The following is a 70,937-nucleotide window of genomic DNA, read 5'->3' as shown; positions in this document are numbered from 1 at the left end:
ATGTTAGAGGTCGATCGAGTTGTTCTATCTGTTGGAAATCATATTTTACATATCACATATTTTAGTTTATTGTTTTAGTCATAAAAACATAAGGATCTTATGCTTGCAAACTTAATAAAAGGAGACGAGGAAAAACAGTTTCTCACCATCTAATTTTCGGCCATTTTGGGCACAAGTGAAGTCTCATACCTCACTTGTTCTTGAGCTATCCATATGTTAGGATGATCCTCCAAAGACTTCAAGTATAGAAGTCACTCCTCTTGATTGCACCCAAGATTATCCCTTATCTCTACTAAATAATATGTGCTAGATATTTGTTTAGTAGTTTACCTTAAAATTGATCACTAATACTCATATATTACATTAATAATATTAGTAATGTGATTGAACAAATTTAATCATCATTTCTCTAGTTTTAGAGAAAGATGAACAAGAATAAGAGAGAGGAAAGGTTTTTGCATCTAATGAATGGAATATTGAGAAGAGTAAAAATAAGAACAAAAGCTTGTAAGTGAGTGTGTATTGTCACCGGTTTTTGGAGGGGTGGAGGACCAATATTTGGTCCTTCACTTTTTCTTTTGTTCTTATCAAAACCTTAGGCATGTAAGGCTAGGTGTAGATTAGGCATTATTAGCTTATTTTATCCCATAAAATAATTCACCCACTAACACCCATCACTCTCATTATTTCGGTCCATGTACCATAAAATGGACTACCATTTTATTTTGTCAATTTGTCATTTGTCACACAATATGTCACATGTAGTATGTTACATGTTATTAATTAATTTAATGCATATTTATCACATAAATATCATTTTATAAATTAATTAAATTACATACAATAAATTGACTAGTGATACTTGATCACATAAATAAAATGGGTCATTTAATTATAATTCACAACATCTTGTAATTATAATTAACCATTCATTCTTATCTCTATTATTTCTCAAACAATAAGTAATTTTAGTAATAAAGTATTTCAATTACTAAAATAAATCTTATTTAATCCCATTACAATAAGATATCAATATTCTCTCTCACAAATTGAATTGTTCAATTTTAAGGAATTGATTAACTTGTATCGTCATACAATTAATCAACTTTACAGATTAGGGCATCATCCTTTAGGTGTGACCTTAAGGGATCAATTGACCACCACCGTCCCACGATAGTAACGTCAAACTCTAGCAAGCCAATCGTTACCGATTAATGTTGATCAGTTGACTATAAAATGAATCATCCCTTACGTATTCTTAAAATTAGATTTAAACATGTGATCATCATGATCGACAATTGTGATCGCATTATTGTCGGGGACACTCCAACAATCTTCCACTTGTCCTCGACAAGTGTGCGTCACCAATTCTCTTGTCCTATTACTATCTCCCACTCAATGCAAGGTGTCTTTCAGGTCGTACTTGCAAGTGATCATATCGAGAGTGGTTTCCTCGATCTGGAGAATAACTGATTTGACCGGAATTATCTACCATAGATACCTTCCGAGCATGGCCACGCATTTCCAATTCATTACTCCTCGAGTGGCCCTGATGAGGACGGAAATTAAGTTAGTGAAATTCTAGGGTGGATAGCGGACCGGAAGGTCCTTTCCCTTGCCCTTCTCACAGTAGATTGTCTAGGCTATTTGCATTGAGTCGATAAACTGCCATGGTGAACCGAAATCCTGACATACTCTCTTTTATCTGATCACTTTTATCTCATTTTCTCACTTTATTGCTCTTGCTTTATTTCTCCTGCCCTTAATCTTTAGTAGTTTTAGAAACCAAATACAAAACCCCCCATTTGTGACCTAGATAGACGGACTTTCAGATAGATATCTCGCCTCCCCGTGGAGATCGACCTTACTTATCACTAGCTTCTATTAGTATATTTAGGTATTTATTTTTGGTACATAACGACCGTATCAACAAATCAATGGAATAATGAAATCAAAAGCTTACCGACACCACGATGCAATGAAAGATGAAGAAGACTCGCTAACGATCCACGCACTTGAGAGAGATTTGGAGAGGATTAGAGTTACGTTGTATTATTTAGGTTTTGTAAAAGTGATTAGATATTGTTAAACGCGTCTTAAACAACTCTAATCCTTTCTAAATCAAACCGCTGAATTAATAATCGTCAGAACGGATACTCGGTCGAGTATAGAGTATACTCAGCCGAGTATCCTCTACTCGGTCGAGTATTCCCATACTCGGCCGAGTATTCCTGGGCAGTAAACTGTCCAAAAACACACGACACACTTACTCGGCCGATTAAGCCATATTCGGCCGAGTAACCAACTTAGAAAAACGTAGTATTACAACCTCGAGATGTGGCACCAACGGAGAATACTGGTGCGCCTCAAATTGGGTTCAACGGAAGGAAGCCACAAGCTAGTTCGATTTCGTTTGGGAACAGTCGGTTTCGCTCACAGGGGAGCCAAGCTCAAGCGGCGAGCAGTTTGAACTCGCCCACAAGCTCATCTTCAAAGGTGGGAAACTCAATTGCGTCTACAACAAAGAAACCGTTCACGTGCTTTGTGTGCAAGGGTTCTCACAGGATGGTTGAATGCCCCAACAAGGCCGAGTTCAACGCGATGATTCAGAAGATGCCAAAGGAGGACTCAAGAGCATCTTGACGTGGCGATGGGCTACTATCACCAAGAATATGACGAAGACTCGGGTGATGAGGAAGACCAGCCGCGTATGAGCTCACTACAGAGGATAAGTGCGATGGGGAAGTTGGACGAAACCCTCGCCATGAAATCCACCGGGCTCATGTACGTGGACTTGATGGTGAATGGGAGGAAAGCACGAGCCATAATCGACTCGGGTACATCCCACAACTTCGTGACTAAAGAGGAAGCTGATCGATTGGAACTAGTTCTGAGCGACACGAACAACTGCCTCAAGCCAGTTAATGGGAAGATGAGACGTGTCCAAGGAGTGACTAAGAAGGTCGCGGTTCAGGTGGGTGAATGGGCAGGGGAGCTCGACTTCACCACCGTTCCGTTAGACGACTTCAAGTTAGTACTCGGGATGCAGTTCTTTAAGAGAGCATTAGCAGTGATAAAGCCAAGTGACGGTTCGATGCTGCTGATGGGGTCTTTTGTAGCGAACACCGTGGATGGGGACGAAGATAATGGGAACCCTCAGATATCGGCAATGAGGGTGATACCGATGACGAGACGAGGGACGTAATCTTGGAGAGTACCCAATGGTTCAGCGGAACCGAAGGTGAACAAGACTCGGGCTAACTATGCTTCTAAGTGGCCCGAGAGACAAAATGAGAGTCTACCACTTCTAAGGGGAGTAGACAATGAGGGTCGTGAGACCCAAAGAAGAAGGCCTCGTGATATTAGGGGGCCGTGTCGATGTGCTGAATCGACATCCTAGTTTGAGGGTCAGTCGACCCAAACAAGAAGGCCTCGTACCATCAGGGGGCTACGCCGAAGTGCTGATTCGGCGTCCTGGAGGACTAACTTACCCTTGAATGCAGGTACAAAAGTGGTGATGGACAAGGTGAAAGTGTGCTGGAGCCAGCACCTAGAACGATCTCGTGAAGCTTCCGCTCGAGCAACGAGGCTATGGACTTTCCACAATGACCACATGCGAGTGATAAGCTTGGAGGACATGATGTTCGGTAGTCTAACCGTCAAGGAAATGCACTCTATTCTTGAAGGGATGATGAATCCGATCATGGTGTGGACCGAGAAGTATCTACGAGCCGGAGCAAAGAAAAAGTCAAACCTCAATGCAACATGGACGGCCACAGCTCACCGAGGATGTCTCACTGAAGCGCCATTCGAGATTTTTATGTTGCCGAGGGCGGCAACAGATTAGGTGGGGGGAGAATGTAAGGAGCCGCACTTTAGCCGCATAATCCCTGAAAATTGCGCGCGCGGTCCTTTCACTTCGAGCCCTTAGATTTTATATTTCCGCTTATGTATTTTCATTTCTGTTTTTAGTTTCATTTAGTACTCCAAGACTACTTCTTGTGTGTCGAATCTTGGAGTCTCGTTTTTAGTTTATGATATGTTTTTAGGCGTTTAGAAAATATTTCGCGATTCTACACATTCAATGTATCCTGCTACCAGGATAAAACTATCAAATTTGCCTCTATGAGAGGTGCTAGTCTATATAAACCGCTTCTCATCTTTAAGCTTGATATTGCTTGTCTCTTGCTTTTAATAATCCTATTGCTTACTTTTATTGCTTTCGTGTGCCGGACTTTGATAATCGTGACTAAGATTCCCGACACACTCCCCGAGTCCCGAGAAACGTGCTAGTGGGCGATCCCTCACTAGTATGAGACCCTTGTTGCTTGCATTATTGCCCTAGAGTTGGGCAAGGGTGCACACCACGATCCGGCAAAAGTACCGGACCGTGACACTGGGCCACAACCAAATAGAGGAGAGAGAGTCCGATTCATAAGATCAAGGAGTTTCCACTCTAAAATCAATTGACAATACAGAGAGTAGCCCTTTAACTTATAAATGGGAAACTTTATCGTTTTATCACTGTGGGACACTCACATATGAGACTTATTGAGTTTCTTCACACTCCCTCTTATACGCGAGGCCCATTTTAAATCGGCCTGGGGACATTAGGTCTCATTTATAACGGTTGTGAATAAGGACCCAGTTTATTTCATCATTTGTCCCGACCTTTTTACATAATTTAATATGGTATTAGTAATCAATGTCAATAAATAAAGGTTTAGATATATCCGTCTTAACAAATCTACCGTCTTAAATGAGAATTTGTGCAAAAGTAAAATTGAATTTGGTATAAAGAATATTTTCAATAGACAAAGAGAATCAAATCTATACTATTTAGAATAGAATGAAAAACTTAAGCATTACGTTATCCTGACTCAGTTCACAACCTTAGGCTCTGATTTTATGCTGTCGTCGTCAATATAATTAACTATCGTCTGATTACTCTCATGTTACGCTAAAATTAACATTTTGAAGGCTGCTACCATGCCCGGTTCTTCAATCAAATACACCCTCGGCGTTAATAATATGAATTGTAATAGAGAAAATATACGCATTTAATTTGTGGCTTGTATTTTGTTAACGATAAACTTAAAATCATTAAGATACACGTTGGAATGTTGGATAAACCTTGAACAAGTGTAATAACTTGTATGTAAATCACGTACATTAAGTTAGCCACCTATACAATTACAAAGTATAATCTCTTTGTGGCAAATACTCTGTAGCTCACATTATTTCTATATATCAATAAAAATCAAGCTTAATACTGATATAGATTTTGTACCAGATTTGTAAACATCGACGACGTTTTCATTCCAAAAGACGATTTTGCTCCCCACATCTCACTAACTTTACTCTTTTCTCTCTAACTCAAAATTCCCCAAAATAAACCCAACTTCAAACACCATCACCACCACCTATCCGACTACCACCACGCAACCACCACTGCCATGCCGCCACCACCGCTGCCATGCCACCACTGCCGCCAACCGCCACTACCGCTAATCATCAACTTCAAGGTTAGTCACGTTTTTAATTAGCTTTGTAATTGAAGTTAAACTTTAAATTAAATAATTTATTGTTGTTGTTAATCGATTATATGAATTTATTTGTGAGTTTTAATTGATTATATGCTTCAATTTGGCTATTTAATTGAATTTGTTTTGACTAGTTTAGGTTTTATTAAACTTAATTGAATTAGTTTTGAAATAGGTTAGTTTTTCTCGTGAATTTCTTGTTAATTAGTTAGTATGATGTTAATTTCATTATTGTTTGCAATTAGGTGGTTGTTTGCCAAATAAGTTAGAATTTCAAATGAACTTAAAATATATTACACAAGCGAACTTAATAATTTTTTTTTGAATTTCAAACGGTTACATTTTTGAATCTTTAGCTGATAAACTATCAAGTGTGATAACTATCGCATTATCATCATTTCGCCTTCTACGACGTCTTCTCGGTGTCGAACCCATGAATGTTTGCCAGTTCTCAATGTTCTGTTGCTATAACGTAGCAAGGTGAGCAACACTAGCATCTCGGTAGGTCAACCAAGCGGGGTGAAGTGGTGGCATAGGTAGACTCTCAGGGGGCCCTTTAGAATGCAACAGTATCCAATGGTTATGGTGTAGGACAATCCACATAATACAGAACGGTTCTCTGTCTTCAATGGCATGATAGTGGTGCAATATCCGTCCCAAACTTTCTTTCCATCTTTCCCTCGTATATGACTAATAATGCATATGGTCCAGTTGAAAAGCATTGTAAACACAAGCAAATGGTCACCACACATCCAGTAGTCCGGCCCACAACTAATTGGAGGAAAGAACTCAGCTCGTATAAGAGCCAACTCAAACCCTTTAAGACCGATGGTCAATGATGGGTAAACTCCGAACAACTGTCTGTATATATCGTCGCTCTTCATCTCCCTGGCACATAATTCCCGGATAATTATATAATTTGCCTCTTGGCCCCGTTGGGCGTGAGATATAACCCGAAATCCACAATGCCCGTCATCTCCAACATCCACCCAACTGTCGAAGTGGCCCCAAAGCACCTCAGGAACACCGTACCGTTTGGCCCATGATGATATAAGGCCAATGGTGAAGTTCCTTTCCAACGGAGCACCGGGAGCTCTTGATTCGAAATCACCATGTCTTTGTTGTGATGGTGGTGCATTTGTTGAACCGTCAATACTTGGTGTCCCCAACTTCCTTTGTACATGCTCGAAACCCGACTTGTTTCTAATTGTAGAACCTCTCGGACGACTTTTTGGATGCTCATTTATTGGGGGTGGCAAAATGTCTTGGTCCTCCGGGTAGGAGAAGTCACGCAACAAGTATATGACTGCCTTTCGGTAAACCGAGTCACTGTTTCTCACACCTTCAGCTAATTTCTCAAACAAATCACCATCATTTTTCGGCATTTGTTGAAGACTATCATACACCAATGTCTTCAAAAAGACATGAACATCCTCAAGATGGACCCTCCTACCTCTGTTATTCAAAGAAACCAACTTGCATGCACAAGGTAATCCATGAGTTGTTCGTAGCACGTGTCCACATTGATCCTCAACCCCGATACCCAAACCAAGGCCTCTCAAAAGTTCTTTCTCCATTATCTCTATGGCCATAGTAGACACGTTCCCATGCAACAAGGAGAAAGTATGGGATGTTATCCTTGGTCTACTCATTGAATCTTCGAGCTCTTTTCTAATCTTGGAGTGTTCACCTTCTAGCATGCCGTGGATACGGGATTACATGGTGTCAAGTATGAGATGACTGCTTTTAAACCAAGCCTTCAATAGAGAATGGGCTGACTCAACACGGGAAGTTGCCGTATTACCAAGATGGAAGCACTCGTTTGTATAACATAATACAAACTTCGCCGCGTGCTCACCCCAAGTGCTCTCGATATAAGTGGCCAAAACAACCCACTTGATACATAAAATCCTCCACCAACGCTGAAACTCTTGCTCGATAGGTGCATCGATCACATTAATCCAACCCGATTCTGGCTTTGACACAACAAATGATAAACCCCGGGATATACTGCATTAAGAGTGTTGATCAAACCCAATTCCCAGTCGGTGACAAAAAAAGAAGGGGACGCTCGCGTGGAATCTAAAATGTCACTTATTCAACAACCACTTGTAACACTCCTCAGACTCGGTAGGAAGCATCGAACATGCAATTAAGAACGACGAACCGGTGGGTGTGACACCAACCATCTCAATAATTGGATTCTTGTATATGTTGGTATTATGCATCGAATCCATGTTTACCACGTAAGGATAACCCCGGAACAACATCACGGAATCAGGATGTGCCGTGAAAACATGTGTGATCTCTTTTGTCTCGGAATAACTCTCATGCCAATGCACGTATTTCGCTTCTACCGCTAGAGCCAACATATGTTGAGCGGTGTTTCTTTCACCCCTTACTTCTTGCCTAATTTTCCTTGTCTCGTTATATATCTGGGTGCTTGACGGTTGAGGTTTTTCGGGGGTTTTCAAATGAAGACCATTTTTAATATCCCTCGGTAGAACCTCGGCCATAGTTTGTTGCCTAACATATGCCTTTTCTTCCGCATCCAATCCCGCGAAATGCCGATCCCCTTCCTTATAAACTGCTACGTGTTGGTTGTGTAGTCCGCCACCCTCGGAGGTTATAATGTTCCAAACTATCGTCACTTGATCATTTTTAACCATGTAATTTTGCACAGCACGAATACGGAACATGCATGAACACTTCTGCGACCTCCTTGGCTTTTCTGGATCATCCGTTGGCGGGGGTAGCCCATGTCTTTTACATCGAAAATAACTTGCCAAAAACCCGTTTTCTTTTCTGTTTTTTTGCTCAGTTATTTGCTTTAACCAAAGCAAACCCATTCTCGAACGCAACACTATTAGCCCAATTGAAAGCATCATCACGAGTTTTGAAATCTAAAGTCGTCATGAACAATGGGTTGTAATCAATTGTCTCGCCAAAGCTCTCCCACGAAACCTATTTCTACCAATTCGGACGACAATAAAAACGAAGCATAACCTAAATAAATTACGTTAAACGAAAGCAAAACAAGATAAAACGAGTTTATTGTCAGACCACGGACTGAAAGTTGACACTTAACAGTTAATCCACGGCTAAACCACGAGAATCAACAATCGACCGTGGCCAAAAATTGAGACTCAACGTTCAACCATGGCCAGACGTTGAGGCTGGCCAAACGTTGAGCCTCAACGTTCAACCATGGCCAAACTTTGGGAATCAACGTGACACCATGGTCAAACGTTGGATCTCAACGTTTGGTCCATGGCTGCACGTTAGATCTCAACGTTTGGCCCATGGTTGAACCTTTGGTTGCACAAATTTCAGATTTACGCAAAAAACCCGCAATGTTTACTTCTACTAAGTCAATACGTGACGTAAATCAACTAAAGAATAGATTTAAAGATTCGCAAAAAAATGAAAATTAACTAAATAATGAAGCGATTAAGTTGTTTACGTACCGGTGATTCGAGTTCCGTCATGTTAATGAATCTTGTTAATTGTTGTTGTTGTTGTTTTTTTTATTTTAGTTTAGTTGATTTTTACTAGAATTGGAGAGAAATTTTTTTAGAAAGAGAAATGAATGTAAATGTGCAAAGGACATTATCGTCTTTTGAAATAAAAACGTCGTCGATAGTTACTGAAACGTTGTCAATGAAAATCAGCCCTCATTTTGTACTGTGTATCTCTTCCTTTTTTTAGAGACTTGTCAATTTGCAGGTACTGTACCTTAAGAAAAAAGTTTGTCAAATAATGTCACCAAACTTTTAAATGGTGTAGTGTTCTTAATTTGCTAAGCCAGCTATTCTTTTAGGACAGGTGAAATACAAGCTAGTCTTAATTCACTGAAAATGACCCCAACATTAATTATTTGCTACACAAATTACCTATTTTCTAGGACATTCCTTATATTTGTCTGTCTATTAATACTCATCCTATTCATCAATTTCTTTACATTTTTTTTTTCTGATTTGGTCCACAGATTCGTTACATTTTTATTAGAGATATTAGATAAAGGAAAATGAGATGGCGACATCGGGTGGTACTCAAATTGAGTGACATCCGGGGTATTATTGTAAATTTCTTAGCCATTTTGATTTCCCTTCACCAAAATTCAAATTTCAAACTAATAAGTGTCAAACGGTAATTTAGAAATTTAACAATAATGATAATAAGAAACTAAAAAAAAAAAAAACTTTGAAAGATTCTGTGTGATTTTCGTTCAACAATTTTGGTACATTACTCATCTTTTGCGTAGTTTTTGACCAAGAGCCAATTATTTATGTATTAGTAAGCACTAAGCCGCACATATACCTTGGTACCATGGCATTTGAGACTTATGAATTGTAGAGGTTCAAGTTTTCACAACACATTTTGTGAATTTTGGTTGGAGTCTTACATGAATCCAAACTCAACAAATTCAATGAAAAAAATTATATTTCATCTTTCATTCATACAGCTAAACATATATACCTCAATAACTATGAATACTGGAGCGTATTTGGAGAAAATTTTCGTAGGGTAATTGTCGTTTGACAATTGAATTCTCTCTTTTATTTTTTGTTAAATTGATGAAAGTATGAATGTATGATTTGATGAAGATAAATACGTATTTGTTATGATATGTATTGCATAATATCAGATATAGTTTAATTTTTAATTAGTATTTTTATATTTTATGTTATTAATATAATAGGTTATGAATTACGGTTTTATCCATATGATATTGGCGCAAAATTGAAAACTATTTTTTAATTTTTAACTTTTTTCCCATTTTTTATTAGGGTGTTACCGAGCACGAGCTCGGTAACACCCGATGTCGCCCTAGCACTTCCCTTAGATAAAATAAGATATATTAATATATTATTATGTGAAATGATAATATTATCAACTTCTTTACATTTTTCTTTTTCTTTTTATTAGAGATATTAGATAGAATAAGATATAGGAATATATTATCATGTGAAATGATAATATTATGGGTAATATTATCTTTTCACATAATAATATATTCGAGTTAAAAGCTTTCACTGCACTGTAAACGTTTTTTATTTCTGTTTTCGCCATTGTAAAATTATTTTTTCTATAACTGTCATTGTAAAAGTAGATTAATATGTTTATTACCCTTTTTTAACTTGTTTTACTTGCTATAACATGTTACCATTACATTTTTTTTCTCCAATAGTTTTTTTTTCCCGAGCTTAGGGATTCGTTTATAGTCGACCGAATATCAAACCGAAATATTTTATTTTTTTCCTTGAATGTTCTAGATCTTGTCATTTGACTACTCAAACGTCGAAAAATTTAAAGATTTAGAACTCTTTTTTTTTTACGAAAATTTTCATAGCATAAAGTTTTTAGCAAAACAATCCCTGCGTAGCATACATATTTTTTTACGAAAATCTTCAACATCACTTGACCAACACATGAATTGAAACACCACGTGAATTTAAAATTTTATGGAAATTCCATATTCTCACGTTCAACCAAATAATCCCCTTTTTTTTATCACTAGTAAAAAAGAAATATTTTGTATAAAAATTTAGTCTACAAATTATTTAATTACGTTTTTATAATCATTGAGAAAGAACACAAGTTGTAAATGAGAAAAAGCAAAATTTTGATGATTAAATTTTTTTGAGAAAAATGCAAACTGTTCAGAAAAATTGACTTTTAGGTAAACCTTTATATTATAAAGATTTTTTTCAAACAAATTGAAACCTTTCATTTTCATGACGTTTGGAAAATTGAATGACATGACACAGAAGATTTGCAGAAATAAAAAAGACAACAATATGGTTTTATTTCCCTAAAAAAAACAATATGGTTTTATTTTGGTATATTAAACGAATTCTTAGTTATCTTATAAAAAGTTCTTGAAAAATACAATTGAATTTATTGAGGAAAAATTGAAGTAATAGTAACCTGCTACAACAAGTAAAGCAAGTCACAAATTGACAATAAATATATTATTTCAATCTTGTTACAATGGCGAAAACAGAAATAAACAACTTTGACAATGGCAATGAAAGCATTTAACTCTAATATATTCCTATATCTTATTCTATCTAATATCTCTAATAACAATCTTGTTAATTCAACGTTTTTTCCCTTTTAAGTTTTAACCCAATTAACTCGAAAACTAATAATAATAATAATAATAATAATAATAATAATAATAATAATAATAATAATAATAATAATAATAATAATAATAAGTCCCTGTTCTTTCTGGCTTTTTAGAGCTGAACTGATATGAGCTGAACTGAATGGAGCTGAACTGAACTGAACTAAACTGAACTTAATGGAGCTGAGCTGAGAACTAAATTAAATAGAACTGGACTGAACTAAGCTGAACCAAGCTCATTTGAGCATAATAATAATAATAATAATAATAATAATAATAATAATAATAATAATAATAATAATAATTAATAATTATAATATATATATAATAATAATAATAATAATAATATTAATATTAATATAAATAACTATAATAATAATAAAAGTAATAATAATAACAACAATAGTAATAGTAGTAGTAATAGTAATAACTATTATTATTATTATTATTATCATAAAAAAAGCATTACTAATAATAATATTAATACTAATAATTATACTAATTTGAGGGATTAGCTAGTCACCACGAACCTCGAATCACCATAAGTCTTAATTAGTTGTAGCCGTGTAGCTATGGAGCTCCAATTTGCTAGATTGTTGTTCAAAGCCCATCCTGTATAAGTATCATCCTAATTTGAGTGATTAGGTAGACACTACGAACCATATTAACCTTAATTTAATTAATTAAATAAATAAAGCTCAAGTGCTCAACAAACCTTAATTTCTTCTTTAACAAATCTATAAAATTTGATTGATTAATTAAAAACCAACACAAGTAAATTATTATATTAATCGGTAAATTATAATCCATCTTTTACGTCATTTGAGTAATTAGATTAAGTTTTAGGAAAAAATGTTGATTTAAGAGTTCATTTAGTCCAGTTTTACGTGAAAAAGGTACTAAATGGAAAGTTTATGAAAAAGTGCATGCGAAAGAATAAAAATTGTATCTGAAAAAGCAATTACTTATTAAGAATAATAAAATTTATAATATTAACAAAAACAATATTATTAATAATATTAATCTTAAAATAGTACAATTAATAGTAGTAACAATGTTATTAATAATATTATTTTTAATTAATATTAATATTCGTATTAATAATAATGTAATAGTAGTATTTAAATTAATATTAATATTATTAATTTTAATAATCATAATATTCATTATAATAACAAAAATGTTGATGATTAGGAGTATCAATTAATAATAATAATAATAATAATAATAATAATAATAATAATAATAATAATTGTTATTATTATTATACATAATTATTATTATTATAAATAATAATTAAGTTTAAGATGAGTAGACCTGAAATGGGCCGAATTTAGTGGAGATGAACTGAACTAAATGAAGTTGAGCTGAACTGAACTGAACTGACTTGAATGGAGTTGAGCTGAACTGAACTGAACTAAACTGAATTGAGCTGAATTGAACTGAACTGAACTGAATAGAGTTGAGCCGGACTGAAATGAGCTAAAAATAAGCCAGAAAGAACAGAGCCTTAAGTCTTCCTCAAGAGTCAAGACACGTCATTTTCGTCTAAAACATTAAGACAGAGTTTTAAGACCATTTTACAGTAAAACGTGACCACTTTTGAAAAAAAAGGCACCGTAAGTTCTGAACACTAGCCGGACCATTATAGTCACATTTGTCCATAAAATAATGTTACAACTCCGTCTTATTATTTCAGACGAAAATGAGTCGTCTGAAACAAGAATGTGCGCAAAAAAATAAAATTAAAGATTGGACGCAACTACGCAAGTTGGAAGCATATATAAAGCTTAGATATGTCATCTTTCTGGTGTTTTATGGTCTATATTTTCCTATGTAAAGAAGCTAATTATACAAAGCCTATCTATGTACCAACTTTTTAAGCTTCATTTTCCACAACAATTTCATTTCATTAATACATAAACCATAAATAAATCAAGTTATTAAATATACTTGTACGTGCACACCCTTGCTTTTATCAGTATTTTTTTTTGGAGTCATACATACACTCTCGATCATACTTTGTGTAATTCACACAAAATTATGAGAACCAGACGAGGGAAACCTTCTCAGGTACACTTTACTACTCCACTTTTAATTTATGGATCCTCTCGGGTTACTCAAGAGTCGGGAGGGTTTACTCCGTCTTGTGTTTAAAATAAGTGTTGGATCGGGTTAATATTGTTGTTGTTGTTTATGGTCGTGTCTAACTAACGAAGTTGTGTATTGGTTCAGCATGGCTTTTGGCCCTCCTTAATCATGAAGAAATGGCTTAACATTAAGCCAAAGGAGCATGAGTTTAGTCAAGATGATTTCGATACTGAAACCGAGAGTGAAGATGATGGTATGTGCTAGTTTTAATTTTATTCATGTTGTTTACACATGACTCATAATTAAAATTGTGTCGAGAATTGCATGGACCAACTGTTAATATATACAAACTTGTAATTATTTATAACTCTCAATCTACTTAAATTGACACTTTTTTTTCCTGAATATTGTCCAGCATTTTCTTGCAAGGATTTCAAATTGAACAGAGTACAGGAGCATTCTTGTATCAACAGCCATGACAATGAAGCAGATTGCACAAATGAAATTTCAGGCAATAATTGGTCCATTTTTCTCTCTCTTTGTTTCATGGAAAATCAATAAATTTTCTTTCATTTCGAGATTAATACGTTTTGTAAGAACATTTTTTTATTATTCGATTTTATCCAGATAAACCTTCAAGAGGTCACAAGTTGAGGCACAGAAGAGGGATTTCTGAAACTATAAGGGCTCAGTACATAAACACCAAGGAAGTGAGGTCAGCTCGTAAGTTTGCCATCTATTTTTTCGTTCTTTACAAATTGTTATACAAGACGATCTATTTACTTTTATTTTCATTTTATAATGTTAGCGATTGTATTTACTTTTATTTTCATTTTATTTTGACAACCTAATATTATTTAAATAGCTTTGTTATTATGATATGTGTCGTGTTTGATTTTTCTTCTTTTGGGGCCATCCTGTCAAAGGACGGTCCTATACAAGAATTGTGGTTATGTCACGTTTTTGTGGCATCTTATTAATGATATACCCGATGTTGGCGGCTTTAAACTCAGATTGACAATAGCGTCTTGGAATGTGGCTGGTAGACATCCAAGTCAAGATCTTGAGATTGAAGATTGGCTTTGCATTAATGATAATCCAGCTGATATGTACGTTATTGGGTGAGTACTTTCTCGTCTTCCACATATCTTAGTTAGTAAAACTCGATTACAAGTATCTAACACGGGTTCATGCTAAGCCCATTGTCTAAAATATGTACTCCCTCTGTCCCGGTCATTTGTTGTCCTTTTTCATTTTTGGGTGTCTCAGTCATTTGTTGTCCTTTCTATTTTAAGAATGAATTTGATGAGTAATTTGATCATTCTTATTCAATTTGTTCCACTTGTCATTTAGTTATTGGTCATCTACTCTTTCCTTGGTCTTTGTGCCAAAACCAAAGGACAACAATTGACCGGGACGGAGGGAGTAACACATAAAAATTGAAAATTGAAACTCGCGTAGTTATATGAATAACTAGAGGTGTATCTGTTGCGGTAATTAATACTTGACCTGTTTTAAGCGTGATTTTGTGATGATCAATTCTAATTCCACCACAACCCTTTGGAATCTCATACCCACCTTCCCACTCAGGTTTCTAACTCCATTCCCCTCCATACAATTTTAGAGTGAACCAAACAATAACTAATAAGTATGGGGTTCTAAATCCATCCCCTCATGGTATCTCATTCTATTTCAATCCATTCCGGCCTTTTGAACCAAACGGCCCTTTACTATGAGTTATCCATATAGAGCCTCATTAAAAATAAAGTAGATGAAAAAGATGGGGATAGGCATATTTAGCTAGGCATGAAGCATGTTGGATGAAAAGGGGCATGTTCTCTGACTCAGAAAAAGGCAGGATAAAGTCAGAAATCTACCCAATTTGAAGCTGTTTGTGGTTTTTCTGATATTATATCTCGTGCTGTAGGACTTAAAAGCTGTTATTTTGATGATTATTATTACGAACTTAAAAGCTCTTAGTTCTCTACCAGCAAAAACAGAAAATTAAATTATTGACAGAAACAGTTAACTACTGATGCAAGTGGAAATTGGTGTTTCAGAAATTGTTTAATTCATACCCCGCAATTTGCTGGAGGCCTTGAGGCACTTCGGTAATGTTGCTGTCGGCCTGGAAAAGTTCGGGTTAAAATGGTATTTTGTACCCCGGCTCAATGCTGATTTTCACTTTATTTTGACTTGGATTTTGCATACCAGTTTCCAGGAAGTGGTTCCTCTGAATGCTGGAAATGTACTAGGAGCAGAAGATAACAGGCCTATTCCAATATGGGAAGCATTAATCCGAAAAACCCTCAATAAAACTTGTCAACCCGAACCCATTTCTGAAAGTTATAGCGCCCCGCCTTCTCCAATTGCCAGGACAGCATCTACTCTTGAGGAGTCCATATCGAAGAAACTAAACAGTGATTCAATCTGGAAGAAACAAGAGCTAAAAGGAGTATATAGTGAAGAAAAGAAGTCTCTGATTAAAGGAATATACGGAATTGACAGTGACAGAAGGATTGAATGGCCTGGCCTCTCTCCCACTTTGGTTTCAAGTGTTGCGAATGGAGGACTAAAAGGGTTTCGCCATAGTGTTGCGAATTTTAGTGTCTTTCAGGAACAACAGCCTGAGGATTCACCTGATTCTGCCTCGGAAGCTTCTGAAGATAACTTCTCGTTTGATGATTTATTTTTTGATTTACCAGAGGACTCGACTGTTGGCTCCGATGCCAAAGGTTTAAACTCGGGACGAAGGTATGTAAAGATTGTGAGCAAACAGATGGTTGGGATATACATATCGGTTTGGGTTCGTAGTACGTTGAGGAGGCATATCAGTAATTTGAAGGTTTCTCCTGTTGGAGTAGGGCTAATGGGTTACATGGGAAACAAGGTGATGAAATCTGAATCTTACTTCTATGAATATTATTTTTATTTTGATATGGGTTGGATCGAGTCATTTTTGCCACGTCTACTTGGATACTAATATATACATGTGTGCATCAACAGGGATCAATATCAGTTAGCATGTCGTTTTGTCAGTCACGACTGTGCTTTGTTTGCTCCCATCTTGCATCCGGTCATAAAGACGGAGACCAAAACAGACGCAATGCTGACGTTTATGAAATTATTAGACGTACTCGTTTTTCATCTCTGGTTGACAATAACCATCCAAACACAATTCCTTCTCATGAGTAAGCATTTTTCTGGCATGCTGCTGTACTTGCTGTTTTTTTGATAGAAATTGATTTTTTTCTTTTCTTTTTTCCTAAGAGCAGCCAAATATTCTGGTTCGGAGATTTGAATTACCGTCTTAACATGGAGGATTCCGAGATAAGAAAGCTCGTTGCTCATAAGCAGTGGAATGAACTTATCAACCATGATCAGGTGAGCGCGAAAGCATGTGTCAAGAATTGAATGGATTGACTGTTACTACTTCACAGCATAGCATTCACATTTTTCGAATGTTTATGAACATTGTTACAGCTTAGCGAAGAGCTTCGTACTGGACATGTATTTGGTGGATGGAGGGAAGGAGCAATAAACTTCCCCCCTACTTACAAGTATGAAATTAACAAAGACAGATACGTAGGTGAAAACCCAACAGAAGGCGAGAAGAGGAGATCACCGGCATGGTAACTACACTTACTAGATAGCTTCAAAACCTCCGTTTGGACGACTGTGAATGTTTGTTACTCGTATATGCTTATGCAATGTGTTTTTGGTACAGGTGTGATAGAATACTTTGGTCAGGGATAGGCATAAAACAACACTTTTACAAAAGAGCCGAGATGAAGCTATCAGATCATCGTCCTGTTAGTTCCTCGTTCTCCATCGAAGTTGAAGTTCTAGATGCTCGAAAGCTGAAGAGAACTCTGCATTATAATAGAGCAGCCATACATCCAGAGGCGTTTCCTGACGAAACCCAGGAATTATAGTTTAGTTAGCAGACACGGGTATATAAACAGTAAAACAGACCTCGTTTAAGTAACTAAAATACACGGAATGCTGTCCGATTACAGTTTTTGGTTCTTTTACATGATGAAAACTGAACAGGCTAATCATGTAGTGTTGTGTCAATGTAAGCTGAAAGCATATCTGCGAATTTCGTACATCTGCATCAGGCTTCATTGCTGGTGAAGTGAATTGTTATAACTTATAACAGAAGCAAGAAAGAACAAATAAAGAACAATAAAAGACAAACGCACAGATTTACGTGGTTCACTAACGGTGTGTTAGTGACGTCCACAGGGCGGAAGGGATAGAGTTTTATTGATATGCGAGGAGTTTTCAGATTACACATTCAGACGGTATGATAAACATGACGACTAGGTAGAGGCTTAGAGAGTTTATGACCGAATACAGAATGAACTAATAAAGGCCCAAGACAGACCTAGCCCAACAACAGATACGGATAGTCGTTCGAAGCGGCAACTAACAAAATCATGGCACAAACCCAACATGAATCATATTTCAATTGCTAATGACATTCAGGGATCATCAACTCATTATGTGAATCCGTCACCATTCTTGGACATATAATTTCACCTTAATCTCCATCCTGGTCATCATTTGTTTGTAGTCCTACAACTTCTTTGGTGAAACCATTGTGTTTGTATGAGACAGGAGGGTTTGATGATCGAGGCTTCTCTTGATCGGAAAAACCACCATGTTATCGTTAACAAAATTATAACGAACCACAGCATTCCCGCCCTTGATATCACGGTAGAACCACAGTTGCCCTCCAAATAATTTAACCGGAGAATAAAGCATATTTACACATGGATCGAAGACTTCATCAAAGCGACTATAAAGAGTACTCACATTGATATGGGATAACTCAGTCCACTCACCAGATTTTACGTCTGTCAATTTCCAGAGCCTCCATATACATCCTCTTTCTGAGGCTATAAAGCCTAGACTTGTTCCCATACTTACGAACGCAAAAGCTGAATTTTTAACTACGTCCTCTAGCTGAGAAAACTGATAAATAGTTTCCGTATCAAGTTTCCGTATCAAGATCCAAGGCAAATCCATAGCGTCTACAGGTAGTATGGTAATAGTAAGTACACCAATACATAAATCCTCCATAAGATTGTGGACTATATGACATTGCCTCCCTCATTTCACTGTTGACGGGTATATCTTTATCATCGATAAATCTCCAAGCTTTATCAACGCCTATAATGACGACTAGAATCAACTCCTAAACCGGTGGTACATTCAGAAGTTGAGGGTAAATTCTGTAGGGGAGGCAGACTGATGTTTTCTTTAGTCATAGGATTTGCCACGTGAAGTAGGAGTTTTTCTGTACTTGACGTATTCAAAAGCAAGACTAACCCATTAAAACAGGACACTACTGCAAAATGTGACGGAATTTGGATTTTTGTAGCGTCATTCAGTGTAGTCGTGTCAGCCTCGATATGAATAATCAGATCATTATGATTATTATCTGGACAAATTTCCTCTTGAATGAGGTAACCGGGAGTAGATGTTTGACAATTCGCTCTAACGAAATCAGGATCGCTAACTATGTCGTACCACTGCTTGCAGACGTACCTCATAGCGTGAAAAAGGGATTTAGCAGGAACAAAAATTAGGATGTTATATATTACCTCTCTTGGAAAATATAGTGTGTTCCGACAACGTTTGGAGGACGTTGGATGACAACGGTCACGAGAAAGCTTTTCAACTGGTTCTGCCGTTGTCATCCTCGAATCCGGACATTCTTTCGAGGAAATTGGAAAAAAATGATCACGAGGAAGCTTTTCAACTGCGTTATGCATTGTCATCGTCGTATCTTGACGTAGTTTGAAGCGAGTTGGGTAACGATGAGGTAGTCTTTCAACTGCGTCTGCCGTCGTTGTCGTCTTCTTCTTTGATGACATTCTCGGTGTATTCAATCTTCTGCCCTATTCGGTTTCTTGTGGCTGTTTTTGAGTTTTTCAACAACTCTTTTCTACAGCCGCCGTATAAAAATATGTTTTAGGTTAAATTAACAAATACCCCTTTATATATACCACTTTTCTGAAAGAGTAAATTATCAATTACACCCCCAATTTAATTCACTTTTTTTTTTTTTTTGGTGAAATGTGAATTCTCATTAATTAAAATATAGTACACATACAAAGCCTTTCCATACATTATATCACCAACACAACTTTCTAAATCAAACAAGAGCTAGTCTATCAATCCAAGAACTATTAAGTCTAGTGCTCCCTTTTGCTTGCATGAATCGTCCCTTCAAAGTACTCTTAATCCATCTCAGAACTGCATTAGGATGCTGCACAAGTCCCTCATGTCTTGTTTGTATTTACTTCGCCAAATCAGAAATCGTCAGTAGCCACGATCGCCATTATGACTTTCTTCCTCAAGAGATCTGCATCTCCAAGAAATAATCCAAGTACCGAAATCCCATCCGTCAATGTCTAACCATTGATTCAAAATCCCAAACATCTCTCGTCAGAACCACAGTCAAAGAACAAATGTGAATGGGTTTCTTGAGCACTGCCACACAGGTCACACAAATCAGAGTTAACAACACCATATCCGAGTAAACGATCCTTTGTCATGAGCCTGTGCAGCACATATAACCAACAGATGAAACTAACTTTAGGCAAGCACAGCCTGTTCCATACCAGAGGCACCCAGTAATCACATGCTCCCGATCGACCACATGTAAACGAAAGATGAGTGGAATAAGCGGCATTCATCCAACCATTGAGACTAAAACCGAACACAAAAGCTCCCTTACTTTGCAAATCGGCGCCAGTCCAAATGAATTAACAGAGGGGTGATAAGACCACCATTCAAATGTTTCATATAAATGTGGTGAACCCACTTCACCCATAGACTATCCTTCTTTTGGGCAATCCACCAAGAATATTTGCCAATCACATCAATATTCCATAACTAACATTGTAAAATGCCCAAACCACCTCTATCTTTAGGTAGACATCAAGCATCCCATGCCACAGCAGAAACTTTGTGGTAATCATCTGTGCCAGACCACAAATAATTCCTACATACAGCATTCACTCTACTGATAACTCCCATGGGCAAAAAGAAAATTCTTGCCCAGTAACTATGCAACTGGGAAAGCACAGTTCTCACCAAGACTAACCTCCCAGCATAACTTAACTTCTTGGCTCCCCAACTCCTAATCCTAGCTACTATCCTATCCGCTAGGATATTACATTCAGCATTGGATAACTTCTTATACGAGATGGATATCCCAAGGTACTTGAAAGGGAAATGACCCACCTAAACCCAGATAACTGTAAAATAGCTTCCGCTTCCAAAGGAGACACACCATTCATGTAGATTTCTGATTTCTCATTATTCATTGTTAACCCTAAAGCTTCTGAAAAAGTAATGAAAGCTCTCATAAGCACTTTGACAGAACTTTTATCCCCCTTACAGAAGAGCAACAAGTCATCAGCAAAAGCTAAATGGCATAGGCCCATAGCTCTGCACAATGGATAGAACTTGAAATCAGACCTCTTTGTGATCACATTAATAATTCTGGTGAGGTACTCTAAGCATAAGGTGAACAATAAAGGCGACATTGGATCACCTTGCCTAAGTCCCCTCCTTCCCTTAAAATAACCAAACGAAGGTCCCTATTTATACTAATCACACGAAGGAATTAGGGTTTCGGTAAAACTTTGGAAGTAAATCTCGAAAAGATCTTAAAATACGCAGAAAAGATCTGGGGAAGAGGCGCAGCAACCACTGCGTCTCTTGGAAGAAAGATTTTCCGCGTTTCTATTATGGAATTGCGATTGATCTTAATTTCCTTATTTTTTATAATATAATTCCGGAAAATACTTTACCAAAAGATTAAAAGATTGAAAATATGGAATAGAAATATCCGGAACATTCCAGAATATTCTGACTAGGCATTTTAAACGGTTCTTAGAAAATGAAGACGGTTTTTGACCCGGACTCCAAATATACTCTAATTACTGTCAAAACGAACGTAACGGCGCGTAGATGACGACCAAGGAGTAGACACAAGTATTTGAGCTATCACTTGACGATAAACTTACGAACTGTCATAAATCATTCCGCGTACCAAACATGCGGCCCAATCATCACCGGGTGGTTTGCGGGAGGTGCGGAAATGAGGTATCTACAATAGGACAAAGACTAAGAAGCGGCAGCAGCTTTCGTGACCTGCATTCAACACAGGTGCGACCGAAGCGCAACCAAGGCTCGACCGAAGCGCGACTGAAGCGCGACCTACACTTGACTGTTTCGTTTCTTTACTTCAGTCGGTTTGTTCCGATTATTACTTTTATTATTTAACACTTTATTTCCTAATCTAGTTTTAGACCTTATTACTATATAACTTGTTATTAGAGCTTTAGAAGATTTTTACACAATTTTGAGAGACAAAAAACCCTATTATTGTTATTGGCAGACGATGTGTAACTAATCTTTATTCTTGGATTCAAGCAATTGAAGCACTCTTAAACCGATTGTGAGTTTGAATGTTTTAGTTTATCTTCTTGATTATTGTGAATTGCTTAGTTATTAATTATATGAATGTTGATTGATTATTGCTAGGTGTACAACTAGTGATTGATTTCTTCATTCTATTGTTAGTATTGTTAATTGAATAGGATTTATTGATTAACTCTACGCTAGTAACAACTAGGAATTAATAATGAACGGGATATGTTGGTATTAGTTTTTAGAAGCGATTCACATAAATATCTAAAGTGCAACTCGATTGTATGCATTATTTATTCTCTATCGAGTTCTCTATTTTATATTGCTGTTGTTGAATTAAATCTTGGACTGGATTATTAAGGTTGTTTAACAGTTAGGGTTTATTAAGAACGGGATTCGTTTTAATTAACTATTCGTAAGGAGAATTGGAATTTGTCATTCACGATAGAGTAATCAAGATTAGTAATTGAAACCGTCTTACAGTGATCAATTGTTATTAAGTGTGGATATATGCTTGGCTCTAAGACCCTTTTAAATCATTTGATACACCGAAAGTCATTAGGTTTATTACTCAATTTACGTTAGCTATTAATCTTAGTTCATTAGAAAATCAACTCAAATCTCCCCCTTTTGTGTTACGAGACAGAGGCGGATCTTCATTGATCTGCGCAGGGGCCAGGCCCCCCCTCACTTTTGGGCCAAATACACTATGCAATCAACTTGGCCCCTGACGGACTTAAATGTAAACCTTATGCTACAAGCCTACAACTTATAGAAGCCCACATTATTGTAAGGAGAAGTCCAATTGTGCAAGTCTTAGTAATTTCATTTGCTGATATTGTTGGCCCACTTTATCATTTAGTTGGAAATTTTTTTGCTAAGTAGTTAACAGTTTTAATATGATAAAAAAATTGTTTGAGACAGACATTTTTTGTTTGAAATAAGACGAATATAGATAGGACCATTTTACGATAAAGATGTAAATATTTTGTGTTAAAATGCTATCATCAATTGTATGTTAAAAAGCGACAATTTTATTTAAATATTTTTTGATAAAATGTTTTCGTCAATTGTATGTTAAAAAACGACAACTTTATCTAGGAGTAACAATTTATTACTTCGTATTAAATAGTCATACTACTAAAAATTGCTGACATTTTCTCGTCTTATGTTGAGACCGTCTTGAGGGAGACCTACTCTCTTAATGTACATACGGTTCTTAATTAAATAACTAAACTGATCTAAACATATTTCTAATTTCTCAGATTTGTCTTTTAAATATAAATTCAAAGTTTAAATTTAAAGAGAGTATTTTTTTGTCAATTACATTTAAGTGACATTGAAAATATAGATACTATCTCAAAAAACAAAGAAAAAACACCATATAAAATACGAGAATTCACTATGAGTTTGTATTCTCTATACTACTAATATATGTTTAATTATTATTCAAGTTAGTCGCTTCAATCTAGCTCGGCCCCCCTAAGAAAAATTTTCAAGATCCGCCAATGGTTACGACGATCTTTAATTACATTAAAGGTCGACTTTTCCTACATTATAATTTGCATAAATTGTTAATCCGATTCCCTTGAGTTCGACCATTATTTCCGCTTTACTACTGTTTAGTATTTGGATTTAAGTGATATAAATTGTTAATTTGAGGTATACGACTTCAGCCTGTCAGTTATGGGTACTTTTAAGTGATAAGAGTTACACAAAATAAAAACGCATGGAATCAAATTGAGCAACCTTAAAAAAAATGTATGTAATTCAACTAAATTTTTCTAACAAAAAAGTATAATTTCCATGGAGCGCTTTTAGTATAGAGTAATTCGAACTTATATTACTCCTATTATGTTCCATATTACATGAATGATGTGAATAGTTAAGAATCCTTCAAATCATCACTTGTGGGAGGTTTTTTCACAAAACAGAGCAAGAATCCTTCCAATAATCATCTTGCTTGTAGACTTGTAGTTACCAAAAAAGTAGTAGGTGGGTATCTCTAAAGAGGGTAATGAAAGTAAAGTATTGATTTCTTTATTCTTATCTTAATAAATAAATTTAAAACGAGCCTTTGTATCGTTTAAATTTGTTGTTTTCAATCATTTATTTTTGTACTTAAACCATATTATTCATACAACTTTAATTTTCTTGAATTTAACCCCTTTTGGATCGATGGCAGACGTAAGTATAAAGACAATATATGATTATGTAGGGTGGTTATTTGCGATAACAAATTAATAACAATGCTAGTTATTGCCTTGATTTGTACTCAACTCTTTGTTTGTTTTGTTAATACTTTATCGATCCTGTATTGGTTTTGAAATTCGAGTTTTCAAAATGTTGACGTACTTTGTTGTATTTCCGGTGGTAAACTACGCTATAGGAAAAGGACTACGCAGGCATGGAAAACGCTAGAGAGCAAAGTGGACAGGAAGCTCCAATTTACTCGGATTCTTACCTTTTGCCGATACTTGAAGAGTTGCATAAGGTTAAACCATATAATGGTTATCCCGCGGCTTGGTTGTTGGAACTTGCTGAGGAGATTATTAAACGTGCTGTTGAGTTTATGGATTCAAGTACCTAAGAGGGGGAGGGGGTGAATTAGGTACTCTTTTTTTAAAAATTTTAACTTCAACTTTATTGGATTAAAGTAAGTTAAGTGAACAAAAGAGATTAGAGGATACTTTGAATAATATAGAAGGATTGAACAAGTATCACGATGAATGTTTGCTGAAGTATGAAAGCAACAATCGTTACCGTATCTATTTGTCTCGGTTTGTGGAATATGACTGCAGACCAAATGCGACAAAGATGATGAATCTGTATTCTAAGTTTAAGCGAAACAAAACAAACAAACAAAGTAAAAAGCAGCGGAAATAAAATAAGCACTTGAACACGAGATTTTTGAATTGGTTCGGCAAGAAACTCAAGTGCCTACGTCCAATCTACCTTTTTATTACTTTCCTTTAGTGATCTACTCCGAAAACTAAAAGACCCTTGTAATAAAAGACGCCAACCTACTCCGGTTGCAAAGCTAGTACAAGAACTACTCCGTTCTATGACAAGCTAACTCGCAATCTACTCCGATTGCCAAGAGTTAAAGGACTACTCCGTCCTAGAACTCAACAACTCACAACCTACTCCGGTTGTCAAGAGTTAAAGACTACTCCGTCCTAAACTCTACTAACACACTTAGAATGTTATAGGATCAAGTCTCCACTAACACATTCTTAACAAAGAATAGAGGTGGACAACTTTTACAAGATCAACAATTCTTAAGCAAGAGAGTTTAGTATAGAAAAGCAACAAAGTGGCCACGACTGTAACAACTTGAAGACACTTGAAGACTTTTAAACGATTTTGCAAAGACACGGTTTTAAACTCTTAAAACAATTTGCAAAGTTGGAAAAATTAAATCAGAAAAGTCTTGGGAATTTATGGAGAGGATGCACGGTTTATATAGAGGAGGTGAGTGAAGGGATTGCTAGGGTTTTGAAGGGTCAAAGACCTCACATGTGAAGGGCAATAGCAACCACCTAAAAACTTGCACCAAAAAGGAGTCTTTTGCAAAGGTAAGAATAGAGAAAGAAGGTTTGAAAGACAACCTTAAATGCTCATGCAATTTCGAAAAACAAAGGATGTGAGATAAGTCACATGATGACAAGTTAACACCAATATGGCAAAAAGCACTTTTTGTTTTCTTAAAAACCAAAGGATTGAATTTGCATAAAGAGGAAACATTTTGAATAATTCAAACCACTCTTTATTGGATACTACCTCCTTAATAAAATCAGATTTTTATCTTTGAAAATAAGAGTCACGTGAAAGCATTTGAAGGATAAAAAGGAAGCTTCAAGTTTTTACGAGTTGTGACAACAATCCACTCAAATTTATTTTACTTGTTAAAGCAACGATCATCGGACTGTTTTCTATTACTCTACTATACTTAACTTTCTTGCTTGTACATTAGATGACACACGACTAATTACAATGGGATAATAAACAACTTCAACACTTCTTAATCCAAGCTTGATTACATCATTAATCCTGAAAAGGTAAACTAAGATAACACAAATCAAATGGGCATGTTATCATCAACATAAGGAACCCAACAAATTCCCCCTTTGATGATGACAAGCCCCAAACGAATGTATAAGCAATGTAAACACCTTGATTCAAGATTTTTAACTAGCAAGATCAAATGATAGAGAAGGGACAATATTTCCTTACCAAGGGCAAAAGCTAGAATCCAACTATCAAGACAATTTTACATTGCCCCAAACAAGAATCAAGCTAAGAAGGTTAGACAAGCCATTAGTTTAATCAATAAGCAGAGAGATTTAAAGCATGAGTTTACCTTTTCCCCCTCTTGACATCATCAAAAGGATAGGGATGTCACAAGCATTAGAGTGCAGATATTTCATAAGAAAACACAAAAAGACACATGGAAGTGTGACAAGGTAACAAGGTCAACATAAACAAGGATTAAGCATAAGCTAACCAAAGTTCAACATAGCTAAACAAAGTTTAAAGTACACCACCAAATGTTCAAAATAACGAGCAAAGAAAATAAGTCTTAGAGGGCACAACCAAGGTGGAACAAAATAAGGGGGTACGGGTAAGGGTAAATAGGCCGAGAGGAGATGGAAAGGCTAAGGAGAGGAGGCTTGTTCACCATCCGAGCCACTACCCAACGGATCATCATCCACATTAGCATCTTCACCAACCTCTTTTGTTGACACAAGGGTGGAAATAATATCCACCTCACCACGGATGAGGTCCAAAGTAGAAGCAAGGGTCGAGATTGCCAAGTCTTTTTGACGAGCATCTTCCCTAATCCACGCACCCAACTCAGCCACGGCATTGAGTATATCCCGCATACTACCCGTATTCCCTTGACTAGATGACCCAACTTCCGGGTCCTTCTTAATTTTCACAGAAATTAACTCATCATTCTCAACCTTGATAAGCATCTTCCCCATTTGCCCATCACTCATAACATCACACATATCCAACGAACCCAAGCTAGTATTCACTAAAACCCCGTGTGCCTTGAGCACAACCGATAACCACATTCCATAGGGTAAATGAATCAAGCTAGAAGAAGGTCGACGAAGCTTGGTCGAGATAAGATGAAAACGTTTAAACATTAGCCCAACTAGGTTCACCTTCTTATGGGTAGCAATGTGATAGATTAAATATTGTAAGGCAATGGTGAGTTTTCCTCTATCACCCGAAGGATAAATTGACCTACAAAGCATATTGAAAATAATTCGAAGAGGAGGTGGGATTTGGGTGTTGCTCACGGGTCCAGGAGAAACGGTTTTGGGACAAACGGTTTGGGCGATATTTAGGGGTGAGGCATAAGGTAAGGCTACCCAAGTTTCGGAGGAAGTTTGTCGTATCCTCCGACAGAATATTAAGAGCGATGGCGAAATCGATTGAGTCGGTTTTAGAGGCTTACCGTTCACCTTAGTCAGAACAAATTCACCAGATTATCAACCCTAACAGATTTGCAAAGAATCAGATTACTTCGCTCACAAATACCGGCTCACGCATTTCCAACAGCTTCTCCCAACCTTGAGCTAAAACCATATCACGGACAGTGAAAAGCGAGCGGCTCGAACCATGTTTGATTATACACCCGAGGAGAGTGAATTGCTTTGATGTTCATCAGCCTCTCACAATTTTTGTAAATGGAAGTAGGGAGGTCGATACTCTCAAGGTGAGCCCAAACAATGGCTAGATCCCACTTCGAGGTTAGGGATACCGGATCGGAGGGAGCAAGATATACAAGCTTTTTCTTCAATGGTTTCGATTTTTTGTGAGGAGGTTCACTGGGATTTTCAATTGGGGTATCAATAATCGGGTTATCAACATTACTTTGCTCGAGAGTTTCTGATATTGGGGGTAATTGAGAGGAGGAGGCTTTTTCTTTTCTTTTGTTGTTCTTTTTCGCCGGAGTCGAGTCAGACTCTCCGGATTTCGACGGATTTTCATTCAAATCAAATTCGGTTTCATCTTCAACATCTTCAACCAAAACAGTAACCGGTTCAGAGGAGGAGCTCGGAACAGTGGAGCTTTTCTTCCGACCACCACGAGTGCGTCGTCCTACCATTGTGGAGATGGGTATGTCGTCGGATGATGGAGGGTCAGTGGGTTTTGGTGATGGTTGAGGGCTAGGTGGATCTGGGTTTGTTGATGTCGTGTTTGAGGTTTGTGGAGGAAAGGCGTAAGATGTTTTGACTGGAGGCATGGTTGGAGTTGGTGATGTAGGCGGTTTTGATGTGACATGGGAGGTAATTTTTGTGGGTTTGGTGGGTATGGTTGTGTTAAAGGAGGTTTTTACCATTGTGGGTTAAGGGTAGGTTAGCTTTGATGGAGTTAATGGATTTGGGAGATGGAAGGGTAATTGGGTTTAGGCGGTTTGGACGGGTAGGGATAGGTAGGAGTGTTGGGGTAGTTAATGGCCCATTTAATGAGGTAAGCGAAGTAGTTGGCCCATCTAGACAAATTCAATCACTCGAAATAAAAACGCAAGGTAGCATATAATAAACGTAAATTTAGATATGAGGTTGAGTGATTACCGACTTACAAATACGGTGTCAATTTTGGTCCAAACATGATGTCAATGCACTTAGAACACTTAATATCATATATCCAAATTTAATTTAATCAATTAAGGAATTTTGTAAAACTCATACTAAAAATCACAAGCTATTAATTAACCCAATTTCTAGTCTAAATTTCTCAAAATGTTCTCTTGCAAGTGGCTTAGTAAAAATATCGGCAATTTGATTTTCGGTCTTGCAAAAGATAAGTTTAATATGTCCTTTTTCCACATGATCACGAATAAAATGGTGACGAATATCAATATGTTTGGTTTTAGAGTGTTGAATAGGATTTTTGGAAATATTAATTACACTCGTATTATCACACATTAAAGGAATGGAGTCAAAAATAATACCAAAATCCAAGAGTTGTTGTTTTACCCAAAGGAGTTGAGAACAACAATGTGCCGCACTAACGTACTCACTTTCGGCCGTAGAAAGAGCTACCGTGTTTTGTTTCTTTGAGGCCCAAGAAGTCAAGCAAGGACCCAAGAACGTTGCAATTCCGGAGGTACTCTTTCTATCTATCGTGCACCCCGCATAGTCCGCGTCCGAAAAGCCTATAAGATCAAAAGGACAATGTAAAGGGTACCATAGGTAAAGATTTTGTGTTCCAATCAAATACCGTAGAATTCGTTTAACGGCTTTGAAATGTGATTCTTTCGGATTTGCTTGGAACCTAGCACATAAACAAACGCTAAAGAGAATGTCGGGACGACTTGCGGTCAAGTAAAGAAGTGAGCCTATCATACCTCTATACACCTTATCACTAACATTCTTACCGAGTTCATCTTTATCCAATTTGGACCCGGCTACCATAGGTGTATCATGAGGCTTACCATTAGTCATCCCAAATTTCTTAAGCATTTCTTTGATATACTTTTGTTGATGGATCATGATTCCATCCTTTGATTGCTTAATTTGGAGCCCAAGGAAGAATCCTAGCTCACCCATCATGCTCATTTCAAACTCCGATTTCATTAGTTCCGAAAAATATAAGTAAAGGAGTTCAATTGTTGCACCAAATATAATGTCATCGACATATACTTGTACAACCAACAGTTCACTGGATCGTTTGCTTCAAGAACAATGTTTTGTCAACGGAGCCTCTTTTAAAACCATTTTCAATAAGAAATTTAGACAATCTATCATACCAACATCTTGGTGCTTGTTTTAAACCATAAAGAGCTTTGTCTAATTTGAAAACATGGTTAGGCAAATCATTGTTCTCAAAACCCGGTGGTTGCTCTACAAAGACATCTTCTTCCAAATATCCATTTAAGAAAGCGGTTTTGACATCCATTTGGAAGAGTTTAATGCCTTTGTGAGCCGCAAAAGCTATAAGTAATCGTATGGCCTCAAGTCTAGCTACCGGTGCATAGGTTTCATCGTAATCAATACCCTCTTGTTGGTTATAACCTTGCACCACTAGTCTAGCCTTGTTCCTTACGATTTCTACCGAGTCATCAAGCTTGTTGCGAAAGACCCACCTAGTACCGATGACGGTACGATTAGGCGGTCTAGGGACTAAGTGCCATACCTCATTTCTTTTGAATTGATTGAGCTCATCTTGCATGGCAAGTACCCAATCTGCATCAGTCAAGGCGACTGTTACATTTGAAGGCTCAATTTGAGATAGGAAGCCATTATGGGCACAATACTCATTGAGGTGAGCGAGATGGTTGACGGATGATCTCGTTCGAATTCCCGAGTTGAGATCGCTTGTGAGATTAGTGAGTGGATGAGAGCTTTGATGTTTCCACTTCTTTGGAACAATGGTTTCTTGTTCCCCCTCAACAAAGATCGATCCACGGTGGATCTGTTTCTATTGGCCTGGAAGGTCCTTCATCCTCACTTTATTTTTGGGTGCTTGATTTCGAGGTGGATGCAACGATCGTTGGGTCTGTTGCTTCCAGAGAGGAATCAGAAGTATTACGTGTTCCCCCGAGTTGCTTTGCTCTCCTTTGAAGGTGACACCTCTGTGTCTTTGCAATTCATCTTTGGGAGCTTCTTCATCCGTGAACACGAAGTCTTTTCGAACAAGACCAATCTCAAACTCATCATCCTCTTCCTCATCATCATCATCCATGTTTTGTACCTGTCCAAGCACACTAGATTCATCAAAAATGACATGGATGCTTTCTTCAATTAACAAGGTTCGTTTATTGTAAACTTTATAGGCCTTGCTATGATCGGAGTATCCAATAAATACTCCTTCATCACTACGTGGATCGAACTTACCCAAGTTGTTTTTACCATTGTTGTGAACAAAACATTTGCTTCCAAAACATCTAAAATATGAAATGTTGGGTTTTCTTCCACGCAATGATTCATAGGGAGTTTTATTTAAAATACTCCTTATCATGACACGATTATAAATGTAGCAAGTGGTATTTACCGCTTCGGCCCAAAAGTTCTTAGGCAACTTACTAGTTAATAACATTGTTCTAGCCATTCCTTCAAGGGTTCTATTCATCCTTTCAACCACACCATTTTGTTGTGGGGTTCTAGGAGCCGAAAAGTTATGGTCTACACCATTGTCATCACAATAAGCACCAAATGATGAGTTTTCGAATTCGGTTCCATGATCGGTTCTCATTGAAACAAGTTTTAAACCAAGTTTATTTTGAATCTTCTTTAACCAAATTAGAAACTCATCAAATGTCTCATCCTTAGAGCTTAGGAAGAGTGCCCAAACAAACCTAGAGTAATCATCAACAATGACACACACATAACGACTACCACCTCTACTTCTAGTTCTCATTGGTCCACACAAGTCGATATGTAAAAGTTGCAAAGGTTGAGATGTACTCATAATTCTTTTGGATTTGAAGGAACTTTTAACATGTTTACCTCTAGCACATTCATCACATACTTTATCAATGTCAAATTTTATATTAGGAATGCCTTCAACTAAATCAAGTCTTTTAAGGGTATTAAGAGTTTTTGTACTAACATGACCAAACCTTTTATGCCATAACCAAGGATCATTGTTCATTACACTCATGCAAGACATGGTGTGACCGGATAAAGAGTTCAAATTAGTTAAGTAAACATCTTTGACACGTCTTCCTTCGAGTATTAGTTCATTAGTAGTGGCATCAAAAATTCGACACATATTAGCATGAAATTCAACAACATTACCCTTATCACAAAGTTGAGAAATACTAAGGAGATTATGTTTCAAACCTTTGACAAGCCGCACATTGTCGACACAAAGTAAGGATGACTTACCAACTTTTCCAATACCAATTACTTCACCTTTCTTGTTGTCACCAAACCTTACCGTGCCACCATCATACGCTTTAAGTGAGAGGAATTGGCTTCTATCACCCGTCATGTGACGAGAGCATCCACTATCCAAGTACCAATTGCGGCCGCCTCTCACCAAGCCCTACACAAGATTAGTTTTTGAGTTTAGGAACCCAAATGAATTTGGGTCCCTTTTTGTGATCAACATAACTTGTGGTGTCTTTCTTAATGTCCATTTCTTTTAATGCTTTGGTGTTCTTATCAATGTCATCAAAACGTTTTGTACAACCATTAAAAACATGACCATTGTCACCACAATAATTGCAAATGATGTATTCGGGAAGACCTACATACTTCCTTCCTCTAAAATCGTTTTTGAAGGCTTCTGGATGCAACAATCATCCGACTGTTCCATTTGAACCCCAAACCAAAGAGATTTCTCACATTTCTCGGTTTGATTCGTGAGGAAGTTTAACACGGTTTGACTTCCTTCCCATTTTTCAGTGATGTTCTTAGCATTAACAAGTTCATTGGTCAAGTCATTGACACGAGAGAGAAGGTGCAAATTCTTTTCCTTTTGTCTTTTGAGTTCATCATTGTTAGCACTTTCTATGGACAATCTTTTCTCAACAATAAAGTCATGGGTGTGATTGTTGAGTTTAGACACGAGATAAACGATTCTTTCTTTGGACTCTTTATATTTAGATGTCATCTCGTCAAGTCTCTTGCTTAGATCAACGACTTCATCGGATCTATGGTGAGGAGAAGACCTAGAAGTGCTACATTCGGGCATACCTTTTTGAAAGAAAGTAAGCCTATCATGGAGATCTTCTATTTCATTCTTGAGACAAACAACCTCACTTTTGAGACACTCATTTTCATTTTCCAACCATTCACTTTTTCTTTTGAATTTGTCTAAGTCGTGGTCAGAAGCAACAGTCTTAGAGACTGTTTCTCTTAAGTCTACAACTTCAACTACAAGGTCATAGATCTCATTTTCAAGAGCATCTTTGTCCTTCAAAATGTCATCACGTTCCTTGGTTAGTTGGGAAACTTGCATCACCAAAGTTGTGTTGACATTCTCAAGGTCAGAGACGTCCGTAGGGGTCAACCTAAGACGCTCTAGTTCTTTAGTCAAATGCTTGTTTAACTTGTTGACTCTTTTGACTTCATTATATGCCTCGAAAATAACAATACTTGATCTGTTGCTTTTAGTTCATTTTTCAGATTAAAGTTCTCTTGAGCAATTTCCTCAATCTCATTTTGCATTATATCAAGCTTATTAGTTTGAGACCGACACTTATCAAGAAGTTGATCAAGAAGCTTACATACTTTCTCTTTGGAGTAAGTTCTAGCCTTGGCCTTTAGATGATTTACCTCGTTGTCGGAATCGTCGGGGTTAGCCATGAGACATCTTAATTGTTCAAGTTTTGGGTTTTTTGAGACCTTTTCTTTACCATGATTTGCAAGACACATTTTAGCCTCAAGTTCCTCCTCGATGAGTTCCTCATCTTCCTCGGAGTCGGACATTCCCCATATAGCACTCATGACTCTATGTTTATAGTCTTTTTTAACCTTTTCTCTTCTTTTCTTAGATTTGATTTCCTCCCACTTGGGACATTCTTTAATTTGATGAGTTTTGTCACCACATTTAAAGCATCCCACGGTGGAAGTAGGTCGTCTCTTAGGAAAGCGTTTTTTCGAGTAATTATTAGTGAACTTTTTGTTACCTTGTCCATTGACCAACCCGGCTAAGTTTCTTGTGAACATAGCAAACTCGTCTTCCTCCTCATCTTCTTCATCACTTGGATAAGATGTGAGGGCGAGACTCTTTCCCTTTGATGACTCACTAGAATGCTTATCGAGATTAAACTCGTGAGCCATTAGTGATCCCATTAGTTCATGAAGAGATAGGGTTGACAAATCTTTAGCTTCCTCTATGGCGGTGACTTTAGGTTGCCATTTAGGGGTTAGACTACGAAGGATTTTTCGAATGATGTCCTCGGACTCGAAATTCCTTCCTAGACTTTGAAGCTCATTAATTATACAAGAAAAACGAGAAGAAAAATTATTTAAAGACTCGTCCTTTGACATTCTAAACATTTCATATTGTTGCATGAGAAGGTCAATACGGTGTTTTCTTACTTGGGACGTCCCTTCATATGCAAGTACAAGGGAATCCCAAATGGATTTTGCCGTAGGACACCCGGAGATTCGACTAACTTCCCCCTCACCAACACAACGTTGAAGAATCGACATTGCTTTGGAATTCTTTTCGGCAAGCTTGAAGTCGTTCTCATTGTAATTTCTTTCCTCTTTTGTCTTAGTGAAACCGTTAAGAATATCGGTTTCCTCAATGACAAGAGGTCCATTTTGGATGATGTTCCAACATTGATAATCGATACTTTTGATGTAATGTTCCATTTTGAGTTTCCACCATCCAAAATTCTAACCGGTAAAGACCGGGATCTTGGAGTGTTTCTCGGAATCCATTACCCACGAATCAAACTCTAAGGCGGTTAGCCTCGATCAAGAGCACGAGGCTCTGATACCAATTGTTGAGTTTATGGATTCAAGTACCTAAGAGGGGGAGGGGGTGAATTAGGTACTCTTTTTTAAAAATTTTAACTTCAACTTTATTGGATTAAAGTAAGTTAAGTGAACAAAAGAGATTAGAGGATACTTTGAATAATATAGAAGGATTGAACAAGTATCACGATGAATGTTTGTTTGAAGTATGAAAGCAACAATCGTTTCCGATCGATTTGTATCTATTTGTCTCGGTTTGTGGAATATGACTGCACCAAATGCGACGTGATGATGAACTTACTTCTAAGTTTAAGCGAAACAAAACAAACAAACAAAGTAAAAAGCAGCGGAAATAAAATAAGCACTTGAACACGAGATTTTTGAATTGGTTCGGCAAGAAACTCAAGTGCCTACGTCCAATCTACCTTTTTATTACTTTCCTTTAGTGATCTACTCCGAAAACTAAAAGACCCTTGTAATAAAAGACGCCAACCTACTCCGGTTGCAAAGCTAGTACAAGAACTACTCCGTTCTATGACAAGCTAACTCGCAATCTACTCCGATTGCCAAGAGTTAAAGGACTACTCCGTCCTAGAACTCAACAACTCACAACCTACTCCGGTTGTCAAGAGTTAAAGACTACTCCGTCCTAAACTCTACTAACACACTTAGAATGTTATAGGATCAAGTCTCCACTAACACATTCTTAACAAAGAATAGAGGTGGACAACTTTTACAAGATCAACAATTCTTAAGCAAGAGAGTTTAGTATAGAAAAGCAACATGTACACGATCGTAACAACTTGAAGACACTTGAAGACTTTTAAACGATTTTGCAAAGACACGGTTTTAAACTCTTAAAACAATTTGCAAAGTTGGAAAAATTAAATCAGAAAAGTCTTGGGAATTTATGGAGAGGATGCACGGTTTATATAGAGGAGGTGAGTGAAGGGATTGCTAGGGTTTTGAAGGGTCAAAGACCTCACATGTGAAGGGCAATAGCAACCACCTAAAAACTTGCACCAAAAAGGAGTCTTTTGCAAAGGTAAGAATAGAGAAAGAAGGTTTGAAAGACAACCTTAAATGCTCATGCAATTTCGTAAAAACAAAGGATGTGAGACAAGTCACATGATGACAAGTTAACACCAATATGGCAAAAAGCACTTTTTGTTTTCTTAAAAACCAAAGGATTGAATTTGCATAAAGAGGAAACATTTTGAATAATTCAAACCACTCTTTATTGGATACTACCTCCTTAATAAAATCAGATTTTTATCTTTGAAAATAAGAGTCACGTGAAAGCATTTGAAGGATAAAAAGGAAGCTTCAAGTTTTTACGAGTTGTGACAACAATCCACTCAGCTGTTTACTTGTTAAAGCAACAGTCATCTGGACTGTTTCTATTACTCTACTATACTTAACTTTCTTGCTTGTACATTAGATGACACACGACTAATTACAATGGGATAATAAACAACTTCAACACTTCTTAATCCAAGCTTGATTACATCATTAATCCTGAAAAGGTAAACTAAGATAACACAAATCAAATGGGCATGTTATCATCAACATAAGGAACCCAACACGTGCTACTGGAACCATTGAACAAGGTTCAAAGGTATGTATGTTCGTAATTTATTACTACCTCCGTCCCAGTCAATACTTATTACAAAATAAAGTAAATCAACTGATGTTTACTGTTTATGCAAACTTGGTGATTTATATAGGATGCTTTATTGGAGGGCCGCCCTATGGTAATACATGACCTTCCGCAGCTTGAAAGGCAGAGTAAACTTCCAGATGTAATTGGAACGCTAATCTCTCAGGTCATTATGGGCGGATAATTTGAAGTAACTGAGTATCATATATATATGTTTATTGCAATTTTCGGATAGTACTAATATATCGGTATATCATTAAATGAGGTCCGTAAGATCTTATAACTCCATATATATATATATATATAGACGTATTACAAGATACCAATTCTACATTTTGTGAGAATTTTTCGCACCAAAAAAAAACATTTTGTGATAATTTTCAGAACATGAATTTTCCCAACGTTTTCTTCAAGCATACTTATTTCTGACAAAGAGAAATAATGATTGCAGATGACAAGTGGGATTTTGAATGGCAATGACACACACAGTATCACACTCAAGGTGCTGATTCATTTATCAAACTTTTCTTGGGACGACAAAGCAGCAACCACATTAGCCGCATTTGCACTTACCTTTGGCGACTTCTGGCTCCTTGTTAGGATTTACGCCGACAATGCTGTTAATGAACCCACAACAGGCGATCAGAGTGAACTGATATCTGCGAACAAAGAAGCTTACAGAAATCAGATCGAAGCCAATAATGAATTCATCAAAATCCTGGTTAATTCATTGCGATACCTGTTCGATATTATAAATTCACGTTTTGGCTATCCTGATATGCCCGATGATCGACCAGAAATATATGTCTACTGGATAGTAAGATGTGCAATTGTCGCTGCATCCCAAATCATTATATTGTCTAGCAGGGGACTTGATCAGTAAGCCTATATATTTAATTCTAATAGTGTATATCATATTTAGAATATATATACGAGTAACTCAGTAAGTGTCGTTGCAAATAGAATTGTGATGAATTCTTCCGTCTCAAAGCGAGGCATTTGTTATGAAATTGTGCGACAAATGGAGTCCCTCGCAAATTAAATACGTTGCAAATGGACTTTGCTCATTAACGACGCAAAATAGTTGTTGGTCACCATGCGTAATATTTTTATTGATTGATTGATATATGAAGTATTATTGAATGATGTATGTTATGTATTATGATGATCAGATATTTGGTAGGGATGCCAATGCCAACAGAATTTGAAAAACTCAAATCACTCCATGAAGACCTAATACGCTCATTATTTACGACAAAGGATCGTGAAAGTAAGTGAATGTACATCTGTCTAATTCTAAGCCCATAATTTGAAATATGATTAAAATCTTCAATGTGAAGTGTGAACCAATGCAGGGGCACTTGAAACTATTAATAACAAATTATCAAATCAGGCTGACGTTGTTGAAATCATGAGAGTTCTAGCCACAGATGAAGATGAAGACATGCCTCCATTGTACCATGGTGAGACCAAGAGAATGGTACGCGCTTAAATTGATATGGGCACACAATTAAAAGAGTGAACACTAACATGAAATTTTTTCAAAAGAAAGTAACTTGTAATTTCTAATTCATTCTATATATATGTCATGTGTAATGGGTCTGGCAGGATCAACTTGACGTCTTGAGGGGGAAACGTGTGTTGTTACTCATCTCTAGGATAGACATTCCTTCTGAAGATATAGAAAGTATTAAGCGTGTCACCATTGACACTGGAGAAGATGAAATAGTATGGATGCCCGTTATAAACTACTCGATTGCAGGGTTAGAGTACCGTGTCAAGAATGAGCTAGAGACCTTGAAAATTTTGCGAAATTCCATGTCATGGTACTCGGTCCAACCTTCAATGGTGACAGACGATGCAATTCACTTCTTCGAACATAAATGGGGTTTCAAAGGTACGCCTATCCTTATTCTTTTAAGTCCCTCGGGAGAAGTACTGAGATATGATATACTCGATATGGTGCGGATTTGGCAAAACCTTTCCGTTGATAACCTTACGTATGATATGGAGGCACAACTGTGGGAGAAAGAAACATGGAACCTAAAGCTTCTTGTAAATGACATTGTTGATCCCATCATCCAAAAATGGGTAAGTTCCACTCATTTCGTATTAGCCTTCAATCTTCATACATATTCCGTGTCTTTAATTAACATGCGTATATTTGAACTTTGAACTCCAAGTGGAGGAGCTGAACGTAACTCATGTTCATCTCATAAAACGAGAACATCGTATTTAAAAAAAGGAAAAAAAAAGATGAGGGTATTTATATAAAATAAAAGTTGACCATTTGAAGGAACTTGTGTGTTGAATTTTAGCTCATGTCAAACAGATTCGAGAAGAAAGATACATTATAGTGTATGGGGGCAATGACGTAGACTGGATACGAAGGTTCACAAGACAAGCACATTCTATAGCAAGTAATTTACGGGCCCGTATAGAGATAGTTTATGTGGGAAATAGGCACAACAAAGACCTTGGTCGCAGGGTGCAAAATGTAATATTGACTGAACAACTGAGCCATTGTTTACCTGAATCAAGCATGGCATATTTTTGGACACGATTTGATAGCATGATAACATCCAAAAGAAGGTTTAGTGATAAAGATGGCTGCCTATTACAAGAGATGTTAAGATTTCACCACCATAAAGAATGGGTTTTACTTGCGAGAGGGTCAACAATCTTAGTCAATGGGACTGGACAAATTGCTTTGAATGCCCTTGAGGATATGGAGAAATGGAGGACCAAGTTGTTACAATCATAGTTTTACTTTTGATCGATATAATGATTATAAATGAGTGATCAACTTAACAAAATCGAATCATGTGATGAACAAACACATGGGTTTGTCTAAATTATCTATAATGTTTCACTAATATATATTTAAGAGAATCCGGTTTATTTCATGTGATGAACCACCTTTAAATTGCCCCACAATTCCCAAAACCATTTAAGCCTACAAATTTGTAATTGATTTATTAAATTTTAATAAACTACTGGCGTAATTGGCACCAAGATAATAACTTTATAAAAGCTTCAAAGTCTGTCGATAGTACAAGTTCGGTGACGGTGGCTCTAACGTTTATTGGCAATTTCGTGTGTTAATAAGGCCTTGAGGCTTGAGTGACATCGGCCAAGGGTGGTGGTTGATGTGGGGTTATACGTGGTAGATGGGTTGATGTACATGATGAGAGATAAAATGGAATATGCCCCAATGACTCATGGTGGATTCGTGGTAAAATCATCCCCAAGCACGGTCAATTGTTAGGTCATGATCTTGCTTGGTCACACTAATTACAAATTAACCAAAAAATTATGGTGACCTTTGGAGAGAGGAGGTCAATTTGTGACCTTTGGTTGAGTAAATTGACCCAACTCATGAACTATCGGTGATGATATGTGATTGGTTGACAATATTAATAATTAACAAAAAACTACTCCCTCTTATTCTAAATAACTCTCCCCATTGGAGGGGGCACAAGAATTAAGGAAGGGAGTATCATATGGTAAAATATTTGTGTGGGGGTAGGAGATTGGAGAGAGGGGAGGTATTGTGTGATTAAAATAAGATAAAATATGAGTATTATAGGGTATTGTTGTGGGGTGAGGGGATTAAAATAAATATAAAAGTTTGACAAATAAGGAAATAGGGAGAGTATTGTGAATTGACGAAAAAGTAAATATGGAGGGTTATTTAGAATATGAGGGAGTATATTATATGAAAAGATGATATAATGTGGAGAGATGTAATTGGTTGGAAAGTGAAAAATGATTGGACTAATGACCTAAGTCATGACCTTCTGCTTGAGAGGGTGAAAGTAGATCAAGATAAATAGAGTGGGTTTAAAAAAATAAAATTGGGTCGCGACCTAATTAACGCGACCTTTGCTTGGAGATGGTCTAATGGAGGGAAATCTAGGGTCATTCAATTAAAAGGTCAAGTCATCAAAACTAACAGAAAATTTAACGTTTACATTTACTAAGGGCATGGTTAGGAGTAAAACAAAAATACAGGGGCATAGTTGGGGAAATAAAAAAAGGAAGGTTACAAGTGAGAAAATGCAAAAATACAAGAGTACAGATGTGAAAAATAACAAAAATAATAATTAAATTAAATTAAATAAAGTTAAATAATTTAAGTTCGAATCTTATAATTTCAGTTCAGATCAAGTTTAATTCAGATTCTATAAGTTCAATTCAGTTCAGATCCGTTTCAATCCAAAAGTCAAACAACCAAGTTGTCAGCTTGTCGCTCAACCAGTCAAGGATTACTTACCTAATCATCTACGGCTCCTACATTATTCAATTCGTCTAATTATAGCTGGGATATTCATGTCCCATGTCCCAACCAATTGCACTAGCAACTTTAATTAGAAGACACTATCCATCTGGAGTACAATCTATATAGACGAATAGTGAAAATTTATGTTTTTAGCTCTAATTTAGAATTTAGTTATTCACTAATCTATAAATACTATTAAAAGGCTAGCCTAAAAATGCCACGTAGACAATGCCACATGGGATGAAAAAAAGCCACGTAACAATGTGACTTGGCAAACTAATATGACATGGATTATCCAATTAATTATTATATTGCATTAATTTAAAATACTTATTTCCCTTAAAAATCCATCCATATTCCATTAGCTTTAAAATTCATAACTGAAAAAAAACTACAATAAAAAAATACGCATTAATTATAAGTTAATAATTTCAAAATATTTCATATGGAGTAGTATTATATGTATTCGAAAAAAAAAACTGAATACATAAGAAATTAAGAACGAAGATGAATAAATGAAGTTGAAAAAAATTGTATTATCACTAATTCATTAATTTTTTTTAAAGGCATTAATTCACTATTGTTGTTACTATAACTTTTTTGTATATAGAAGATGTTTTACGGAACTACTTAATCGACAATTGAGTATTAAAGATCATATAAAATATTTTCTTAGGAAAATATAAAATATATGAAAAATAAAATATTTATTTAATTTAAGTAATTTATAAACAAATTCAGTAAATACTTAAGTGAAATTAAACACTAAAAATAGAATTTTAAAAGGGTAATAATACCGTGTATTTAGTTCATGAAATTATTTCACGTAAAGGGTAAGGTTTTGGAAAATATAAAATATATGGATAAGAAAATATTTATATAATTTAAGTAATTTACAAACAAATTTTTTAAATACTTAATTATATCTATACAATATAGTTAACATGTTAGATTAAAGCATTTAATTTAATTTCACATGGCATTAACATTTAGTATTTTATACCCCATTAATTTCTATTAATTTTTATTGATTATTTAATTATTTATTAATTATTATTAGATTATTGGTTATTTGATATAATTCTTATAAAAAATGAATGATTACTAAAAGTACTTACAAAAATGTCTTTACATATTGTGTAACATAAAAATAAAGAAAATTAAAAGACATCATTAATATTCTTAAATTAAATGTATATATTTATGATTTGATAAGCTAAAAAAACCAAAAAAAGATGTAACTTACGAAAATTCACATAAAAATTTCATAATTTACAATTATATTTCACATTTTAATTGAAAATTTTGGAAGAGAACATAGATGTTAGTGAATCGGTTAAATTTTTTCATATTAACACAGCTCATAAAATTAAAGTATACATTTATTTATTTCTTTAAAATCTATATAATAAATAGTATAAAAAGACTAACATTGAGTACATTTTTAAATGACATGTGATATAACAACATGATTTCAAGAAGTCATATTACAAGTCTCATCATCATAATTATTTTCTTTTATGTCCCCTAATATTTATTCTTACAATTACAATATCAGAAAAAATTAAAGAAGACAATAACTTTTTATCTTCTTCCACTTCAATACTTTATTCAATTCACCACAAGCATTTAACCATACTTTTCATCTTCTTTCTCCATAACTCATTTCTCAAGTTTCTTTATAATGATTCATATTTTTAGTTTACCTTAAAACTTTTGATGATATTATGACTTCTTAATTACTACAGTACTTTTTTTTTTCTTGAGATGATAATGTTTATTCCATGAGCACAACAATAGACATGCATTTTTATTATAATTTTTTATCAACCTATAACTAATTCGTTTTTCTCATGTTCTCTTTTCCATGATAAGATTTTACTATATTGGTCAAACTCATTTGATAATATTTTAAATATACTCGGTATATCTTATGCAATTTTGTATTTCGTGTACAATTGATTTTGGCATAATACTAATTTGTACAATTGATTGAATTTTCATCAGCATTACATACTTGGAGATCAATACGTGCAAATGACAATCGACAAGTATGTGGATTTTTTTAAGAGGATGATGTTTCTCATTTTTTTTCCTTGGAATTTTTTTTTGGGAGATTTTCGTATTTTAATTATTAATACAAAACTCATTTGATAATATTTTACATATACTCGGTATATCTTATACAATTTTGTATTTCATGACAATTGATTTTGGCATAATACTAATTTGTACAATTGATTGAATTTTCAGGAGCATGACATACTTGGAGATCAATACGTGCAAATGACAGTCGACAAATATGTGGATTTTTTAAGAGGTAGCATGATGTTTCTCATTTTTTTTCTTGGAATTTCTTTTTTTTGGGAGATTTTCCTATTTTAATTATTAATACATGACAATCGGTGAGTACAAAACACAATTTAAGAATTATCAATTTTTTATTTAAGATATTAGTTCAATATCGCTTAACACGATAGTTGATGTTGGAGGATGTGTTCATATGGATGATCAAATATGAAGCTGAATGGAGTAATCACCATATTGAGGATGTATTTTTATGTCGTTCATTTTAATTGATATTAGCCTATCTATTTTTGTTCCAATAATTATGCTAAGGTTTTAGCCTATTAGTTATTCTTGGCCTTTTAGTTGTAGTGATAGTATCGACACAACATTGACGGATAATTCTTACAAGAGAAAAAAAACCATCAAATGATAATTAAATTTGAAATAGAGACACACATATTCAATGTATTCAATTACTATATTAGTCTTACTTCATTCACTTTGTTAGGCTATTTTTCTTTTAGCTATTGAAGGAGAAAAACTTGACCACCGTTGGTAAATTGACGGTTAAGAAACTCCTCAATCTCCGGAGCACCAATATTTTGAAGATACATAATACATAACCCATGTATAAGTATTAATCATTGATTTCTATATAAACAACTTATGTCTATATACATGTAATTAGACTATTTAATTTGAGTATGATGAATTGAGAATGCAAATCATTACTGAATTTACGAGTTAACATAAATCATGAATCATCAGAGCAATGAGCAGCGTCATCCGTTCAACATATACATTAAAAAAAACTCTCTATTAAATGACTAAATCCCATTAATTTACTAGGTTGTTAATAGAGGAGAAGAAGAGTTACTCATGATTAGATTTTTTTTTGGTATATTTTATAAAGATCCACATTTTAACGACAAATACAATGCCTCTATTCCCCACTAATCTCATATTATTATTATTGTTTATATTACCGTGTTAGTATGTTCAATCTCATTATTTACATCCAATTTTATCGTTTGCAATGTTTTCAAATCAAAATATATTTTATACAAGTAGTATTAATAAAAAAGGGAAATTATATAGGACCCGTGATTTTTCACGGGTTTTAAAACTAGTTTAGTATATAAAAACGTATCAATACAATCATACGTCTCTCGGCTTTCACAACTCGACCACTTGTCGGATAAAATTTCAACATCAACGGAAATTATACACGCACAAGGCATTGAAACCAAAAAAATACGTAATTGATAAATCTCGCACGCCATTTGACTAAATCTTACACAAATTTTTCACTTATTCCAATTTTGCCCCTTTCATTTCACCTACCCCATAAAGAAAATTAAACCTAATTTCCCCACCTTTCTCTTTTTCTCTCCTCTCCCTACCGACTAACATCCTCTGCCGCTTCAAAGGCCGTTTCTGGCTACCGACTGACGATAATAATTAAGTCAATTACCTATTCCTTCGCCCATTTGTCGCTCTTCAACAGCCACACCTCATTTGTCGAAACCACAGATACACCGTCATCTCTAAAACTTTTACGGCGATGTCGTGCGCTGAATTCAACTCTACCTCCATCGGTAATGCGACGGGCGAGGTCGTTCCGTTAATGGCGTATATTTTAAGCGGTGGTCCTATGATTTTTATTTAAATTGAAATGTAATATTATTTTGGTTTAATTATATTAAAATAAATTGGTGTTAATTAATGAACTCGTTTGTTATTTCTTACGGAGTCGTACATCATGATTTTAAATCTAATTTGAGGTGCTATGTGTTCTTCAATTGGATTTGTATGAAACGGCAGAGGAAGGAGACTCAGTTGAGAGAGGAGGGAAGAAGAGAAGGGGAGTGTTTTTAGAAATGGAAGGGCAAAATTGGAATGAGCGGTAATTTTGTGTAGGATTTAGTAAAATAGTGTGCGAGATTTAGCACGTCCCAAAAAATATTATAACAAAATTTGTTTTTTCTAGTAAAAAATTTAAAGGAAAATGTGATAGGCATCAGATAATAAGCGGAGATTGTGATCTACATGAAATAATTCAGTGTGTAGGATAAGCATTGTCTTGTTTCTCGTCATTTGCCCGTATAAATAAATCTCCAAATCTCTACCCTTTAAAAAGAGGGAACTTGGTGGTACTGTAGCAATGAATAGTACCACCCAAGTTCTCTCCTCAACCGTTGATCTCCCCCTTTACATCTTATCCCTCCATTTATCTAACACTTACAGCCACTCCTTTATGCCTTTTTCTATTGACTCTCTCATCCACTCAAAAAGACAAGAACATCGACCACCTCTACTCACAGCCACTCCTCACTCCTCAAAAAAGCATCGACCTCTCCGACTCAACTCTAATCGAAAATCTCAGGTATGTTCTCTTTTTGCGATTAGAATTCCATTTTTTTTGTTTCAGTTTGATTTCGTTATTCATAGGGTATTATACTGTTTTTTTTTTTTTTAAAAAAATTGTTCTTAATCAAAATACCCAATCAATTAAAGTTTTGTTTGTTAATTAACTGATTGGATATTTTAATTAACAAACGAAGTAATCAAACTGATACTATGATAAAGTTAATTAACAAACAAGTATTATACTGATTTTTTTCAAGTTCTGTGGTTAATCAAAATATCCAATCAATTTTGTTGTTGTTTACTTTCATGATTTTAGTATTAATTCACACTATTGACAGTTTGTGATGGTAGTGGATTTTGCCTTTAGTCTGTCCTTTTATTGGTTGTCAATTTGAGCAATGTGTTTACCTCACATCCTCGGATTTGATCCTCGTATGTCGGGTTTTGATTTCCTCTTTTACACGTCCACTGATTTCGATTGTTTAATTAGGGTTTTGATAGGTTTAAGTTTGCTTAATTAGTGGTCTTATAATTCACATGTACTGGTTTCATTGGCCTAATTTCTACTGGTTTATTGGGCGAGTGTTGACTGGGTTTGTTATTTCGTTGTCATCTTTCCTCTTTTCCTGTTGTAGTATCGTCTGTATATGTCTTCACGGGCCTTGCGGGTGCCATAGGTTACAGTCCTGGGACGGAATTTATATGCTGCGTTCTTCAGCATCGTTGTTTTCCCGTTTTTTCCCTGGGTCATCGTTCAATGGCTATCCGACAGTCATGTTCGTTTTTTTAATGCCTTTGGATTTCCTTCCAGAATAATGGACGCTGTTCGGGCTGGCTTATTGCATGTGTAATTGTGTATGCACCTTCTGGGTTTGAATTTTATGGTGTTAACATTGCAGCTTTCAGTGAAGGCATAAATGTTTTTACCTTCTTCTCGTTGTTTGTCTTAATTTTACGTATGTTTTCTTACTTGTAGTGTCTGCCGGCTGAACATTGGCTTACTTGTTGCACTTTACGTTGAAGTTCCGGCCTTACTTGGGAGTTGGGATCGCCCGTTCTATCTTGGCAACGCATTTAGGATTAGCAATTGTGACAGCTATACCTGGGTAGGAGCTAACGATACCGTTGGCCTGATATGTACTACCTTTTTTTCCGGTGAATATTAATCTGTTTAAATTGACCTCCTGATGGCTTTTGGCTGCTGTGGTTGTGTCTTGTGTATGCGTGGTGCCGAGGCATGAAATTTTTTATTGGTTGGGAAACTGCTGAGGTAATTATGTGTTGCGTTTGCTGAATTGTTTGCATTTATTACCCTTTTGTCTAGACGTTTATGATCTTTAATGTCAGCTTCCTCCGTTTGCATTTACGGCTATTAAACATTGCAGATCCGTCACAACTGGGGATTACCCATTTTACCTTGCTAACACATTTGAAGGTGGTAATGGTGTCGGTGGTGGTAGAGCTTAGGTGGTAATTTTGTTTGGGCGGATATGTGCTGCTTTACTGCCAGTATCATAAGCGGAGCTACGTCAGGGTACTGTTTTCGTTGGCTTGTCTTTATTGTTTTCCTCTTCTGCCGAGTGTTGTTTGTTTTGCTAATATTGTTGCGATTTTCTGCTTTTCCTGCTCCTGTCAGCCTAATGAATGCATTCAGGCGGGATACGGTCACAGATTGTGAGAAACTTCAGTCCGGCAAGTATGTGTTACACTTCTCCTCATTAATTTTGTTTCATTAGATTTTGAACTCGCCCCTCTAAGTTTGAATTCTATTATTCTATGCATTGCAATTGTGGTGTTGCCAGGAAGGAATGTATAACTTGTATGAGGGGTGCTTGATGGTTGACGTTCGTGCTGGCGGCGGCAGGACGCAGGTGTCAATCTTGTTCGACTAATTTGCGTTGGTAATGTTGATTGGGTTTGGCTGCCTTTACCAACTTCGATGACGTTTGTGATTTCGAATCTAGCTAAAAACTTGGATCGTCTGTAGGCGAGTCTGATTGCTCAAGGTTGTATATTATTAGAGAACTGTGATCAAAGCCCAGTTAACAACTTCGATGCCTCAACAATGGATGCTTAGACCCCGTTCCGGCACTCCCTGAGCAGCCCACTCCCTGAACATATTATTAGAGAATATTATGTAGAATATTATATTAGGAATATTGATAGCGGGGCTTGTCGCACTCCCCCCAATCAAATAATTAACTCAACTAATGTAGTAGGGTAGTCGAGGTCGAACCACAAGGAGCATGGGTGATTACTAATTGTCTAAATTCTTATGCTTAGCTAAGTCGGCAATAATGAAGTAATGGTAATAATCTAACAACTAAACTAACAAATTAAAATGCAATTAAATAAGAAAAGTAACAACGAGCAAGGAAGGATTAAAGTTGTAAATCAAATGAATAAAAGGCCTAGAACTCGGTTCTCCCACAACAATTCGTAAATCCACATACTAATTCCCTAGGCTAATCGTTTAGGTGAACGGGCAAGGAGGAGATGGCTCTAATTCGCCTAGAACCTCCCTTCCGGGTTCGCAAAAGGACACTAGCTACTCCAACTAACCCCCCTCCCGGGTTCGAAAGTTGGTATTCCTAACTCAAAACCCAACAACCACGAAAACATGCATTTTTCCAAGGAGGTCAAGAATTTGGTCAAGATCATTAAGTACTCATCGTATTCCGGGTCATCCCACTCCTCCTTCCGGAGGTCGATTTCAAACGCTAGTCTAGAGGCACCCTCCCTCGGTTCTCCCTTCCGGTCTCAACCTTAGTTGGTGACAAGGTCAAATTTCGGGTGTCCAATTTACAACCTAACCAACTTCCGTTGGTGGTCAAGGGTCACAAGTTGACACTACCCAAAAGCCAAACCTTAAACATGCAAATTCCTCTAAACTACCCTCACCAATTTCCCTAAACAATTAGCCCATATGAAAATCAACTAGTGAAACTACTCATGTCGGGTCAAACCGAGTCCTAGTAGAAGACTACTCACTAATCATGTTCCTAATTGCAAGAGAAACAACAAAGATGGAAACTTTATGCATAATCATGATGGAAGTACAAATTCTATTACTAATCATGCAACAATCCAACTTAAATTATAAGGAAAGACAATTTAATTCAAGAAACAATGAAGATTAAACTAAAGGCACAAACTTTAACTCAATAAACACAAAGACTCAATCTTTAACATGAGAAATCAAAGATTCAATCTTGTAAACAACAATGGTGAGAAGAGAAAAGACGAACAAGAGAGAGAATAACAACAATCTAACATAAACAATTAAGATTAAACTTGAAAGAAAAACAAATGTAAACAAATGAAATTAGGAAGAGAAATTATACCCACTCAATAGCAAAGAAAGGAACTTGGATTGAAATATGGAAGGATTCTTCAATTCTCCAAATACAACCCAAAATTACTAATTGTAAACTAATGAAAAGGGAAGAACTTGAATGAACAAAAGAAGAATTAAATTAAACTAATAATTAAAGAAAGATAACAACTTTTTATTGAATGAAAATAAGAGAGGAAATATGAGGGTTTTACAATATTGAGAGAGAATAAAATGAACTAGTCTAATTTCTAAAGTAAAGTAATGTAATGGGTCCTGTCTAATGTCTAATGGTAGTCTTTTTATACTAATTTACTAATTAATACTACCACTAATTACTAATAATAATAATAATAATAATAATAATAATAATACTAATAACAAAACTAATCCTAACACTAAGAACAAAACAATTACACCGCTCCTCACCAAATCCAATGAAAGCAAAGACAAAAAGGGGAAAAAGGGGAACGCGTGAACAAAACGCAGCAAAAGGGAGCTCTGCCGGTGAACCGCCGGTCGGGGCTTGTGCCGGCAGCGAGGTCAATGAAGCAAGGGGAAGAAATAAGCGTGAAGTGTGTTGTGCCGGCTAGCCGGCTGCCGGGGCACCGGCATGGAGCACAAAAAATGATGCGAGGGAGTTGAATTGGTGCGTTTTGCCGGTATGACGGCTGCCGGTCCCTATGCCGGCAGCGAGACCTTCACAAAAAGGAGAACAAATTGGTGTGTTCTGCCGGTTGAGGGAGTCGGTTGCCGGTTGACCGGCAGGGCAAAGCTTCATCAGTTTTCATCGATTTGAGTGGGCTAACATTCTTCATTCTCGTCTTCAATTCTGTTGTTGCTTTGATTCCGAGTTCATGATGCGAGTTTTTTGTCGAGATCAAGGGATATGGTTGATGATGGTAATGGCGAGTTGGGTGATGATGATGGAGTTAGAAAATGGAGGTGGTGATGTCGATGGTGAAATGATGGTAATGATTGATGAAATGGTGGAAGGTTGATGAAAGGTTGAGGGATGTCGGGTTGAATGGTGAAGCTGAGTATTAATGGTGGTGATGGAAGTAAATGTTGCAGGGGATGGTGATGGGTTTAATGGAGGATGGTTATGGTAATTGCATTGTTGATGATGGCTGAATTGCTGGTGATGATGGTGAAGACGATGAGATGATGGAGATGCAGAGAGTGGTCATTGAATTAGTACACTGACAAAAATTGATGGAAGATGAGTTGACCAAATCAACAGCCTACTCGTGCACAAAGTTGTATATTGTGGGTTTGACTTCGGGTTTAATTGCTTGACTTGTGCATCTTTTGATTAAAATAAAACCCGTCTCAACCCGCTTTGCTCCTCAATTTCCGCCTTCATTTTATTCTATCTCGAATCTTCACTTTATTATTTTGCCTTACCTACAAATTATTATAATAAAGTAATATTAATAATAATATTAAATAATTATCCGACTAATTAATAAATATGACTACGACGACTAATTGTTATAAATTAGTTAATTAAATGAGCTATTTAATCATATAAGCACACAAAATCGAGTTGGAATTAGGTATAAATGCGGGGCAAAATGTAACCAAAATACGACTCATCAAATATTAGGAAAATATATTATGGTTAAGATATATCCTAACAAATATATTATCTTAACCATAATATATTTTCCTAATATTCTCTAACACATATAACCCGCGTCCTGAACAAATAATCCGACAGTTTTGATGTGGTGCTGTAGTTATTTGTCATTCTAACCCCGACTATTGTAGTCCAGGTTTATAGTATTTGAGCTTTTAGATTAGTGGAGATTTGGAGGACACATGTTTTCAGAATGTTAAATGAATGTTAAATTGTCGCCTGACAGATTCTGTCGAATCAGTGTGTTGAATTCTGAAGGGACTGAGAACATAGTGTTTACTGTTTACTATGCTTGTGCAACTAAAGCATATCTAATTAGCTATCCAAGCTACCAGGGACTATTCGACTAATGTGTACTGATAATTCTCTCCCATTTGATGCTTATCATCATTAGTTAATACAGATATTGATTTGATTCTGCTCTCCTTGCTGTTCCAAGAATTAGTGATATTGAACTGAAATGCATATATGCATCAAATAGGTTGGTTGAGTTCTGTTGTGGGTGTAAAGTTGTACAACCCAAATTAATAATTGGGCAGCAAGTTAACCGAATCAAGGAAGAACAAAAATGATTGTCGTAGGGTATCCTAACCTATACTTATAGCTGTGCAGATGGTTTTAATTGCACTAATACGAGCATTTATATATAATCATTGGCTTTCATTTGAGCTTTAAACTTACATTGTTCTTTGCTGCAGGTTCTCCTACTATGGAACCGTGTTCGTGGTGCAAACTGGCCTGTAAATTGTGTCAATACATTTCTTATTTTTCCCCCCTAAATGTTATGCTTGCTAAATCTTGTATCGATCCTGATGGAATTTGCATCCTGAATAAATATTTGTTTTCTAGGAAATTAAGAGCAGGATGCTGTGTTTTTGAGAATATATGCTACTTCTATATGACATAGCCTTAATTTCCCAAACAGTCTCTCCTTGTTTTACCATGAACTAGGTTTCTGGAAACCTCACTTTTACAATGTTTTCAGCTATAAGCCATCGAAGCTAAAATAGCGAATAATTTCCACGAAAGAGTTGTAAGAACACTGACTGCATTTTGTTGCACCCTTCACTCTCTGCCACTGTGCTTATTATATAAATAGCGCAATGACTAGTAATAAAAAACAAGAGAAATAAGAAATGCACAGAGTTTTTATATCAAATGCAAAATCTATGGGAAAAAATGTAAGGAGTACAAAATTAATTAATTAATTATAGGGAAATATTGGCAAGTTCATTTGACTCCAAAGCAACCATTTAAAATGCAATGGGCTGGTAAGCTAACCAAGATTAGATTTACGCATCTGATTTCTCTCTTCAATAAACTCAATTGGTACTGTTTTATAAAAGAGAAATATAAATCCGATGCAAAAATAACAACTAATTAATGAAAAGATGGAACAAAAAAATTATTTTCAAGACGAGATTAAGTCTTAAACCTTAAATGGAGAAATAACATAAATAAGAAAAAAAAAAACATAATGCCAAAGTTAAGTGCTTCTTCTTCCACACCTTATGCTAATCAGACTCTCTATCGTAGTCTTGCCGGGGCTCTTCAATATCTTACATTTACTAGACCCGACATCTCGTACGCAGTTCAACAGGTTTGTCTTTTTATGCATAATCCGATGGAAGATCACATGAACGCTTTAAAACGTGTCATTCGGTATTTGCGTGGCTCCCTTGAGCGAGGTATTTGGATTCGAAAATCCGCTCCTTCTCATCTAACCGCCTATACCGACGCCGATTGGGGTGGGTGTCCCGACACGAGGCGGTCCACATCCGACTACTGCGTGTTCCTTGGTGATAACTTGGTTTCGTGGGCCTCCAAGCGACAGCCCACTATATCTAAGTCTAGTGCAGAGGCGGAATATCGCGGGGTTGCTAATGTAGTGTCGGAGTCCGGTTGGTTGCGCAATTTACTGGTTGAACTACATGTCCCTATGGACAAGGCCACGCTTGTCTATTGTGATAACGTGTCCGCTATTTATTTGTCCAGTAATCCGGTCCATCATCAACGCACAAAGCACATTGAAATGGACATACACTTTGTGCACGAAAAGGTGGAGCGTGGTGAAGTTCGAGTTCGTCATATACCATCTCGTTATCAAATCGCGGATATTTTCACTAAAGGTTTGCCATTAATCCTATTTGAAGATTTTCGTGACAGTCTCAATGTTCCTTTGCCTCCCGTTTCGACTGCGGGGGGAATGATACATTCGTAAATATAATGTAATTATTTTACGTAATATTAGTTTCCTTATTATTTCGCAATTAGTTTGTAATTAGTTGTTTATATTCAGTTGCCTAGTTTATAGTGATTAGCTTTCTTAATTATAGGCGTTAGTGTATTTAACTCAGAAGATTGATTGCAAACCACCGATTAATCTCTTTCATGAATATTATCTCTATTGGAAGATATGGAGTTTTCCGACAAAGTTTCAAGGAAGATGGATAACAATGATGACGAGGAAGCTTTTCAACCGCAGTCATCGCGGTGTCCTGACGACGTAGTTTCCAGCGAGTTGGATAACGATGAGGAGTCTACCAACTGAGTCTGCCGTCGTCGTCGTCGTCTTCATCTTCTTCGCCGATATTAACGCCGTATTAAATCTTCTGCCCTATTTGCGTTACTTTTACTCTTTGTAAACAACTCTCAGTCTAGAGCCGCTGAGCCGCTATAACTAAGTATATAACCTTGGACTCAAAACAGAAAGCTCTATTTAATGATAATCAATCAATTTAAACATTTAAACGGTATACCCATATATAATAACAAGTTTCTACGTAATCAAATTAATCAAAATCCATAGTTCTACTGACTATTATTGTTGTTATTAAATTTGGGAGTTTTAAATTTAAAAATTGTTGATTTATTGGAAGTTAGGGTTTGTTTGATGTACGAGTATTTTTCGGAATCGAATAACTGAGTTGTTATCCCATTTAATTTTGGGAGACGCTTATTTAAATTTGGGTTTATAATTTGGAAATTTATACTCCATCTTATTCGGGTTTTTCTTCCCCTTTGATGTGTGTACAATATTTTAGGAGATATTAAAAAATGAATAAAAGAAAATGGTGGGATTTGTGAATAATTAAGAATTAAATAAGGAATTGTGAGCTAGGTGAGGTTTGATAGTAAAAGGATTATACATCTGATGTATTACCTCTAATTTTATAGTTTATGAGCATTCTAATAAAGTTTTTAAGTTTTATTTTAAAGTTTCTGAGTTTTACTATGAAGTTTCTGAGTTTATTTACTTAAACATTAAACTCTAAAAAATTACAATAAAACTTAAAAACATTACTATAAGTTTAGTTAAATTTGAGTTTTGACGAAAAAAATATTAAAATCTAACTTATAAACTTTAATATGCTCAAAAAAATACACATGCTCAAAAACAAATAACGTTTGAGGTAATAAGCTCAAAAAAAAATACATATATGCTCAAAAAACAAAATAGTTGGAGATAGTACATCCGATGTATGTTCCTTTTTCTCTGAGGTTTGATTATAGGAGAGGAGATGAATAAAATAAAAGTAAAAGTTCGGTGAAATTTAGTAAGAGTAAAAATTTCCAAAATAAGAAAGGGGAAAAAAACCTGAATAAAGGAAATAGGGAAGAAATTAATGAATAGGAGGGAGTAGTTTTTAAAACTTGTTGATTTTAACGTATAAACATTAATATTGGTTGTCATTTTACGATTTTGAGGCCTTTAAATGATCAAAGTTTAGATGTTGGTTTGTTCTTCAAATCCCTTTGTTTTAATATGTATATTGATATTTGTTTTGTGTCCGTCTTCTAAAATTATTTTTGAAGTGCCATGTCTCGTGTCCGTGTTGTATCCATGTCCGTTTTCATGCAACCTAACGATTTTGAGGCCTTTAAATGATCAAAGTTTAGATGTTGGTTTGTTCTTCAAATCCCTTTGTTTTAATATGTATATTGATATTTGTTTTGTGTCCGTCTTCTAAAATTTTTGAAGTGCCATGTCTCGTGTCCGTGTCGTATCCATGTCCGTTTTCATGCAACCTAGCTTGCGGGAACATATCAAGCATAAATCAAAGTATATAGGTTTGTATAATTGTATGTTATTAGCTCTAATTTAGAATTTAGTTATTCACTAATTTAGTATACAAAAACTTATCAACACAATCATACGTCAATTATACACGCATAAAGCATTGAAACCAAAAAATATTATAACAAAATTTGTTTTTTCTAGTCAAAAATTTAAAGGAAAATGTGATAGGCATCAGATAATAAGCGGAGATTGTGATCTACATGAAATAATTCAGTGTGTAGGATAAGCATTGCATTGTTTCTCGTCATTTGCCCGTATAAATAAATCTCGAAATAATTAAAAAAGAGAAATAAAAAATGCATTGAGTTGTATCAAATGCAAATTCTATGGGAAAAAATGTACGGAGTACAAAATTAATTAATTAATTATGGGAAAATATTGGCAAGTTCATTTGACTCCAAAGCAACAATTTAAAATGCAATGGGCTGGTAAGCTAACCAAGATTAGATATACGCATCTGATTTCTCTCTTCAATAAACTCAATTGGTATTGTTTTATAAAAGAGAAATATAAATCCGATGCAAAAATAACTAATTTATAAAAAGATGGAACCAAAAAATTATTTTCAAGACGAGTTTAAGTCTTAAACCTTAAATGGAGAAATAACATAAATAAGAAAAAAAAAACAAAATGCCGAGATATTAACCATACAACATATTCTATCTATCTATTGGATTATTTGCCCCGTTTTAAATCATTTTATATTCATTAAATATAGACTAACCCGTCGTGACGAGTAATGCCCAATTTAAACGAGAATTTGTGAAAGAAAAAGAGTCATCAGAATGGAATTTCTTTCTCATTCACAGCCCTTGGCAAGGCTGTGTAGGAAGGTGTCCTAAGATATTTTCCATTTTTCATCACCTGAAATTTTCACAATTTAAAAGAATTAAAAATTAAAAACATAATTAAAAAAAAAAAACATTTGTTTTTAAAAATAAAGGGGATGCTCAGTGGTGGCAATGTTTAAATTGGTTCGATTCTGCCAGCGATTGTCCTCAACTTTACTCAGAAGAGGGAGCTATTTATCCTCATTGCATTCCCTTTTTCTTAATAATAATATCCAATTTTGAAAACTTAAAACAATCAAATAGAATACGATTAAAAAAGAGGCATCAGTTCTCCAAGGTGAAACAAATAGCATCAATGAAATTCAGACGCACTTTACCCATTATATAAATGGGATTCATCAATTGCCAGTATATTTAAAGATAAATAATTATACGATTAATTAATCTTAATTAAATAATTAATAAAATTAGACAAATAAAAGTATAAAAAGAGTATATAAGAGGGTATCAGTTCTCCAAGGTGTTAGCATCATTAAAAAATTCAGACGCAAATTACCAATTTGTCTTCATTAAATTCATCATTTACCCAATAAATTAAATTAATTTTCTAAATTAAATAAAAAAAAGTAATTGAGAAAATAAATATGATCATAGACGATCAGAACCTGTCGAGATTCAAGGAGTCATCAATAATATCAGTGGATTGACAGACTTGAAATTTTATCATCAATTCGTCTATTTTGTATTTTGAAAAACGTAAACAATCAAATGAAAGGAATATATTTATATATTTTGAAAAACGTATACAATCAAATGAAAGCTCAGAACTTCTTAGAGGTTGTGTTTGCCGTCAACGATGTCTCAAAAGGAGCACATCTACGGTACACTGTTAAGATTTCCTCACTGCCAATAATTAATTAAAACATGAAAAATACATAAAGATGAAATTGAAATTGGGTTTAGTAGAACTTATTTGGGGAATTTGATGATTATGTTGAATTGATTGCCCATTGATAGACGGCTGATGAGGGATTATATGGGATGATTCATGGAATGATGGAAGAAACAATGGTGATTTGTATTGTATTTATAACCCCTACAAAAAAACCCTAATTTTTTTGGGTATTAGGTTCATTATCAAGTGTCTTGGACTTTGGACTCTCGTATTATTGGGTTGAGACTTGGCCCATTTGCTACTTTTGTTGAAGATTGCAAGTTTGCAACAACCATGTGCCATGATGAGTCACGGTACGGTATTTTTGCGGGATCGTGGTGCGCACCATTGCCCGATTCTAGGGCAAGAATGCAAGCAACGAGGGTCTCGTGTAAGTGAGGTATCGCCCACTAGCATGTTTCTCAGAACACGAGGTGTGTGTCGCTGACAAGCGGTTTTCATTGACTAGCACTCCTCAAAGAGGCTCATTTGATAATACATGACTTGTAGCAGGAAACTTTACACGAATAGCAATATCCCCCACTTATATAAAAGTGTGCAAGGGGAGTTAAGGTTGGGTTTTTTGGCAAAATTATCGGATGAATAGTTGAACTTTTTTTGTTTTCTTGTGCGGCTTGGGCTAGGTAATTGGGCCTTGCTTGTTGCCCTTGCATTTTCTTTTCTGGCCTGCTAAAGAAAGGCCTCTTACCAATTATTATCACCCCATCTCAGTCTCGGGCGGTGCCTATTACTTTGCTATCATCGTCCGTCATTATTATGTCACCTTGCCGACATTGTTTATTGGTCGTGCCTTATCTGCCCTGGCTTGCTGTTTACCCTACTATTATCATTCATTATTACGCCTCCTTTTTCGGCTGCCTTTTTCGGGCGATGTTTAGCCGAGAGCTTTGCAATCACCGCATTCGCTATTTAACTTTTTGACATGAAAATGGTCACAAATCTCACAATCTTCATGTCACCACACCGGCGGCCGTTCCTTTTCCGAGACTACACGACGACATTTTCCTTCGTGGGTAGGAGCTCATCTTTCTTGAATTTGTTCGACGATGTGCATTTATGGTGTTTAACCTTTTACGCGGGGCATCCGGCCCGCCTAGATTTAGTGAGCACGATGCATTCTACTACGGTGGTTAGCGTATGAATAGTTAAAATTAAAATTAGACACGGGGCAATCTACAATTGGCCCGCAATGGGCGTCGTCTCTAAGTGCCTATTTGGCCTGCGCCACCGTCGTCTCAAAGTGTTGTGACTCAATCTACGGCTGAAGCAGGGTATGTGGCAGCAAGCGCTACAGCTGTTAATCAGGCTATTTGGCTAAGGAAGATATTTGCCGATATGGGTCACACAGAAGAAAATTCAACCAAGGTTCTAATAGATAGCAAATCAGCAATTGCTATTGCTAAGAATCCAGTTTGTCACAGCAAAACAAAGCATATGAGATCAAATTTCAATCACAAACTATTTCCTTCTCTTAAACTTATTTCTTTCCACTTTTCTACATAAATTATCCCAAATTCCAACATTTCTTTTCATTATTATTATTATCATGAAATATGGTGTAGAATGTATTATAACTTATAAGGTTGTTGTATAACATTTTTGCATGAGAATCACTCTTAACTCATTATTGTAACTCTAGCAATTCATTCAATTATTATTTTCTACAGTTTTGCCTACTGTTGTTCAAAATTTCTTAATTTGAATAAACTTAACTTGAAAGAAGAGAGTATAATGTAGAAGTAATAATGACTTAGGAGCAAAGGAAAGGAAAAGAAAAGGAAAGGAAAGGTTTATGTCAATTTATTCCAACCCCCACCCAGATCACCAGATGTAGTAGTGAATGTAGAGGGCGGCGAATCCATGACATACACAAGAATAATCTTAAGATGACTTGAGTGAAAAGAGAATACAAAATGAAATCTTTTAAACTAAACTTGATTACTTACCTTCTCCTTTTCACAAATTGACACAATTTTATTACTAAAAGGAGACTTGAATAAGAGGTAAGAATCGGAAACATTTGAAAACTTAGACCTGTTTGAGAATAAGATGCTTATACCAGCATAAGTTATTGGCTAGCAGAGCACTAAGTAAAGAAAACTCACCTTGCTAATTAGCGTTTTCTATTTTGCGACTTAAAAGTCCATCAGTGACATTTCCAGTACGAATTAGTTGAAAATAGTCTTTATACGTTGAATCAAATAAATACGTAGGCTTAGAAATTAGAATGTGAACTCCTTATCATGTCCGACACTTGCAACCGAGTCCGAGTAACATAGGTTTAAAAAGATGATGTAAGAAGTCATATTTGGACAGCCCTGTTAAAACAGGACTTGGAATCATACTGCCGCACTAAGCTTATGTAGATAGTTTGCAAATTTTAACAACATAATAATAATGGAGAAAAGAATAATACAAAGACAGTCAAAGAGTAATTTTTTCTCCTCAACTTTAAAGTGAAAAAAGGAAGTTGTCTTAATTAGCTTTACATTTGAAATTTTACCTTAAATCATACTCCCTCCTATTCACCATTTTCTTCCCCTTTCCTTTTTGCACAAGAAATAAGAAATTGAATTTGGACCACATAAAACACACCACCCCACATGCTATTGAATTTGGACCACACAAATCAACCCAAAAAAGGAAATAGGGAAGAAAACGTGAATAATCCGTAAAAGGAAATAGGGAAGAAAATGGTGAATAGGAGGGAGTACTAAATATTACGTAAAAAGAGACAGAAGAAGGGATAAAAAGATAAAAAGTAGCAAGGGGTAGGGGATGTTTATTGCTAATGCTAACTCTTTATCATCATGATTATATATAACTAAAAAGAATAGAACATGAAAAGCTGAATTAGACACCAAAGTTCAAAGAATCTACAGTTGCTGCATCGCGAACAAAGCACATCGAAATTGATTGCCACTTTGTTCGCGATGCCATTATTGACGGACTCATTACCACAACTCTCAGCTGGCTGACGTCTTCACCAAAGCATTGGGTGCTCCACATTTTCAGACTCTTCTTCGCAAGCTGGGCATTCTCGACCTTCATGCTCCAGCTTGAGGGGGTATTAGGAATATCGTATATATTATTCGAGATATGCGATATTCCGTAGTCAAAGATATTATTCTTATTGTTATACAGTTATTATCTCGTGTGATACTTTACGATTGCATTCACACAAATAGATTGTAACTATATAAGTTGAGCTCAATAATCAATACAAACCAACCTTTCCCCTCATATCGTCTTAACAGTCTAAGGGGAGAAGGGTATTGTTAAAGCAGAAGATATGCAGCTACTCATTACGAGTACTACCGAAGAAACGTGTTACACAAAAGCCGTTATCATCAATTTCTTTACCTGGTTTGGCCGGTTCTCTCAAAAACTCACATCGTATTTTACAGTATAGAAAACACATACGGAGTACCTTTCTATTTAGTGAGTCATTTTAGTTGATAAAGTCACCGCAATGAAAATCAAACGAGCAGGCATTTTCTTTCAAGAAGCTAATTCAACATTTGAAAAGAAGAAAACAGGCATTATATAGGTCATATGCTTTCCTTATGATAATCTAAGAACACGCATAAACGGGGTTGTCTCGGACTATTGGTACATACAAATTACTCCATTCGATCTTACATGAATTTAAGAGATACAGACTAAGATACGTCAAAAATAAAGAGGGGGACTATGACTGAGATACTGTTAAGATTTATAGATAGAGAGTATTTCATAAAGGTTTGTATTATTGAATTGTGATCTCATGAAAATACATGACGATATATATAATAGACGACATATTCTAAACCCTAGACGGTAACCGTCGTAACCTAACCCTAATGATAGTCGGCCTAATGGGCCTATATCCTAATACCCTCCCGCAATCGTAAAGGCAGTACATAGTACGAACTTTACGATTGGAGAATTACAAAAAAAAAAAAAACATTAAAAAAAAAAGGAAATCTTCAATCTTCATCTTCTTCGATCTTCATTAATCTTCCTTCGTCTTCAAAGGTAAGTAATAAACGAGTATAAGACTCGCTAAAATTTATTCGAACAAGAACGTTAAGTTTTTCGGACTTGTCGAATATGAGTTGATTTGCAGGAACACTAATCGAACCTAACAAATATCAATAAAACGGAAAATTATCCGTCAATTTCAAGATCTGGAGAACGTTAATTTTTTCGGCTCCAAATAAATCAAGTACCACCTTAAAAGACGCTGAATGATTTTAATCGGATTTCAAAGAGAAGATTATTTTTTTTTCCTTTTTTTTCTCTCGGCTAAAATGGAGGATTTATATTATAAATTATCAAATCCCACGCCATGCACATCCAAAGTATTGATTCAATCCTTCTTGATCAAGCGTGACCTATCACAATTGAAGGACTTTTATTTTAAATTATTTTGCTAAAAAGGGTAAGAAGAATTTTTGACTAAATTTCTTGAGCAATTTCATCAAAGATCCCACCGGTGGGCATCGCGGCTAAGTTAAACACCCACCGGCAGAAAACGGAAGCGATTTTTAAGATTCCTCAAGAAAGAGGCTCTGATACCATGTTAAGATTTATAGATAGAGAGTATTTCATAAAGGTTTGTATTATTAAACTCATTTACTAAAAATAGGAAAAAGGTCTAAGGTTTCACGAAATTCCTAGGGCTTCCGTCTACCTTTGCTCTTAGTTTCTCCTTCTTCTCGAGGTCTCCTCTCACGATTGTTTGATCGTGAGACTTGTTTTCTTTTGTTCTTTTTTTGTTGTTTGTTGTTTCTTTATGCAGGGCCAGCAGAGGAGTGGTTCATCGGGTCGGACACGGAATGGGAAAGAGCCTATGGGAGAGGGGGGCAGTCAGGCAATCGAGTGGGATGATGATGCAGATACGGTGGAGGATAGGAGTAAGCTGTTATTGGTGGGTAAAATCTGGGCGTCGAAATCGATTAACGTGAGAGCGGCAATTGATACCATGACTCGTCTTTGGAATCCGTCACTGCCGGTTATAGGGAACGTGGTCGATGCCAAAGAGAAGTAATTCGTCTTCAAATTTGGTGCGGAAAAAGATAAAGCTAGGGTTTTGGAGGGGCAACCATGGCATTTCGACAAGTTTGTGTGGTGTTTCAATGAACCTAACGAGCAAGGTAAACTTACAGACGTACCTCTATTTCATTTCCCTATTTGGTCTCGGGTGTATGATTTACCTGTTGGTGGAAGAACTAGTGTGACAAATGCTCGAAATATCGGTTCGTGTCTTGGGACTTTTATCAATCTTTGAGTTTGGCCCTAATCCTGATATCGATAGAGCTATACGTATTCGCATACTCCAGGATGTAAGGCAACCTTTAAAGGACTCTGTCCCAATAAAAATGAAGGAAGGGAAGGTGGTGGACTTCACTGTGAAATATGAACGACTTCCTATTTTTTGTTATGGATGTGGGGTAATGGGGCATGGGGAGAAAGATTGTGATGAGGGACCATATGATGAAGGCGACCTGAAGTTCGGGGAATGGCTTCGGGCCTCACCGTGGAAAGTTACGAAGACTACTACGGAGGGATCTGGGAAAGCGAGGAGGGATTTGAATGCGGAGTTTGATAAGATGGGGAAGGCGGAGGAGGAATCTGAGATCAATAGAATGATTGAAAAATTGCAGTCGATTGCTCTTAACTTTAAATACAAGAAGGGTGGGAAAGGGGATGGAAGTAAGCATTTGGCTTCGATGAGGGAGGCTGCAGAAGACAAGGGGGTACAGAGTGGCGGAGGGGGGGGAGAGAAGATGATGGAGATGCAGGAGGTAAGTTATTAGCAACTGGGCAGAAGGGAGGACAGGGTGGTGATGAATGTTGAGCAGGAGCAGGTGCAAAGGAGTAGGGTGGAGGATGGGAGGTCGTATGAGTGCACTGGGGAAGGTGTTGTCGGGGAGAGAGTAGGAGGGGAAGGCGAAGTGCAGTATGAGGAGGGACAGGCAGAACAGAGGGGGATGGAGGAGAACGAAGTGGAGGGGAGAAACCGTGGGGTGGTGGGGAAGACTTGGCGACGTTTTGAACGGGTTGGGATGGTGGAGACTGGGGAGATTACTGGAATAAGCGGTGGAAAAAGAGGGCGAGAGGAAGTGGACGAGATGGAGGGGGGAAAGAAATCAATACTGCTGATAGACGGGGGCGTCTTAATACCTGAGGCGGAGGTTGAGGGAGCTCAACCCCGCCCGGCAAAATAAATATCTTAAGCCTCAACTGTCGGGGATTGGGCAACCCCGACACGGTTCGTGCCCTTCGTGAGTTCGTGCGGAGGGAAGCCCCGGCCATACTTTTTCTTTGCGAGACAAAATTGTGTGGTCGTGATATGAGGAGGGTGAGGGAGCGATTGGATGGGTATAATGGGATGGAAGTGGATAGTATGGGTCGGTCGGGGGGTCTCGCTTTTATGTGGCGTCGTGATATTCAGTGTCAATTTATGTCGGCTTCGGTCCATCATATGGACTTCTCGGTGAAAGAGGAGAATAGAGAGTGGCGTGTGACGGGTTTCTATGGATGGCCAGCTGCTTCTGATCGCCATCTGTCTTGGGATTTGCTTCGTTTGCTTCACACTAAATCGGATTTACCTTGGCTTTGTATTGGAGATTTCAACGAGATATTGTATTCGACTGAAATGAAAGGAGGGAGTAGACCTCAGTGGCAGATGAATAATTTTCATGCAGCGGTGGATGATTGTGGACTGAGGGATGTGCTTTGGGAAGGGTACCAGTTTACTTTCGACAATGGGCAAAGTGGGGAAGCTAATAGACAGTGTGTTCTTGACCGAGCAATGGGTACGAGTGCCTGGTTCGAGATGTTTCCATATGCTAAGCTTTTCCATCTTGTTCGTGAGTGGTCGGATCATGCGCCAATCCGGCTTGTTCTTGACCGTGTGGAAGAGGATAATGGGCCGAGAAGGGTGTTTTGTTTTGAGCAAATATGGGTAGGGGAGGAGGGGTGTGAGGAAGCTGTGATTAGGGGAATGGAGAAAGGGAACGACAATCTAGGGGGTATGCTTAGGGAGTGTGGGAGGGAGCTCCAGGCTTGGAAAAAGACTAGCATTGGGAAAATTGGATGGTCTATCTCGCGAAAGCGCAAACAATTGGCTCGGTTGGATGAGGGGGCTCGAACTGAGGACGAAGTGAGGCAAAGGCGAAAACTTGTGGCGGAAATTGCGGAGTTGGGTCGACAAGAAGAACAATATTGGCGACAACGCTCGCGTGCACTATGGCTTCGGGATGGTGATCGGAATACAAAATTTTTTCACATGAGAGCTGGGGAGAGGAGAAGTAAGAATTTTATTGGGAGCCTAGTCGATGAGACGGGGGTGACACGGACTGGGAACGAGGCTATTGGGAGGGTGGCCATGGATTATTTCCGTGAACTCTTTGCTACATCGAGACCGTCACAGTTTGATGATGTGCTTCAAGGGTTGGAGGGAAGAGTGTCTGACCGTATGAATTTGGTGTTGCGAGCTGAGTACCGTGAGGAGGAGGTGGTGGAAGCTCTTAATCAAATGCATCCGCTTAAAGCTCCGGGACCGGATGGAATGAACGGGTTATTTTATCAATCTTACTGGCACCTTATCGGCCCCAATGTGGTGAGTGCTATTCTCGGTATTTTACGTGGGGAGTCTTCAGCAGCTGAGTATAATAAGACTAATATTGTCTTGATCCCGAAGAAGAAAGCACCGGATAAAATGAGGGAATTTAGACCAATCAGTTTGTGTAATGTGGTCTATAAACTTGTTTCAAAGGTTCTTGCTAACAGACTGAAGATTTTCTTGGGAGAGATTGTGTCAGACAATCAGAGTGCTTTTACGCCCGGACGATTAATCACGGATAATATTTTAATTGCCTTCGAAATGTTTCATTATATGAAGAATTCCAGGTCAAGCGAGGGACATATGGCAATTAAATTGGACATGGCGAAAGCATATGACAGAGTGGAGTGGGAATTTTTGAAACGAGTTTTGGAGACGATGGGCTTCGATGGGAGTTGGGTTCGGCGTGTCATGGATTGCGTGACTACGGTTCAGTTCGCGGTGCTTATTAATGGGTCACCCACGGAGGAGTTTTGTCCGGAGAGAGGGCTAAGACAAGGGGACCCACTATCCCCCTATCTTTTTATTTTGTGTGCGGAGGCCTTATCAAATTTGATGCGACGTGCGGTCGAGAGGAATGCTCTTCACGGGATTCGAGTGGCAAATAATGCACCTGCTATCTCTCATTTGCTATTTGCAGATGATAGCATTTTCTTTGTTCGGGCCACTTTGGGAGAGGCTGATATGGTTAATGATATATTGCGCCGGTATGAAGCTGCTTCGGGTCAGCTAGTGAGCCTTGATAAAACGTCTGTCTCTTTCAGCAAAGGAGTTCCAGGTGGGCAGAGGGACAGGGTGGCCGAGAGACTTGGGGTAAATGTGGTGGAGGAACAGAAGCGCTATTTGGGGTTACCGACTGTTATTGGACGGTCTAAAAAAGTGATTACTGATATCATCCGGGATAAGCTAAGCAAAAGACTCCAAGGGTGGCGAGGGAAAATATTGTCAAGGGCTGGTAAGGAAGTTCTTATAAAGGCCGTAGCCAATTCACTTCCTACCTATGTGATGAGTGTGTTCAAAATTCCTTCGAACTTTTGCGATGAACTTAGATCGATGGTATCGCGCTTCTGGTGGGGGCATGGGGAAGGACAACGAGGCATTTCTTGGGTAGCTTGGAAGAAGATCTGTACGCCTAAGGGAGTGGGAGGCCTTGGCTTTCGGGATTTTCATTTGTTTAATCTTGCATTGCTTGCCAAGCAGGCCTGGAGGTTAGTAACTTGCACGGACGGGTTATGGGCGCGAATCATGAAGGCTAAGTATTATCCGCAGGGGGAGTTTATGGAAGCGGGAATTGGGTACAACCCGAGTTATGCGTGGCGTGGCATTGTGGAGGCCCGAAGAGTGTTAGAAAAGGGGATGAGAAGACGCATTGGAGACGGTCTGAGTACGTTCGTGTGGCAGCATGCGTGGCTTCCAAGCACGCAAACGGGTAGGATTATCTCTCCTTGTGCGAGTGGGAATGCGGACATGCTGGTGGCGGATTTATTGAACGGTGCTGGGACGGGATGGGACGAGGGGAAGGTGACTCAATTATTTCTACCTTTTGAGAGGGAGAGAGTTCTCAATATTCGACTGAGTTCGAGGCGTGGCCCGGATATGTGGTATTGGGGATTGGAGAAGGATGGGATTTACTCGGTAAAGACGGCGTATAAAATGCTTGCAGGAGAGGGGATGGATATGGAGGAACAATCGAATGGGGAGAGGGGGAGGTGGCTGTGGAATAAGCTCTGGAAAATTCCGGTCTGGCCCCGTGTCAAGCTCTTCTTCTGGCAGCTGTGTAAGGAGGCCTTGGCAACGAAATCGAACATCATTACTCGAGTTGGAGGTGAGTCTTCTTTTTGTCCTTTTTGTCATAACTTTAATGAGTCGAGTCTCCATTTGTTTCATGATTGTCAAGTGGCACGCTGGGTCTGGGAGGGGTTGGGGTTTGAATGGGAAGAAGAGGGGGAGAGTGACGTACCGCAGTGGGTGGAAGCTAGATGGAGAGAGCTGGGAGAAGGGGAATGTGGCAAGTTCATGGTGGGTTGCTGGGCAATTTGGGAGCATCGTAACAAGGTCGTCTTTGATGAGGCGGAGGTGGAACCGGACAGAATTGTTAGAAGGGTGTGTGATGTGATGAGTGAGGGGGTAGGAGATATGGGGTCTGAGAGGGAGGGGAGACGCATGGAGAGGCAAAACAGGGGAGAGAGGGATGACGGTGGATGGGCTGTGGCACCGGAAGGGTATGTAAAGGTCAACGTTGATGCCGGAGTGAAAGAAAGTGAGGGAGTAAGTACGGGGTTCGTTTGCAGGGACGGTCGAGGACATGTTTTGTGGGGTGGCGCGATTGTACGGGATCAACAGTGGGAACCATGTATGGCGGAGGCAGTAGCTGTGCTTGATGGTCTTCAAGCTGCACGGGATAGGGGACATCGATGCCTGGTTGTGGAGAGCGATTGCTTACAGGTTGTGGATACGTTGCGGGAACGAAAGCAAGGGAGGAGCATTTTCTCGCAAGTCATGGACGATATTTCCGATCTTTGTACTGAGTTTGATTCTGTTTTATGGTCTTATACTCCTAGAGTTAACAATTGTGTTGCGCACGCTTTAGCGCATATTACTCCACGGGTTGTTGGTAGCTCGTTTTGGTCGAATGTTTTACCTACTGTCGCAAACAATGCTGTAATCTTTGATTTATCGTTATTAAGTTAATACCCTTACGGGTGTTTTCCTCAAAAAAAAAATAAAGGTTTGTATTATTGAATTGTGATCTCAAGAAAATACATGACGATATATATAATAGACGACATACTCTAAACCCTAGACGGTAGCCGTCGTAACCTAACCCTAATGATAGTCGGCCTAATGGGCCTATATCCTAATAGATACCCATAACTTTGAAGAAATATAAGCTGCAGGATCGAGACATTTCGTTAGTTTCACAAGGAATTAATTAGGATTCTGATAGCTTAAGGTGTTGTTTCCATCATAACTATCATATAAAACACCTGCATTTTCATAATATCCCATGTAATCAATGTCCGCTGAGATGGGTGACATGAATCCCAATAGATTGAGGTTGTCAACCTGTTCAATCTCCGCGAAATTTGAGTAAGATGTACTTGGAGAAACACCTTGACTGGGATACCATTGAGGCAGTGAATTATGATCAAACTCACATTGCGGATAGTAATCGGTTGACAATTCTTGACCTTGCGAGTACTCCTGCATCATCAAGCCATAAAAGCAAAACATAATCACTTCAATAACCCATTATTCAACATATCAAAAATGCATCAGTAAAATCTTGAAATTTCCAATGTACCTTTGAGGAATCGAGAATTAGTTGAGGCGAAACCCACAAGCTGGAAGAGTTTGTGGCCATTGACCCAATTGTTTCAACTTCTGCCCTCGGCGTGATATAAGGAGAAGAAATGGGACTGGAATAGTTGCTGCTATTGTACTGACAATCACTGGAATTGCTCAGGGGCTCATTTGAAACTTCACTTGGTGGCTTGAAGTTTTTATTGCTTGAACTGCTTCCAACCCTTTTAGCTTTCACATTTTCACTTAAACCGTTCTTCTTTACAACGCGGCACAAAGCAAAAGCTCCCTAGGAGAAGGAATGTCACACGATTACAAGATTAGTCACTTAACTATGATTATATATCAGCACAAAAACTTATCTGAGACCATCTTGCATGTAACATCAACATTAGCGTCCGGTCTCACATGTCAAACAGTCTCATACAATACTCGTTAATTAAATTACAAGTAAGAACCACCTAATGTTGGAGAATCTTACATGAGCATTTTGGGAATCATCGGAAAGGCGATACTCATGCATCAACCAGTTGGTTCGGTTTCCCAAGGGAGCGCGCCCCTGATAGAAAACAAGGGTTTTTCGAAAGCCAGTCACTGACTCACAGACAATCTTCCGGTCTTTTCCAGTGGCTTTCCAATAGCCCGCTTTAGTGGCTCTATTTGTTCGAGAGCCATTTGGATACTTCCTGTCTCTTGGACAGAAAAAGAACCACTCCATGTCACGCTTCGGAAGAAATGACTTGTCTGCCATTCATGGTAAGTGTCAAAAGGGATTCAAAAATTGTACAATTAAAAAGAGAATAATTGTAAAAGAAAGCCAAATGAATTGGCTTTAGAGCTAGAAAGTGTAATACCCAACAAAAAAAAAAAAAAAACAATTTAGTCTATTTAGATTGCTTTTTAGCTATGAGCATCACTAGAAACAATTGGATTTTATAAAGGCTAAAAAGATCAAGAAAAATTCCTCTAAAAGTCTCATTTTGTAGCTTCTATGCTTAAGTTAAAGGAACGGTGACATCAAATGTACTCTGTCACTCGTTATGTGAGAGCATTTTTTTAATCATTTAACTTTTTTAAAGTCCTTTTGAATGGTAACGTATTTTGAAGTAACGTTATGCCCACCCTAAAGTTAAAACTTTCTTAACGAATGATATACCTGGCAACTCCCATGGATCATACTTATAAAATTCAATCACAGGAATAATTTCAAGCTCAATTTCAAGCTTCTCAACCTTTCTTTTCAAGTAGTAGCCAATAAGCTCCTCATCGGTTGGATGGAATCGAAACCCCGGTGGCAATGTTGCACTTCCCATTTAGAACACACTTTCCTTTTTAAGGTTTTTAACAACCAAGAGGGAACAATAAACACAACACTCAGAGAAGCAATTCTACACCGAAGATGTCTTAGTCAAGTGGTTAAGACGGAGGTATTGTGGACAATAGGTCTCAGGTTCGAATCCCCCCTCCCTTCTATTGTAATGCGACTAAGTGTCCTCTTCGATTGACCAATAAAAAGAGAAGCAATTCTACACAGTTAGAAGTTGTCCAATTTTTTTTTTCCAAGTTAAGTGCCCATGCTATACCTATTGAAGATTTGGAAGATCCAAAAATAGAAGCTTTTCCCAACACAAAACTTGCTCTCAAGAATAGCAATGAACTCCCACAATATGTAATAACCTTTGTAAAACAATAACATTGTCTGCGAAAACCGTCAATTTAGTTTTATGGCTTAGTAATTCCCCCCACTAATTTCCCAAATATAAGCAAGAAATGATGGAAAAAACAAGAACTTGCTTCAAACTGCAATGATCAAAATCAATTTGCCCCAACACCAACAAGAACTTGCTTCAAACTAGCAAGACACACCAAAGTATAAATCTTTAGTTAAACCCTGAATTAAAAACTGCTAAATTCAGTAACTTTATCTAATTTTGATCAATAAGCTTCAAAATTGAAAACTTTAGCAGTGCCCAGAAGCTAAAAAAATGCTCAATTCAGTAGTTTTTTTAGCCAATTTTCGATAACGAGCTCGAAAGTAGTATTATCAAAACTTGAGAAAAACTAGCAAAAACCCACCAAAATATGAATCTATAGTTTAACTCTGAAGCAACAAACTGATAAATTCTGTTACTTATTATCTAATTTTGATCAATAAGCTCCAAAATTCAGTAAGTTTTTAGCCAATTTTCGGTAGTGAGCTCGAAAGCTGCAAACTTTATCAATGCCCAGTATTCAAAACAAGCTAGAATGATCAAAGATGGAAACTTTATCAATAACCCGGAATCAAAAATCAAATAAAATTCAAGAAATTTGTTGAGTTATCACAAAAGTTGCAAACTTTATTAGTACCCAAAATCCAAAACAAGGTAGAATGATCAAAGTTGAAAACTTTAGCAATCCCCAGAATTTAAAAAGCAAAAAAAAAATGATGTAAAAGTTGGTGTTGAAAGAGAAGGGGAAGGATGGAATGAAGAGGGAAATGTGGGTTGGATGATGCGTTTATACATATATATAGGTGATGGGGAGGGAATCAACGGTCCAAAAATGGGCACAACCGAAAGGGTGAAGAAGGGGAGTTTGCTTGTCTAGTGTTAAATTCCAAAGAGTGTGTGTGTGTAGGGGCCACTTCTTTTGTGTTCAAAACTCAAAAGTGATAAAACCTCCTTTGTCTTGTTCACATTTGGAAGCTCCAATCTAGGTTGCACGGACACTCCTCCTAATCAGCGTTTCTGTGTTGGACACCCGTGTCAGATACGACACTCGTCGGACACACGTCAAAATATGTCGGACACTTGTAAAGCCGTGTCTAACTTTAATCTTTTATTTTGGCACGTGTCCGACACGTGTCCATGATATTTTGAGCCGTGTCCATGGTATTTGGACACACCTCCAAACGAAATCAAGTTGAATTTAAGGTAAGTGGCGAGAATTGTTATATGGTTGAATTTGGTGGGGAAATAAGCTGAATTGGAGACAAAGGATGTTCTTTAGACTAGTAATGAGATGTAGAAATAGATTGATTATAAGTTGGTTTTTGGTTTTGGAAATAAGAATGAGTTATAATTAACGTAAGTTTTACTTTCACTTATTTAAATTTAATATTCAACACTTTTTCAAAAATAAAATCACACACATATATAACTATAAAATATATATTTTATTAAATTTAAATGACGTGTCCCGTGTCCTAAATTTCATGGGATGTCGTGTCTCGTGTCTGTGTCGTGTCAGTGTCCGTGTCCGTGTCCGTTTTGGTGCAACCTAGGCTCCAACAACTAATTTTAACCGTTTTTCAAAATTTGGAGTTTTTTTTTATAAAAATAGTGGAAATTAATTATTTTATTAATAAGTAGTTATAGAAATTTATAAAAACAATAAACTCATTGTTTATATTGATCAAGATCAAATTAAATTGAAAATTATAATATTTTGGGGAAGTGGTAAACAACTCCTTAAGTTTGCTATAATGTGATTAACCCCCTTAACTTTGCTTTGGAGTACAGAACCCCTTAATTTTGCTATAAAGTGAAATCAAGTTCCTTCTATTTTTCCGGTCAAAATCTCACCGGATTTTTCAATTTCTCACCAATTTCTCATCAAATCCGATAGAATATGAAGCGCGATAAACCCGTCTCAGTCTCAGAGAATCCAAGTATCTAGTACTCGACTTATCGAAAAAATTGAACAAACTCTTAATCCTAACCTCTCTTTCCTCCTTTGTTTCGTGCAATGCCAATAACACATGCTCCATTGTTGTCAATCTCGCCTTCTTCACCAGGTTCCACTCCTCACAATATTACACCGCTTTGATTCGCCATCATTCTTCATCTTTCCCTCTTCAAATTCGTACATGGGCTTGGATCGCGCTCATTAATAAGGTGAGAGTGTCCACTTCATAAGTCCAAGAAGCAAGAACGTTCCATCACAAAACCAATTAGCTATAAATAAAACAGCTCATTGATTTACAAAGCAAATCACTCTCCGATAAAAGCAGTCCAG

General features: G+C 36.9%; 5 protein-coding genes, 1 long non-coding RNA gene and 8 other non-coding genes across 17 annotated transcripts; 3 read left to right on the top strand and 11 right to left on the bottom strand.

The window, feature by feature from the left end:
* Window positions 1–7,633: 7,633 nt before the first annotated feature.
* Window positions 7,634–8,392, bottom strand: LOC141651947 (uncharacterized). The gene has a single exon (XM_074459635.1). It carries the CDS (start codon window positions 8,390–8,392, stop codon window positions 7,634–7,636), a length of 759 nt encoding a protein of 252 aa, XP_074315736.1.
* Window positions 8,393–13,488: 5,096 nt separating this feature from the next.
* On the top strand, window positions 13,489–17,896 carry LOC141653842 (type I inositol polyphosphate 5-phosphatase 2). The gene is made up of 10 exons (XM_074461705.1): window positions 13,489–13,749; window positions 13,912–14,020; window positions 14,183–14,278; window positions 14,395–14,482; window positions 14,781–14,888; window positions 15,982–16,657; window positions 16,774–16,958; window positions 17,043–17,151; window positions 17,251–17,399; window positions 17,495–17,896. Exons 1-10 carry the CDS (start codon window positions 13,720–13,722, stop codon window positions 17,700–17,702), a joined length of 1,758 nt encoding a protein of 585 aa, XP_074317806.1. The 5' UTR covers window positions 13,489–13,719; the 3' UTR covers window positions 17,703–17,896.
* Window positions 17,897–20,721: 2,825 nt separating this feature from the next.
* LOC141651946 (uncharacterized) lies at window positions 20,722–21,230 on the bottom strand. The gene is made up of 2 exons (XM_074459634.1): window positions 20,961–21,230; window positions 20,722–20,856 (listed from the first exon to the last, which is right to left on the bottom strand). Exons 1-2 carry the CDS (start codon window positions 21,228–21,230, stop codon window positions 20,722–20,724), a joined length of 405 nt encoding a protein of 134 aa, XP_074315735.1.
* A 16,240-nt stretch (window positions 21,231–37,470) lies between these two features.
* LOC141652413 (protein SIEVE ELEMENT OCCLUSION B-like) lies at window positions 37,471–39,203 on the top strand. Its single transcript, XM_074459864.1, has 4 exons — window positions 37,471–37,549; window positions 37,635–37,759; window positions 37,888–38,370; window positions 38,612–39,203. Exons 1-4 carry the CDS (start codon window positions 37,471–37,473, stop codon window positions 39,041–39,043), a joined length of 1,119 nt encoding a protein of 372 aa, XP_074315965.1. The 3' UTR covers window positions 39,044–39,203.
* Window positions 39,204–44,863: 5,660 nt separating this feature from the next.
* LOC141654092 (small nucleolar RNA R16) lies at window positions 44,864–44,955 on the bottom strand. Its single transcript, XR_012547667.1, has one exon. It is a non-coding gene; the product is annotated as a small nucleolar RNA R16 (small nucleolar RNA).
* A 99-nt stretch (window positions 44,956–45,054) lies between these two features.
* LOC141653841 (uncharacterized) lies at window positions 45,055–47,375 on the top strand. 3 transcript variants are annotated; one of them, XR_012547520.1, is made up of 6 exons: window positions 45,055–45,236; window positions 46,197–46,490; window positions 46,606–46,754; window positions 46,857–46,894; window positions 47,023–47,121; window positions 47,208–47,375. It is a non-coding gene; the product is annotated as an uncharacterized LOC141653841 (long non-coding RNA). The 3 variants fall into 3 exon arrangements; XR_012547519.1 differs by lacking the exon at window positions 47,208–47,375 and having other exon boundaries at window positions 45,056–45,236; window positions 46,857–46,916; window positions 47,023–47,201; XR_012547521.1 differs by lacking the exons at window positions 45,055–45,236; window positions 47,208–47,375 and adding an exon at window positions 46,056–46,139 and having other exon boundaries at window positions 46,244–46,490; window positions 47,023–47,201.
* Window positions 47,376–54,441: 7,066 nt separating this feature from the next.
* Window positions 54,442–54,533, bottom strand: LOC141654093 (small nucleolar RNA R16). Its single transcript, XR_012547668.1, has one exon. It is a non-coding gene; the product is annotated as a small nucleolar RNA R16 (small nucleolar RNA).
* A 517-nt stretch (window positions 54,534–55,050) lies between these two features.
* LOC141654098 (small nucleolar RNA snoR31/Z110/Z27) lies at window positions 55,051–55,149 on the bottom strand. The gene has a single exon (XR_012547673.1). It is a non-coding gene; the product is annotated as a small nucleolar RNA snoR31/Z110/Z27 (small nucleolar RNA).
* A 74-nt stretch (window positions 55,150–55,223) lies between these two features.
* LOC141654146 (small nucleolar RNA R30/Z108) lies at window positions 55,224–55,322 on the bottom strand. Its single transcript, XR_012547713.1, has one exon. It is a non-coding gene; the product is annotated as a small nucleolar RNA R30/Z108 (small nucleolar RNA).
* Window positions 55,323–55,384: 62 nt separating this feature from the next.
* Window positions 55,385–55,479, bottom strand: LOC141654105 (small nucleolar RNA Z101). The gene has a single exon (XR_012547678.1). It is a non-coding gene; the product is annotated as a small nucleolar RNA Z101 (small nucleolar RNA).
* Window positions 55,480–55,567: 88 nt separating this feature from the next.
* On the bottom strand, window positions 55,568–55,659 carry LOC141654104 (small nucleolar RNA Z101). The gene has a single exon (XR_012547677.1). It is a non-coding gene; the product is annotated as a small nucleolar RNA Z101 (small nucleolar RNA).
* Window positions 55,660–55,722: 63 nt separating this feature from the next.
* Window positions 55,723–55,803, bottom strand: LOC141654119 (small nucleolar RNA snoR14). Its single transcript, XR_012547690.1, has one exon. It is a non-coding gene; the product is annotated as a small nucleolar RNA snoR14 (small nucleolar RNA).
* An 82-nt stretch (window positions 55,804–55,885) lies between these two features.
* Window positions 55,886–55,977, bottom strand: LOC141654116 (small nucleolar RNA U61). Its single transcript, XR_012547687.1, has one exon. It is a non-coding gene; the product is annotated as a small nucleolar RNA U61 (small nucleolar RNA).
* A 10,522-nt stretch (window positions 55,978–66,499) lies between these two features.
* Window positions 66,500–69,388, bottom strand: LOC141652412 (NAC domain-containing protein 71-like). Of its 2 annotated transcripts, none has more exons than XM_074459862.1 (4): window positions 68,095–69,388; window positions 67,420–67,682; window positions 66,940–67,227; window positions 66,500–66,839 (listed from the first exon to the last, which is right to left on the bottom strand). In XM_074459862.1, exons 1-4 carry the CDS (start codon window positions 68,249–68,251, stop codon window positions 66,564–66,566), a joined length of 984 nt encoding a protein of 327 aa, XP_074315963.1. In that variant the 5' UTR covers window positions 68,252–69,388; the 3' UTR covers window positions 66,500–66,563. The 2 variants fall into 2 exon arrangements, with proteins under 2 accessions (XP_074315963.1, XP_074315964.1); XM_074459863.1 differs by having other exon boundaries at window positions 68,522–69,388.
* Window positions 69,389–70,937: the final 1,549 nt, after the last annotated feature.

The sequence above is a fragment of the Silene latifolia genome, chromosome 4 (genome assembly GCF_048544455.1).
Source record: "Silene latifolia isolate original U9 population chromosome 4, ASM4854445v1, whole genome shotgun sequence".
NCBI classification, from domain to species: domain Eukaryota; kingdom Viridiplantae; phylum Streptophyta; class Magnoliopsida; order Caryophyllales; family Caryophyllaceae; genus Silene; species Silene latifolia.
The sequence above is the reverse complement of the archived record's forward strand: the minus strand, read 5'-3'. Positions and strand labels throughout refer to the sequence as shown.

Excerpts from the sequence above, each read along its gene's own strand:
- LOC141651947 (XM_074459635.1), bottom strand. The coding sequence starts at position 8,392 with ATGGGTTTGCTTTGGTTAAAGCAAATAACTGAGCAAAAAAACAGAAAA.
- LOC141653842 (XM_074461705.1), top strand. The coding sequence starts at position 13,720 with ATGAGAACCAGACGAGGGAAACCTTCTCAG. Across the intron at positions 13,750-13,911 it reads GACGAGGGAAACCTTCTCAG|CATGGCTTTTGGCCCTCCTT; the intron begins GTACACTTTACT and ends GTATTGGTTCAG. Across the intron at positions 17,152-17,250 it reads AACTTATCAACCATGATCAG|CTTAGCGAAGAGCTTCGTAC; the intron begins GTGAGCGCGAAA and ends ACATTGTTACAG.
- LOC141651946 (XM_074459634.1), bottom strand. The coding sequence starts at position 21,230 with ATGGGCCTATGCCATTTAGCTTTTGCTGATGACTTGTTGCTCTTCTGT. Across the intron at positions 20,857-20,960 it reads GAAGTTATCCAATGCTGAAT|TTGCATAGTTACTGGGCAAG; the intron begins GTAATATCCTAG and ends GTGCTTTCCCAG.
- LOC141652413 (XM_074459864.1), top strand. The coding sequence starts at position 37,471 with ATGCCAACAGAATTTGAAAAACTCAAATCACTCCATGAAGACCTAATA. Across the intron at positions 37,760-37,887 it reads ATGGTGAGACCAAGAGAATG|GATCAACTTGACGTCTTGAG; the intron begins GTACGCGCTTAA and ends TGGGTCTGGCAG. Across the intron at positions 38,371-38,611 it reads ATCCCATCATCCAAAAATGG|ATTCGAGAAGAAAGATACAT; the intron begins GTAAGTTCCACT and ends CATGTCAAACAG.
- LOC141652412 (XM_074459862.1), bottom strand. The coding sequence starts at position 68,251 with ATGGGAAGTGCAACATTGCCACCGGGGTTTCGATTCCATCCAACCGAT. Across the intron at positions 67,683-68,094 it reads TGATCCATGGGAGTTGCCAG|ACAAGTCATTTCTTCCGAAG; the intron begins GTATATCATTCG and ends CATGAATGGCAG. Across the intron at positions 66,840-66,939 it reads TAATTCTCGATTCCTCAAAG|GAGTACTCGCAAGGTCAAGA; the intron begins GTACATTGGAAA and ends TTGATGATGCAG.